This window comes from Netta rufina (assembly GCF_964035555.1).
Source record: "Netta rufina genome assembly, chromosome: Z".
Taxonomy (NCBI): Eukaryota; Metazoa; Chordata; class Aves; order Anseriformes; family Anatidae; genus Netta; species Netta rufina.
The window spans coordinates 46,496,680-46,557,627 of NC_140126.1; the positions used below are offsets into that span (position 1 = coordinate 46,496,680).

A 60,948-nucleotide genomic window follows, 5' to 3' on the forward strand; every position below is an offset into this window, starting at 1 on the left:
TTTAAAAAATATTTTTCATTTCACTTAAATTGTTCTGACTAGTCCCAGCCACTGGATGATACAGTGTTTTGAAAGTCAACTTCCTGCATCTTGACCTTCAGTATTGTAACAGGCAGACTGATGTCTAGTGAAAGGCAGGCTTAGATCAGGTATTGGGAGAGCTCCCAGCTGTGGCTGACAGCCATGAACACTGAAAATGCTACCAAAAAAGCATTTCTTTGCCTTCTGTCACACAGCTTTCATCAGCACATATATTTATCAGTAAAGCTTTCTGATGACATTAGAACTTTGTGGCCCTTAAGGCTTTCCAGATGATAAAACCACATTTCAAATTAATTTAGTTTAAAGCTCAGATATTAAATGGCATTGAAACAATTGTGAAGCTTATTAAAGAAACTGACTTAACAGAACTGGAGAATGAAAGTTTTTATCTCTCATAATTTCCAATGGTACAACAGTATCTCTCTCATCCTGTCCATCCAAGTGTCTTTCCTCTAGCTTGGCGGTAAATCTGATGGGGATAAAAACAGTTAATATAGATTCATTAACTCCTTAACCTCTAATTCAGTCTTTTATTGCCAACAAACAGCAAGAAAAATGAGATATTCACCAAATCCTTACATGACTTCAAATAGATAACTGTTTTTTTTTTTTAATTCAAAATTGATTATTCATTAGACTGCACACAGCATAACCGATAGCACGAATCTCTCAGAAGCCAATATTGCTATTAATGCCAGTCAGCTAGTTTATTTGATAAATTTAGTCTTTTTTTTTTTTTTTTTTTTTTCCAACAGAAATTACTTGAAATATTTCCTTTGAAGGAATGAGGAAGAACAAATCACAATTTAGCTGTGCCAGGTCACATTTAGTAGCCTCTTCTCCCTTACTCAAAGCACATCAAGAGTAAAGATTCTTCCCATCTCTGAGCAGCCTACATGCACTAAGATCATCCCTCTGAAGGCTTTGCAATTACTCATTCAAAACAACAAACCTATTAATCTTGCTTCCCATTTTCTACCTATGCCCAGTCATTGAGAAAATCTGTATGCATAGGCCTCCCTGTCTCACCCTGCTATTTTATCTCCCCTACCACCTAAGGAGTGCTGCTTTACACAGGTCTCATCAGAAAGCATTAATGAAGCTGCTGTCTTCTGCAGGATTTTACTGCCTTGCAGTCACATCTACTTCTAGTACACAAAGGCAACATCCACTTAGTTTATGCCTCTAGCAGAGGTCCAGTGCAAAACCACAGTGCTCCAGTAATTTTTTTCACGTCACCCTAACCTAAATGAGAGCAGCCACTCTGTGAAACAGCTGATCCTCTGCATTCACATTTGAGAGGCAATGAGGGTGCCTTCACAGCACTGACACTGCAGTTCACCTTGAGCACTTGAGTTTTCTCGGAGTAAACTGAGAGTACAGCTGCACTGGTTGTACTTCACCTGAACCCATACTCCCTGCTTCTTATCAAGGTGATGCCCTTACACCACAAAATACAGCCTTGTTTTGCTGTGGCTGCAAACACTGTTCATATTAGAAACAGCTGAAAAATCATCTATTTCTCTGGCTTGTTCTGCTTTGCTTCTTACCTAAATGTCTTTCATTTCAATGAATGAGCTAACAACTCCCTACATGTTTTCTCTTTGCTTTAAGTTTAATGTCTCTAAGTTTCACCCAATCCTTTATTACTATTGAAAGGCCATATAAAGATGTTCTCATTGACTGTTCTTCAGTTCTGGTTCAGAAAGTCTACAAGTTTCTTGGTAGACTTCAACTTTTTTTTTTTTTTTTTTTTTTTTTCTGCACATAATTTGAGCAATATGTCACAAAGAGGAGGCTTTTTCTGTGAGAAGGGAAGGAGACTCCATTCTGACAGATCATTTATAAAGATCTGATGATGTAATGAAAAACTCTAATGTTTTGTAATGTATGTATCAAGTGTCTTCATATCATAAATTAAATTTTATTTTACTTTGTGAGAATTTGATTTCCTGAAAATTATGTTGATTCTGCAGATGCTGATTTTTCAGTGAAATGCATTTCTTTGAAAATTCTCAAAAACAACAAAAAAGTGCTTTCATATTTTTGCATTAAAAATACCAAAACTAATTATTATTTAAAATATAAAAATAGGGATGAAAATCTCATTGTCCAATTCACAGCCTGTTCCCAGAATTACAAACAAAACTTGAAATTGTGGTCTTTTCAGTCCCATTATTTGAAACCAACATGAGATTTTCCTAAGGCAAACCCAACTATACCAAAGTTATTCTGGCAGATGTTTATCTAATATTTAACAAAGAATGCTTCTTCTCCTCATCCTCCTTCATTTCGTATGCCACTAGTGTGCATCTGGATTCCTACTGAGTGCTTATTTCTGCATTTTGATGGCTAGAATCTTCATTATTCTTTAAGTGGAAGCTGAAATTCTCACATGGTCACATGCCAGTAGGAACTGGGCTTTAATTAAAACATCAAATAGCCAAAATTAAATTACAGGAGTCAGCAGCATTGTCTTAGCTTGCTGAGAAAAAAAGCAGGCAACTTTTTGTGTAGCTGGAACCTCTCAAGTGATGTTCTGACTCACACAGACAAAAACCACATGGCCATATTTTGAGAACTTCTCTTTGCACCTTAATCTAATTTGGCAGTCCTGGGGCTCAACTGGTTTTCTGAAGAGCAGTATCATAAATCACTGTCATTACTGTCCTTACCCACCAAGAAGCACAGAGCCCATATTGTGAAACTCTGTTACAATGCTTCTTCAGATAAAAGTTTGTTTGGAAGTGTTCTGAGCTCCTAGATGTCCTTCATACTGATGCATGCTAGCTCCACACATTTTTATGAGGAAAATCTGTGCACTTCTTACTATTAATCATTGAATCTGTGACAGGCTTACTTTGAGGAGCAGTTGCAATGGTTTTGTGAATAACATCATGTTTTCTGCTAAGATATCCACTGGATACCAGTGGATTGGTTGTCTGTTTTGCTAGAGTCCTCATATCCAGTAGTAAAAAGATAAAAGAAAATAACTTTTTGGCTTGTCTGATGTAATTTTGAAAATGCACTTCCAGAAGAGTAAAAAACTAGAAACAAGACTACAAATGGTTAATACAAGGGTAAGAATAGAACAAATAAATACATAGAAATCATAATGCATGTTCATGGACCTGAAAAGTTGAAGGAAAGTAGATGCAGATGGAAAGTGATATGGGAATAAAAAATAAAACAGAGAGATGTGTGGTTTCCTTGGAAGAAGAAAGAAATAAAACGAGAAAGGAAATGGCCACAAATGAGAAAAAAAAATGAAGAGAACATGTGTTAGAGTTTTCATTCAAACCTACTTTTACCAGTAACTATGTGTCCCACATTGAGATACTTCATGTTTCAGAAAGGAAAGGTTGACATTTTCTCAAGTGTTGTATTGTTGTAGAACTTTTTCCTAGAAATCTACCTGCCAAAGCAAGAAAAGTGAGGCTTATCTTTAAGGAAAATATCATACTTTCTTGTGAGCTAGGGAAAAACAAACAAACAAATAAACAAACAAACAGGACTGCTAAATATATATAAAAATATAAAAAAAATACAAATAGGTTCATCTGTGCTCATAAATGTATTGGGAGAAAACAGTAAAATAGACATGGTCTTGAAAATGTGATGAAGAAGATTATGAAACTTAACTACATGGGCATCATCTCATCTGCAGACAGCTGCTGAACCAGAGGGCTTCCTGTACACAGTAGTAAACAGAGAAAAGAATTTAAGAGGGAAAACTGATCACAGAGTCAAAGAAAAATAAAAGACCAAGCAAAGCAAGAAAAGAAGTTCGCTGCTCCGCTGAGAAAGGAGCAGTTACAGAAATCTATGTAGCAAGGAAGGTAGGAAAGGAAGCAAACCCTGGTAAAGCAGAGGCTGGTGCTCAAAAAAGAACTGGGCAGGCAAAGACTGAAGAGAGAGACTGAAACACAAAATGGTCTTCTGAAAAAAGATATTGTTAAAATCCTGCTAATAAAGACGGAGGTGTCATTAGTAACTGTGTTGACAAAGATAGGGAAAGAGAAAAGATTATCTTCCAGAGAAATCATACACTCCTTGGAGGTAAAAAAGAAACAAAAAAGAAAAAACAAAAACAAAAACAAAACAACAACAACAACAAAAAAAAAAACACAAAACAAACAAACAAAAAAAAACCACTGAGACAAAGGTTAACTGGTTGTTCTACATTTGGTTTCTTGAAAGATGATTATAGAAGGTGACAAGCTTTATCTTCTCAACAAATGGACTTTACCCAAGTCCCTTGAACTCATACTGATACATCTAGAAGAACAGCTAAGAAACAAAGTTAACTCATTTTTTCATCTTAATACACACGCCATCAGCAAATACCCGTACAGAAATAGAATTACAATGGCCTTTCAGTGGCATAATGTTTGGTGAAGAATGAAACTGGGCATAAGCCCTAGGGTAACTGAGCATCCTAGTATTAGTATCATTTCGTCTCCAGTCTGTATATTGGAGATAGAAAGAACAAAAAAAATCTGAAATATAACATACAAATAAAGGAGAGACAGAGCACAAAGATGCTTGTGAAGAGAAAAGATCTCTAATATAATTTCTAACATAATTAGAAAGAAAATTGAGGATGTAAGTAACTGAAACAGGATTAAATTTTACAAATAAGAGACCCCTATCATGCACATGGGGATGAATAAAAAACTTCTCTTTGAAGCTGAGAATACACTAACAAGGGAAAAGAAAGACATGGTTGTATACACCTGATCACAAGATGAGTGCAAACATGTGCTGTAACTGAGAAAAATGTTATTCTGACTCTGGTATATTTAGGATACTAGTGTTTACATTAAAAAGTTGTGAAGCTGTGATATAGGTTTCCAATAAAAAATAATCTGCAATATTCTGGAGTATTTATAATATTTTACTTTAACAGTTAACTATAGTACTTGAATACAGTACTTTTACCATGCATATTTAATGCAGATTCTTCTCCAGTTAATGACATATAGCACTTAAATTAGGTCCTTGGTGTCCCTTTTTTGGGCTATCCATCTCTATAGACCACAGATGAGGTCCTTATTGCCTTGAGCCCTTGTTGGTTATGGGTGAGCCTAGCATCAAAAGACAGTTCAGCTGCTTGTTTGAATAATAAAACAAACCTTACTGACATCTGTGAGGAAAAGAAGTGAAGTTGCCACAACAATTTTTCATTATTTGCAACTTCTTAAGAAAGTCCATGCAGCTATGAAAAAGCACAAGATGACTGGAGGAAAACATGTTTTTTATTTATTATAGCTAGTTGAGAAGAACATTAACATTAGGGGATAGTGGTAATTGATTGATAGATGTTTTCTTGGAGAATATTATTAGATGTAACCCATGTGAAATATTGAATTCCACAAATGCTACATGTGATCCCTTGAGATTATTCTCTTTCTCTGTCATTAAAGCAGAAACTCACAATATAAATAAATATGAATATATATGCATATGTACATATACAATGTAAATATGATATATCTTGGTTTCACAACTTTCATGTGCTATACTTTTTTTTTTTTTTTCAAAATGAAAAATTTGAATACTAAAATAATGTAGGTGCCATAAAGCTGAGATTTTTCACAAGTAGATCAATCTACATTTGTCTTTGTCCATTTTTTGCACTGATTCACCTTATTCATTAAAAGTACAGCAGTATCTATCTAAAACCAACCCTAAGTCAAACATTTTCTGAAAGCGATCCTCCCTAGTTACCAAATCCAAGCTGCCTCTGCTTAATAAGAAACTATTCAAATCAGTTGAAATTGAGACTGTAGTAGCTTAAATGTTAAAAATAAGCTAACAAATTTGAAGATGAGATGCATATTAGTGCACTCTAATTTTACATTTATTATTGCAGACAGTGAATGACAGATCAAGAATTCTGGAACACAAACATGCTAAAAGTAAACATTTTTGGGTTGCATATTGGTTGGTTTTGTTTCTTTTTCGTACCTTCCCAATTAAAAATCTCTGGATAATATTACTCCCAAATTTGGAATTTCTTACTGAAATTTATATGAAGCCACCAACATTCCTTTTCTAATGACAAACAGTGAAGATATTTCTAAAAGAGAGTAGGATGACTTCTTTGTGAAATTGTTTCTGGGATGAAAGAAAGTTTGCATGAGAGGGCATATTAGTATATTAGGTTTTATTAGTATAGATATACAACCAACTGAATCTGTCAGCCCATGATGACATAAAATTTTGTCAAAATAGCAAAATTAATAGAAAAATTTATCTGCCTCCATATATATTTTGTAAGATTCCTGCAAACTATACTTTCCTCCCACAATTCCCCTCTGTGGTTGGAGAATTTCAGACTTTTGGGCCTTCGTTCCTGTTCAAGACCACTTGAATCTCTTGCACCTGAAAACACACTGTGGTAGAATGTGATTCATATCTTCCCCACAGCTCTCCTCTTTGGCAGGTCAGCAAGAGCACATGGATAGATTTAAAAAAAAAAAAAAAAAAAAAGAGAGAGAGAGAGAGAGAGAAGCACTTGTTTGGCATGCAATTAAATTGTGTGTGATGGGCAGGGTGCTCCCTCTGGAGATATCAGTTCTCAAATACATGATGGCTGGCACGTTTCCCATAAGGATGGTGTTAGAAATAGGGTTTCCTTACAACTGCTCTGGGATCACACAGCTTCTGAGCATTTCTCTGGAATAGGCAAGTGGCACATGTTTCCTTGCCAACTGTGTTTGCATCCAGGTGTTTCCTCTTGTTCAATGACTGTATTGTGACTGTTTGTTAACCATGACTTATATTTCCACAGTAGTGACAGGATGGGAGTAAATACCATAGATAGCGCTTGAAGCACTCGGTTTTGTGTTGTTTCCCAAGAGTCAACACTGAAGGAAGTGGAAGTTTTGTATCAAAGTTTACATTCCTGGACAGGAATAGGCATGGAGTTAATAGGAAGAGAAAATAATCCAACATTTATTTTTTGTTTAACAGAGAAATAATTAGCTAGGTCAATGACTAATCTCTGAGCAAAATTACCAGATACTTCTAGTCAAGTGAAATGAATGAGCTATCGGTAAACTAAATGCATATTAATGTCTAATATTTTGCAAACAGCCCCAGCACCGAGACATTAAATAGATCTACCTTTTCTTATGTCTATTTCATAAAAATACTGAAGATTTTGATATTTCAAATAATAAAAAATAAAAAAATAAAAAAATAAAATAAAAATAAATAAAATAAAAAATAATAAAATAAAATAAAATAAAAATAATATATATAATAAAAATAAAATAAAATAAAATAAAATAAAATAAAATAAAATAAAATAAAATAAAATAAAATAAAATAAAATAAAATAAAAAATAAAATAAAAATAAATTCAAAATAAAAAAAATAAATTATCTGTTGTATATGAGAGAGAAGAGTTTTGAAAATTTTGTACATTATCTGACATAGAAGAAACTATCAATGTAGCAAAGCTAACGTTGTCATAGCAGTTCAGGGTCAATGCTGGAAAAGATAGAAGTGATATTGATAAATATGGCTAGAGGAAGTAATGGGCATGAATCTTCTCAGCCTCTATTTAAGACATTATAGGAAATAAATAAATAGATAAGTAGATAGATAGATAGATAGATACATAGATAGATAGATAGATAGATAGATAGATAGATAGATAGAAAGAAAGAAAGAATTTTCCAGCATTTTCTGCAGGAGCTTGAAACAATGAACTGAATTTCATTGTTATAAATTAGTTATGCTTTCTGGATTTCATATGGACTCCCTAAGAATCTACAGGATGGCATTCTGGACTGGGTTAAATTTGAAACACAGGGGATTATATAAAATAGCTGGGTTTAATTAATATCTTTTATTTAAAAATACCTGTGTATCATTGTTGATCCAGTATGTTTTGATTTCTTTGGAAACACATGCTAAAAAATTCCCCTATAAATATATAAATAAATAGGTAGATAAGTAAATAAAATCCAAGAAGAAGAAAAGAACTATTGACATATCTGTGGCCTTCAAAAGATCTGAATGCTTAAATCAAAGGAAAGCCTACAGAAATTTTTCCCTGGAAACATTTCTGGGGGATGATAAAAGGAAGGAAAAGAATGATTAAGAGTTGAAATAGTCCCTGCAGGTGAGATCTTGGGGAATCTTCGATTTTTTAATTAGAATTTTTCATTTTGTTTAGCCAACTAAATCTAAAAAAAAAAATTTTACTTACAAGACCTCCATGGCCAGAATAAAACTTTCTGCCCAGATACTTCCAATATTTTCATGTTTCTTTTGACCAAAACTTACTCTCTGAGCATTTACAAATAATTTAAGAGAAACATTCAACAGGATTTAACTATATTCCCTCCCAAAATACAATAGAACTTTTTACAATTAATTGGTGGTGGCTCCAAGATCCAGAAAATGGAATAGATCTGAGTAATTTCCAAGGTATTGTTTCGGAGGCAACATTTCCTGAGGAAAACAATCTCCAAGATACAACAGAATCTTAGGCATAAATTATGGCATTGTTGACATTAAAAGAAGCTACATGTACTTTTTTTTAATTACCATTGCTGAGCTTTCCTTTTCAAATTCATGGCTGACAAGGTGATCTCAGATTTTAGGGCATGGTTAGCATTTATTTGTCAGGTGGTAGAGAACTTGTCTCCCTAATGCTGGCTGGTGGAGGTCGCTTATTTCTTATAGAACTAGACCCTATGGTGCCCCTGACATCTCCATCATGTGGAGATGTGATCTGTGATCTGAATACTGACTGGATGTCTGAAGCACATTGAGGAACATGTCTCCAAAGGCTTTGGTTCTGTAGCTGTGGAGATCCTTGGGAAGCACATTTTTGCATTCCAGATCTCCCCATTTTATATTTTTCACTAGCCAAGGCCTGGGGATAAAGTAGTACATTAACTTAAAACAAACAAACAAACAAACAAAAAACCCTGTATTTGCAATAATGAAACCAACTTTGGAAAAAAAAAAGAAAAAAAGAAAAAAAAAAAAGATTGTTAAGTTGCTTCGCAATTAACTATCCATCATTTATCAACAGTCCTGGCTATCAGGGGAGGTCCCAATCGACTGGCGGCTAGCAAATGTGACGCCCATCTACAAGAAAGGCTGGAGGGCAGACCCGGGAAACTACAGGCCTGTCAGTTTGACCTCAGTGCCAGGAAAGCTCATGGAGCAGATCCTCCTGAGAGTCATCATGCAGCACTTGCAGGGGAAGCAGGCGATCAGGCCCAGTCAGCATGGCTTTATGAAAGGCAGGTCATGCCTGACGAACCTGATCTCCTTCTATGACAGAGTGACGCGCTGGGTGGATGAGGGAAAGGCTGTGGATGTGGTCTACCTTGACTTCAGCAAGGCTTTTGACACCGTCTCCCACAGCATTCTCCTCAAGAAACTGGCTGCTCATGGCTTGGACTGGCGCACGCTTCGTTGGGTTAGAAACTGGCTGGATAGCCGGGCCCAAAGAGTCGTGGTGAATGGAGCCAAGTCCAGTTGGAGGCCAGTCACTAGTGGCGTCCCCCAGGGCTCGGTGCTGGGGCCGGTCCTCTTTAATATCTTCATCGATGATCTGGACGAGGGCATCGAGTGCACCCTCAGTAAGTTCGCAGATGACACCAAGTTAGGTGCGTGTGTCGATCTGCTCGAGGGTAGGAAAGCTCTGCAGGAGGATCTGGATAGGCTGCACCGATGGGCTGAGGTCAACTGCATGAAGTTCAACAAGGCCAAGTGCCGGGTCCTGCACCTGGGGCGCAATAACCCCAAGCAGAGCTACAGGCTGGGAGAGGAATGGTTGGAGAGCTGCCAGGCAGAGAAGGACCTGGGAGTGATGGTGGATAGTCGGCTGAATATGAGCCAGCAGTGTGCTCAGGTGGCCAAGAAGGCCAACGGCATCCTGGCTTGTATCAGGAACAGCGTGACCAGCAGGGCTAGGGAGGTGATCGTCCCCCTGTACTCAGCTCTGGTGAGGCCGCACCTCGAGTACTGTGTTCAGTTTTGGGCCCCTCGCTACAAGAAGGACATCGAGGTGCTTGAGCGGGTCCAGAGAAGGGCGACGAAGCTGGTGAGGGGCCTGGAGAACAAGTCCTACGAGGAGCGGCTGAGGGAGCTGGGCTTGTTCAGCCTGGAGAAGAGGAGGCTCAGGGGTGACCTTATCGCTCTTTTTAGGTACCTCAAGGGAGGCTGTAGCGAGGTGGGGGTTGGCCTGTTCTCCCACGTGCCTGGTGACAGGACGAGGGGGAATGGGCTTAAGTTGAGCCAGGGGAGTTTTAGGTTAGATGTTAGGAAGAACTTCTTCACTGAAAGGGTTGTGAGGCACTGGAACAGGCTGCCCAGGGAAGTGGTGGAGTCACCATCCCTGGAAGTCTTCAAAAGACGTTTAGATGTAGAGCTTAGGGATATGGTTTAGTGGGGACTGTTAGCGTTAGGTTGGAGGTTGGACTCGATGACCTTGAGGTCTCTTCCAACCTAGAAAATTCTGTGATTCTGTGATTCTGTAACTAAAGATCTGCTCTGATAGCTGCCACATCTTCCCCCGTTTGTCTTTTATTTATGGAGAGAGAGAGAGAGAGACTTATTTTGTTTTAACCGTCAGACATGTTAAGTCCCCTACACTTGCAAAAGAACAAATTGGGATGATGTGATGAAGGGCTAGAAAATACAGATGGCAGTTGAATCTCCTATTAGCAAATGTCAGGTAGAACTTACTTGTTTTGGCTGTATATTTCCTGGCAGAGAACGTACAGAGCTGGCTTTTGCATAGCAAATCTTTAAGAGAGGTCAAAGTGACCTTCAAACAAGCAGGATACAAGTATTTCTTTAAAGTAGATCCATGATGGGTTTTCTTGTCAGAATAATAGCAACAGCACATTAACTCTATTCAAGCTGATAGCCTGCAGTCTGCCTCATTACTATGACTCAAACATTGTTTGAAGATGTAAACCAAAGAAAATGAATGGTTATGTTTCACCAGGTGTCAAAGGCCCCAAAAGTAACTGCAGTTTGCCACTTTATGCTGGCAAGAGTTGTTCTAATAAACTAGAATGAGTTAGGATAATGTCTGTACATTAGAAAAAAATGAAATATAAAGTCCATGTGATGCCTTCTACTTTCCTCATAAACTCCAACATGTTCAAAGTCATCAAGCCTCTAAGCAGAACCTGTACTGGAAAAAGTGGAAGAGCAGTAATTCTACATTTGTCTTAATATTTGTTTGCTCAGATATGAAAACATTAAGAGTACCTCTCAGGTCAGAAATAATAAGGGAGAACACATTGTCCCACCTAATGCAGTCTCAATCAACCCAATGTGACACTTTAGGGACAAGTCATTCTTGCTGTGCCAAAACAGTGTATGACAGCACTAGTCTGGTTTAACAGAAGACAAATGCAACAAAACCCAGGTCTCCTGCCAATCTGCAGCAACTGTCTTTCCCTGGGAGCCAGTGGAGCCAGGAAGGGTTGTGTCATAGTGTAGAACATTTCTACATGGCTCTAGAAGGTGAAAAAAAAAAAAAAAAAAAAAAGGCAAAGCGTTCAAATTAGAAAGTTAATTTTACCCTCTTTATATGTATATATTTTTGCATAATTGTCCTAGTTTCTGATGGGGTAGAGTTAATTTGCTTCCTAGTAGCTGATATGGTGCTGTGTTTTGGATTCAGGAAGAAAATAATACTAATAACACACCAATGTTTTAGTTGTTGCAAAGCAGTGCTTACACTGAGCCAAGGACTTTCCAGTTTCTCAAGCTGCTGTGCCTGCAAGGAGGCTGGGGGTGCACAAGAAGCTGCGAGGGGACAGAAAACTGGCCAAAGGGATATCCCATATCCTGTGGTGTCATGCTGAACAATAAAACTGGGAGGATTGGTGGGGGGTGGGGGGCTGCCACTGCTTGGGGATGGAACGGGCATCGATCAGCCTGCGATGAACAATTGTATTGTGCATCACTTGTTTTCCATATTCTATTATTCATTTATTTAGTCATTCATTTAATTGTTCATTTATTCATTCCTTTTCTGTCCTGTTAATCTGTCTTTATTTCAACCCACAGGTTTTACTTTTTTTTTTTTTTGATTCTCTCCCTCATCCCACTGAGGGGAAGTGAATGGATGACTGTGTGTGCTTAGCTGTCAGCTGGGTTAAATCACAACAATATTATTATGAGTAGTTTGTAAAATATGAAATCAAAGCAGTAAAACCATAAGCAACCAGACTTTGTTTGATGAAAGGACATTTTCTGCTGTGTTTTGCCCAAGTTTTTATTGCTCGTCCAGCTTCATTTAGAAGGGCATGATAAGACAGTACAGTATCTATCAGCTACCACGGGTTATGTCAGTGGTGAATAGATTAGTGGGATTCATTGTGAAGGAAGCATCAGCAAATTGGTCTTTAGGCTATGTTTGTATTAGTAAATAAATAGAATCAAAGAAGAGGCTCAAGCACTGCCCTGCAGTGTGTTTAACCCCTAGCACACCCATGGGCATCACTCTGGCATATGCTGTACTGTGCTCTGCATCATGATGCCTGGCAGCGACACAAGTGAGGACCAAAATCAAGAAGTTATTTGGATGTGACTACTGTGATTAGGGCCAGGGAAAGTCTTGAGAAGTTATTTGAGGATTGAGAAGTGAACAGGCTTGTATAGAATGACCACAGATGATGGGATCCAACAGCTCCAGTGAAATTTCATGTTATACATCCTATGTTGCAGCAAAATGGTTGCTGTGCTCTTCACACCAGGCTCCCAAATGGGGATCTCTGAATACTTCTATCCTTCTCCTACTGCCGCTGAAAGCCCTCCCTCCTGCCTTCTTTCTGACAGTTGTTCTGTCTGGAGTCTGCACATGGAAAGGGGAGGTGTGTCACTAAACTTCAGTGGCAGTAAGAGCAGGAAATATATACTTTTCCTCTGTTTCTCCTAGACTGTCCTTTTTTTCTCCCTTCCAAAGCCATTTGACCCTTTTTCATGCTCTCTCCCAGCTTTCTCATCTTTTTCTTGCACCATAAATTCTCCGTCAAGTCACCAAATTCAGACTGCTTGCCTGTCCTTTAGTACCAGTCCTGCATTTAGCTTTTTTTCTTTATCCCATGACACATTTTATTCATTCTGATACCTTCCGAATGCCTGTTGGTACATTTTCCTTCAGTAGTCCTGTCTGATGGACGTGTTTCCACAAACATTTCTATAGTGATAATTTACTGGGCCCGGACAATATTTTCATCTGCTTACTAAGCAAGTAACTGACAATTCAAGGCAAGTCTATAATGATTGCTATATATGCCAGCCTAGGGAACTGGTACAACTGAAAATCAAGAGATAGATTTCAGTACAACAGACAGGCTATAATAATTCCCCCACACACAACAAAATGAGTAGAGCAGGGTTGCCTCCTGGAGTTCATCCTGCAAAATCTCATTGAAAACAGTAACCATTTCCTTACCGGATCCTCCAGTAACAAGGCTGCCTCCCAGCCTACCTGTGAATCTCCACGGAGTTCAACTCTGCACTAATCTGAGACCCAAGGGAAATCAGACACAACAAGATCTGGGGTTTCGATTTGTTCTTTCACTTAGATGCTTTCTGGCTATCTTGTCAGATTACAGAGAAAGAATGAATGGAAAGCATCCGGCTATTTGGTATACAGGGGTGAAAAAAACTAGTATTTCAAGTGTGGGAAACTTGATAGTAGGGGGTCAAAGGGGTGAACATGAGAAAAGAAACAGCAGGAAGCCAAGGAGGTATTTGTTTTCAGAAGAGAGGAGGGAAAAAATGATACTACACAAGAATATGCGGTCATACGGGTACAGATATCTCTCTGTAGACTGTGTTAGAGTTGCAGGAAATAAATACCTAATAGCTTCTTAGTCACCAAGGAATAAGAACTAGAATATAGACTGGTGAATATTTGTATTTGTTGTTGTTGTCTGTTTTGTTTGTTTGTTTGTTTGTTTTTAAGAAAATAATGGAAGAACTACTTGAAAGCCCATTTTCTTTTTCAATCTCCAGAGAGTTTTAGAGGATTTTGTCAGCAGCTCTCTTGTGATATAAGATCAAAACAGCCATGGTGAGTCTGGCTAAAGATCCCTCTAGCTATGCATCATATTTCTGACGCTGTCAGAAGCTGATTCCATAAGAAATAACATCGGAACAGCTCAGCACACAGCAAAACTTCTCATGCTGAGGCCTCCCATTTTCTAACAGAGGTAGTTTAGAGATACAGTTGCATCTATATCCTTGTGATTAATGACATTTTGTACTTCTCCATTAAATTCTTTTTGAACTTATTTATACTTCTGATTTACCAGGATTTGGTTCCTCAAAGAATACTAGTTCTGACTCTGCAGCCAATATGCAGAGCAATTACCTAGACTAAAGCTTTTTTTTTTTCTTTTTTTTTTCTTTTTTTTTCTTTTTTTTTCTTTTTTCTTTTTTTTTTTTTTTTTCCCACAACATGTTTGTGTGAGCACAAAACTTTATGACACATTTTTATTTCAACCTTAAAAAAATCTATAAGAACAGTTTTTCCTAAAGTAATGAAGTTTTCCACAGTAGTCCCTGTGATTTTAACATGCCTAAGACCACAGTCTGCATCTCTTACCTCTCGAGCACAAATAGAAATCTTGCTTTAAGAGGGGAAGGGACTGGAATGGCAAACCTGGAATATGGCTGTCCCATTGACTCTCAATCTGGTCTGCAAAGTATGTTCATACACTTTTGGTAATTATGCCAACATAAGAATCTCTTCAAGAGGAGAGCATTTTTCCCTTCAGAAAATAAACTGAATCAGATACAGAACGTGTCTGCATAGATTCATTTCTGCTCACCACCATGTGTGGCATTAAGTTCAATGGGAAAAAACAGGCTTCTGAAACAGAAGCATTCACACATTCAAATACTCAGAAATAACTATTGTATTTCCAATTTACATCCTACATCAACACTCACTTGTAGACAACACAGCCTGTAGTAAACAGAAAAGGAAATGTCTGCCAACATATTTGCTGTGAGAGAGTATTTCCAGGAAGAACAATATTTCAATTAAAGTAGATGTATTAGTAACCTTATCACAGAATACTGAACAGCTGAGGTTAAAAGGGACCTCTGGAGAACATCTGGTGCAGCCACCCCGCTTAAGCAGGGATACCTACAGCAGGTTGTCCTGGACCATGTCCAGGTTTCTTTTGAAGATCTCCAAGGGGGGAGACTCAACCACCCCTCTGGGAAACCTGTGTCTGTGCATAGAATTGCTTCCTGGTGCTTAGAGGGAATCTCTTGTGTTCCAGTTTGTGCCCATTGCCTCTTGTCCTGGCACTGGGCACCACTGAAAAAAGTTTGGCTCTATCCTCTTTGCAGCCTCACTGCAGGTATTTATATGCACTGATAATATCTCCTCTGAGCCTCCTCTTCTCCAGGCTGACAAGTCCCAGCTCCCTCAGCCTTTTCACAAAGGACACATGCTCCAGTTCCCTCAATCATCTTCGTGGCTGTTTGTTAGACTATGCATTATGTCCATGTCTGTCTTGTACTGGGGATCCCAGAAGTGGGCTCAGGTATGGCCTCACCAATACTGAGTAGAGGAGGAGGATCACCTCTTTGCAATTTGCTACCTAAAGCTTCAGTAGAGTCAGTAAATACAAAAAGCACAAAGTGCAAAGTTCAGCTATTAGCTAGACTGAAACCTTCTCCAGTGTACTTCCCTCCATCTGCTTTACATGCCTTCCCTGCTATTTTTTTTTTTAATAATGAATGAAAAGAATAGCATTTTTCCTATTTCTATTAAAAAGGAAAAAAAAAATTAAGTGAAATATCAACTAAACAGAAAGTCGCAGTTTGTCTGTAGCCTAAAATTCTATTTAGTTCCTCATGAGTGGTGTTCTGCATTCATACTTTCTCTACACACATCTAAGCTGAGTGAGATCCTCTCTCAACACTGTTAAAAAGCACTTCTTTACAATCACCAGCAGCCTGCAAAATATTCTCAATAAATCATGTAATTCAGTGCCCTATGAATCACTTCAAGAGTTTTTCTCTCTCATACTTGTTATGTGAAGACTACACATAGATTTTAAATATCATAATCTAATTAGAATTTAGGAAGATATTTTTCTCTTGCCTCTTTTTGGGGAGAAGTGTTTATATAAAACTGTGGTTTTATAAAGAGTCTGCCATGTACATGAGAACATAGTTCTGATGGCTGCTTAGACAAAATATAACTTGAGACACATTACTATTACACACACACACACACACACACATACACAAGACTTCACACTTACTCCCACCCTTATTTATAAAGAATTATACAAGAATAATTCATAAAACACCAAAATTCAGGTTTTCTGTTAATGCTTATAAATATATATATATATATGTTAAAATAGAGTTTGGTTCAAAAACCAATTTGACAAAGGTCTAAGTGCATCTACTCTGGAAAGCCTCATGTTGTATCTTGTTCACTTGGCAGGTTTGAAGTGTGGGAGCCAAACACCAGCAGGAAATTGGTAAATATTAGAAAAACTACCCCAAAATAAAGTTTTTAAATCAAACATTTACTAGACTAGAGTCTTGTATGTCTCCTGTGAATGTACAGTGTATGTACTGTGGTGGCTACTGCATGAACAACACTGCCCTCCTCTGTAGGAAATCAACATCTCCATAGCTGCTAACCTGTCTCTTAAGGCCTTCTGAGCAACAGTTCCTTTCAATATTTGAAGAACTCTTCAAACATATTACAAAAATAAATAAATTAATAATAATAATGGAGAAAAAAAACCTGAGGTGTCAAGCACATATCTCTGAGTGCCAGATCAACCCTCCTGAGTGATGTTAAATGGCAAAGACAAAGGTGGAGGGCCAAAAAAGCAAGCAGCATTGACCAAGTTGTTCTTCAGAGTAAAGACAGAATGAAGCTTTGTCAAAGGTTAGAGGAGCTAACATGTCCCTAATGGGACCCAGTGTGAGGGTGACAGGCCTTCCACAGCAGTGAGGCTTCCTTAAAATGAATGTAAGCCTATAAAACCAGGTGAATAGAATTAAAAGAAGAAGCGGAGGTGAGGTAAGGGAGCATCAGTTAACCAGAGTAGGCTGAGGGGAGATTAATAGAAAGACAGATTAGGATGGCTGAAATGATACAAATCAGGAAATGAGAGTTAAAAGTAGAGCTGAACAAATCTGTTAGATGCTTAGAAATTATTTTTTTCTTGTGCTCTGGTACTTGTTAAAGTTGCCTGCAGATAAATGTTTGACATGGTAGTCAAAACAGACACGAATTATAGAAGTGTCCTTGTTAAGAACAATAACAGCAACAGATAAAACCCAGATAAACAACAAAATCGGCAGTTCATTTTCTTTGGAGACTGCAAAACTGGTGCAAGGCAGCTGGGAGTAACAAAGAAAGTATGTCCACATTATGTTTACATATATCACATCTTACCTTGTCTTCATTTTAAAGTTTTCATCAGCTGTGCCTGAAAAGTAGCACCTACACCCACCCATGAGAAGCTGTTGTAAAACCTTCTCCACTCGGCATCAGATGGAACAGAGCATGGCATGTGTATGTCAGCTTTCCCTTCCAGCAGGTGGGAAGAAGCCCCCAGGTATACATGGCTGCATTGGCTACAGTCACTGGCACCTTTTGTGTTTTGCTCTGTTTTCTTGGCACTGATATCCCTGGAGTGGATAATTACAGGATTGCTTTCACAGTAGCTCATCTCTCTCGGAGGAGTACACAGAAGAGAATACACAGTGATGGATTGCACATCCAAAATTTAAAATGCCAACTGCCTTCAGTCCAACACCTCTCATGTGTGACTCAATACTTGAGGAAAAACAGACCTCTGAAGACTGAGAGATATTTTGCCTTGATCCAAAACCAAAGCCAAATAGATTTTGTGAATGTGTGTGAAATGTGCGAAACCTTGTCAACCTCAGTGTTCTTATCCAACAAATTCACGTAGAAGCACAGAACTACTGATGTCATATAAATAATGCTAAATACATGCAAAGAATGAAGGAAGTGAACATAAGCATTTGCTCCATGGGAACTTGCCATCACCAACACACTGGTATAGTCAAACTGAAAGGGATTGATGTCGCATGTACTCGTGATCTAGCTTGCTCAGCAGACAGCTTCCCAGCCCATTAGAGGAATGTCAAACCTTTGGGTTATTTTAATTGTAACCTCTCACAGATAGTATGTCTTCACTGAATGAAGTAAGATAAAGAAGGAAAATCTTCAGTGCTTTAGAGTACTAAGACTCAACGGGATGACTGTGAAAAAATACATGCACAGATATACCTTCTCTTTGTTGTGATACTTTTGCAAACAACAATCACTTTTATGTAGCTGCCTAGGCAGAGTGTGCAAAACAATGTGGTGTCTGTGATTGCTTACTAAAGTTCCCAGAGGACTGTTGTGTTTTCTGCCTCTAAGCTGCTTTCCTGCAGTGATTACTGCACTGAGGATGTGTTGAATATATAATTACATTATTTACTAGTGACTTTCCTCACACTATATGAGCCTAAGTAAATTAAAAGTTATGCACTGAAACTATGTTATTATAACTGTTTTATTCATACCAAGATATTAGGAATTTGCTAGAATTTGCAATACAGTAGCAAATTTCTGACTAGGTGCTTTGAATTGATTCAAAAAAATCAGCAAAGATAGGCCTTTCTTTTGAAAAATAAATTTATAGGCAATCAGGCAACTCTGCAGTTAGAAGGATTCTGTGTTGTCAGAGGCAAGAAGTTCCGCTCAACTTCAGCCTGAAAACGTGTCAACACTGACCAGAGAGATCTGCTCTCACAAAACAGTGTTTACTCAGCCCTTCTCTTTAATACCATATGAGTTCTGTTAGCACTAACTAGAAGGGTGACTTTGATCACAGCCTGAAATGCTAGCAAAGGAAATAGTTTGTTTACTAACTCATGTTTTCATCCAACAGAAACAGGAGAGAGAGGCTTCTGCACCAAGAAAATAGAGAGCAAACTGTAGGTAATATAAACAGGCAGCAGTGAAGGGTACCTAAAATTAGCAAAGCAAATGAAAATCATGCATTCACACACATGACTCTATGTAAGTATTCTATTGACTTTGCTAGTACTGCTTCACATACATAGCTATTCCTTATTTTGTTTCCATGCATCAGTCTAAACTTTGAATATATATCTTCAATTGTTATTCACCCAGCATTAGACAATTGTCTAAAAATAATGAACAAAAGCAAAATCCTTCATGCAATGTCTTCCAGTGTTAGTTTGGATAGTTACAGTGGCAAGAGAAGATACTCTGATACTACATATAGGTACTGTCATCAAGAGTAGCTAGACTTTGCACCACCCATGACTCCATGCTTCCACCCACCTCTCCTTCACACACACACAGTCTCCAAAACACAGCTCCAATGTCATGTTTTCCCTCACCCTTATTATTATGTCATCATAAGTGAGGTTTATGAACTTCATTCCTTTCTCAGCTTTATTCTACATACTTCATCACCATTTAGGTCTTCCTCACCTTCCTAAGGCTAAAGTACAGTTCTCATCATGGATAGATTCCTATACAGATAATGAGAAACTCCTAAATCCACCCAAAGTCAGATGTGACATCTACAGGTCATGTTTCTTTTGTTTCTTGTTTGTAGTTAAGAATCCAGAAAACATGAAGTTTTTCAAAGTTATTTGCTTGCTTATTTGTTTGTCACTCATAGTAAGAGAACCCGTCCTCACAGATTCACAGGATTTGTGGTATCTAAACTTTTCAGAGCAGAACAGCACTACCACAACACCCTGTCTTCAGTAACAATTTTAATTTCTTAGACTTAGCAATTTATCACCAGATTTTGTATATCTGGTACTAGTGTGTTGAAGGGAGATGGAATGTCCAAGAAACTAAACTCTGCAAAGTAGTTTGCAGGAGATACAAAGACTGCATCTACATGGCAGAGAGAGACCCATTTCAATCATGGAATCATAGAATCTCCTGAGTTGGAAGAGGCCCTCAAGGATCATCAAGTCCAACTCCTGGCTCCACACCAGCCAAAAACCAGCCTGTGTGTCTGAGAGTGTTGTCCGAATGCTTACTGATCTCTGACAGGCTCAATGCTGTGACCACTGCCTTGGGGAGACTCTTTCAGTGCAACCATCCTCTCAGTGAAGAAAACTTGCCCAGTATCAAATCTGTACCTCTCCTGACGCAGATTCAGCCAATTGTTCACCCACCGTATTATGTCCTTGGCTAGCTGTCTGATGGGCATTTTGTCCAGAATGGTCCTGTGAGAGACAGTACCGAAAACTTTGCTGAAAGCCAAGAGTATGACTGTTGGCTTCCCCTGGTCAACCAAGCAGGTAACCTTGTAATAAAAGGAAATTTAATAATAATAATAATCCCCTTAAACAGGACTTTCCCCTTATGGACCCATATTGGCAGTGACCCATGACTACGTTGTCTTTCAGTAACTCTCAGAATAAACTTCTCCATAAAAAGAGGAACTGAAGTGAGACTGACAGGCCTCTAATTACCAGTGTCTTCTTTCTTACCCTTCTTGAAAACTGGAAAAACATTTACTGTCTTCCAGTTGATTGGGACCTCTCCAGATTCCCAAGACCATGGAAAAATAACTGAGAGAGGTCTTGTGATGATGTCAGCCAGCTCCTAGAATACCCAGGGATGAATCCCTTCTGTAGAATTTGTGGGATAACTGCTTGACCTATATAAGCAGATTTTCTAAACGTGTTACTCTGCAGTATATCTATTTTTACTGCTTCTTGGATGGCATAACTACCCTTCAAAATCCCATGACTAATCATAATACATTTCTTTACACAAAATACAACTTCCTGCACTTTCCCTAGAACATGTGGTAAAAATCACCTCGTTTGCAACAGTTGTTCCTGTAATTGTAAGAATTAAATCATGAAACAACTTTAAATGCATGGTCTGTTGTAAAAGCAGACCAAACAGCTCTCTGCTTAATACTTGAGAATAAAAATAAATTATTAGAGTGCATCTCATTACAGCTGAGTGATGTGCTTTACAGACTGTCTCACATTGGTAGATTTAATTAAGCCTATATCTTACATGTATTAATTTTCTCACCAGCAGACTTATTAAATCCAATTTTACTATAAAAATAAGGCAATATCTATTTGTTTTTATTACTGAGCTGAAAATAAATAAATTCCTTCCAGTGTCCTCTTAGATGAGAAAAGTGTTTTCTTCCATTAGGAAATGGTCCTAAAAAATCACGGTAGAATTGACTCAGCTGCACAAGATTTAGAGCATGCAAATATAGATAGAAATAAGCTTTTTCCAGTGAAAACTTAAACCTCAGAAAATCTGTGATGGAATACAACAGAAAGTTGAAGGAGAAATTTGACTCCATGGCTCAATGCATAGTTCACAACAAGCTTCTACACTAGTTAATTTTAAGCTTGATCTTTATCAAATACATGCTATTTTCTTTGATCTGCCAAAAATAGATTAAAATAAATTTCAGTCTAAATTCATCATTACTAGCACTAGGTTTAAAATTAAAATTAAATAATTCACTTGCACTCCCATCACAGTGTATATTTTACGGAATGTATGTTTTTGTGATTAAAAACTATGACATCAAACTGAATTCTATTTCTTTTTGCACTGAAAAGAGCCAGCTTAACCTTAGAAAACTAACTCGCCTGCTCTCCCCTTAATGATATGAGGTACTTCTCTGTTTTACAGACAAGTTCATGGATACATTCACTCATACTTGTAGAATGCAAAAATACTTGGAAATCACTTTTCCAACAAGAAATATTTAAAATTGCCCGTAATCTTTTTAAATCTACATGTACTTTGATTCCAGTGTATTAAAAATGGCTGCATTAGTTCAGAAGCAGCAGCTGAGTGTTTTTGGGCCTGTCATTTGTCTAGAGCACTGTGTATTCACAATTTAATTACCAGGTCATAGTCTGGCTACTTTACAAAGTCAACTGGCTAGAATATCTAAAGCTTTGACAGAACTCTACACAATGAGATGATAAATCAAAACAACTGCCACTTTTTCCTTTTAGGAACTGCAGCTCTATACACCATTACTTTTACGTGAATAGTTTTTTTCCTTAATTGTATAACTATGGATGAAACAGAGCCATAAAGTCAAAGCCAAATGGCTCCAAGATTCATGATGTCAAAATGTGAGGTTTTGATAGATTACAGGCAGACTTAATTGTGGCTGTTAAGATCCACATCAGAAAATTAACTAAGTTTGAAGCTATGCTATTCTGGTTTTCAAATCTTTTAACAACTTTTGATGGGTTACAGAATGTTCTCATTTTTCTATTTGTTCCAATCTCTGTTAAGGGGAAGAAGAAAAGAAAGTTGCTTTTGTTGCTGTTGTTGTTGTTTTTAATCACTTGGTCAAATATTAAATGTAATTGTAAACTAGACCCATAGATTTCCAGCTTTGACAGTTCAGAGATATATTGTTATTTTCCATATATAAAGTTTAAGTTATTTTGGAAAAAAAAAAAAAAAAGACGACTATTTTTACAAATATGCTGAATGATTTTTACTAAAATACCAGTTTTCACAGGTTGTACAATTTCTTCAGAAACCTACTACTTGAAAATCACTCACTGAAAGAACATATGCTGTATGCAAGGATTAACTTAAAAGGCAACTTGTCAATGTCATTAAACATACATACTCAATCACAATTATGCTAAAGCTCTCTAGTGCAAGACTTGCATGGATGCATTCATGTTCTTCTAAAGCTGGCCAAATTCAGCAATAGCAGACACACCCAAGGTATTTTTAGAGGGATTCTGGATTTACACTGTATTCTCATCTGCTACCTCAATTACACTCTACTACCTCCTGCATTCAATGCATTGAATAAATCATCTAAAAGACATCTAAAAGATGATTAAGCTGTTCTACCTTCTTTGTTTTAGCCATTCTGCATCCCTCACTGAACATTCTTACTTCTCTGGTACATCCTGATTTCTATCACATCCTTTCAGACTTCATTCCTTTCTTTGCCCTCTTTTGCCATTGCTCTCTAACTTGCCCAAGCTGAGCAGGTGTCTAAAAATGAAGATTGAATTTGGAAGGCATTTCTGAAAACCTGTTGTTAAAGAAGAACATCCTGGGAAGTGTATAGGTTCAAAAGTGGTTTGTTTCTCATTTCAGATAAACTGACCGTCCACCTAAATAAATTGTATCTGCTGTTTCTGCAGGCCCTACATATCCTACTCTTCTCCAGAGATAATTAGAGTAAATTTGAAGAAGGTAGCTGGATGAAATTTACCCAGAGTAGTTTCAACAGATGGGTGGGGAGTTCTACAACCAAGGTATTTCTAACAGAATGGTGCAGTTCTGAATGACGAATGTGATGAAAAGACTGATGTTGAGCCCAGAGCAGTAACTGTTCAACTCAGTCTAGCTGAAGCCCAAACAGTGTGTGAGAGCAGCCCCAGGTAACTTCAGCTGACTGTGAGTAAAGAGAGCTTATTCTGCTAGGAATATTATGTAATATAGATTATTTTCCGCTTAAAATGAGTAAGTAGTAATTATTTGCTCTTACTCATCACTGCATAACTTCAGTGAAATCAAATCATTTGCAACTGGACTGAATTTGATCCCAGCACCCATTTGGAGCATACACCTCATTTTGACTTTTGCAGTCTCCTGAGTCATGTATATTCATGACCTACTTAGCAGGTCAACTTAATGAGGTATGAGTGGAAAGGGAGCATAAGCAGCCACACTTTTGCAACCTGTACATTGACACAATTAACAACTGTTTTAAAAAAGCAGTGCCAAAAGCTTCACCACAGAATAACAACCAGCTTGAAAGTATCCAGAGACTAAGTATGTTTCCCTGTTTTTCCTTCTGTGGTCATCTGTACTAACTAGAATAAATTTAGCGCAGGTAAACCTATCTCTGCTGCTTTCCCATGTGCTCTTTGTTTCACACTTTTGTAACCAGGTAGGCACTGGTTCCTCTTTTTGAGGGTGACACTTTCCACTACTGAGAAAAGTGCACAGCTTCTTTTCACAAAGCATTCCACTTATTCCACTTGGACTTGTGCTGGATAACTGCTATGCAGGCTGCAGGCATTTCGAAATAGATGGGGTGTCCTGCTTCTGCAAAGAGTGGATATTCTAATTATGGGAACATAATCTCTAGGTATATCAGGAAAAAGAGATAAATAAGAGACGTAAAAATATTTCACTCTCTCCTAAACACTCAGCTTGTCTCAGTCTGCTTAGATGATCAGACCCAGACTGGAAGGCAAATTAAATGCTTGCACCAGAACTCTGAGAAGTTTCATTTCCAAGCTTTGGCTTCCCAGATTTTCAGTCACACAGTCTCATCAGACTTTCATAATTAATATAATTAATTCATTCTGCCATTCTGCTCCAGGCAACCTCTCAGCCCACATTATTTTATCGATTTATTTATTTATTTATTTTGGTGAGGTTTACTTGTAGTGGAATTGGACCAAACAGGAAGAGTACATTTATTTTCCTAAACCCGTTGATAATAACAAACACCCCAAACAGCTGCTACAAATGGAAAAGCTCAAGAATGGCCAGTAGGAGTAATGTGATACAGAAAGTGTCTAAGTGACCACACAGTGGTATTTTAACAGGATGGCTGTGGACATAGCAGTTTTGGTTTTGTTTTGTTGTTGTTGTTTTTTCCCTAAAGAATACTAATCAGATTTTACATATATATATATATATATATATATATATATATTAAACTTCACTCTTATGTACTAAAATTTCATTTGCAGGAAGAAACAGAAACAATCTTTCACTAACTCTTAGTACTGACATCACGTACATAATAAAGAATTTCAGCCTTCTACTTGCCATCAGGAGCTAGATCTCATTTTTTAAACAAAAAACTATTTTAAACAAAACTATTTTTCAGCCTCAGGAAAAAGTAAGAAAAAAAAAAAAAAAGTAAAAAAAAAAAAGTTAAAAATATCATATTCTTCCTGTAGAGAAGATCCTTGTACTGATTTTTTCCTGAAGACTGATCCATCTCTTACTAACATGTACAGATCCTCTCAATTTCAGCCTGAATTTATCACAGGTCTGCTAATTAGTATTCTCCATAGCATCAATTAAAATGCTGTCACCATGCAACCTACAAGTGACTTAAATGAATCACTACCTTAACTTTACTAAGCAGTATATTTAAACACTTAGCATTGACAGGGTTACACAAAAGCAGCAAGTGTTGCTGCTTGGTCGGGTATCAGGCAAATAGCAGAGCTAATGCATAGTCCCTCAATTTTTTTAAGATTCAGCCTTAATTCTGCCCCAGGTAGAACTTCAGTCCTTCAGTTTAATTCAAGCTGTAAAGATTTGGCTTTTTTTTTTTTTTATGTGGTATAGCAGATAAGTATGTATTTTGACATGCATAGAGGCACTAATGGCTTTTAATCAGGATGTCTTTGTCAGGGTCACGAAAAAGCTACTATGCAGTGCTGAGAAGCAGTGCTACAATTAGCCTCAAGTGACTGAACTGACCACATGCTGATAGTGAAGGAGATTACAATATCATTATAAAGATGTGCAGTGAAAACCAGTGCCACCAATGTCATAGCAGAGCATGCAGTCGTTGTTACTCTTCAGCATACCTACAAGACACAGACCATCTCTCACAGCCTGACCTTCTGCAACCTGCTTGGTACACTGCCATAACTTTGACTGCAGTGAGGCAGGAGCTATAATAGCAGCAGGTCATACCACGTTATGTTCTTTCTACAGTGTGATTATCAACATATATTTCCTGATGAGACAATTACAACTTCTTTGAGGCAAGTTATCTCCAAAACATCATGATAATGCTGGAAAAGTCCATGGTCATGGAAAAATTGTTTTCAACACGGCTTGCTACAAAATCTATAGTAAACAAAACCATTGGAACAGCAGTTCCAACATATGTGGAGATAATGTACAGCAACTCTGATTTCCTTATATAGCTCTTTTCCCTTTCTTCTGGGTGTATCCCCAGACCATTTGCAACAATCATTGACATTCTTCATCTTCAAATGGGGGAATTTCCTGTTTGTTTGTTTTTTTTTGTTTGTTTGTTTGTTTTTTATTTATTTCCTTATGACACCCATTCACAAAGCAGCAGCAACTATTTCTGCTCTGTATTCACAGTGGTGACAAGCAGCTGAGAATTGCCGTTACATGTCTCAATGTGTTCTGACATGTGCTTCTCTAAGTTGATTTCAGCGTAGATTTAACACAGTATGTCAATATCCTACCTATTGAGCTTTCTCTCCCATCCCATCCCATCCCATCCCATCCCATCCCATCCCATCCCATCCCATCCTATCCTATCCTATCTGAGCAGACTGTGAAAAGCTGAATGTTATCTTTTACTTGCTTCAAAATTCCTTCGTGTCAGCTGCAGCTCAGACTTGGAAAAGTGTTTTCACTCAAATAGGAAGTAATTTTTTATTTGTTTATTTTTAGCTTTCCAGTACATACTGCAGACATTTTTCCTTTCCCTGACCTCTTAGGGAAGAAGCTGCACTCTTGCTCTTTGTGTGAGGATGTTATTTTCTTAAATATGCAAGAGAGAAAAAACAAAAACAAAACAGAAATTCAGCACACATAAACCCACTGATAATTTCACGTCCTCTCTACTTTTTATCATGTAGGATACCATCACTCTACAATTACAGCCTCACTCTAAAGGAGGCTATAGCGAGGTGGGGATGGATCTCTTCTCCCAAATACTAGTTGATAAAACAACAGCAAATGGCTTTAAATTGCAGAAGGGGAGGTTTACGTTGGATATTAGGAAAAATTTATTCACTGAAAGGATTGTTACATATTGGAACAGACTGCCTAGTTGAGTCACCGCTCCGACCCTGTAGATCTTCAAAACATATGTAAATGTAGTGCTTAGTGACATGGTTTAATGGTGGACTTGGCAGTGACAGGTTAAAGGTTGGACCTGATGATCTTAGAGGTCTTTTTCAATCTAAATGATTCTATGATATTGTTGCACTGAATAAGAGGGCAGCATTTAACATATTATACACTGCAAGCTGAAAAGACATTAAGAGCAAAGATACCTGCACTGAATAATGAGTTCACAGAATCATCTAGTTTGGAACACACCTTCAAGATCATCAAATCCAACCATCAGCCTGACCTACTCCCATCACTAGACCCTGTCCCTTAATGCTATAACAACGTGACTCTTAAATGCCTCCAGGGATGGGAAATTCACCACTTATCTAGCAGCTCCTTCCAGTGAAGAAATTCTTCCACATATTCAATCTAAACCTCCCCTGGAGCAACTTGAGTCCTTTTCCTTGGGTCTTACCAATTGTCACCTGGGAAAAGAGACTGATACTCATCTTCCAACAAACTACTTTCAGGTAGTTGTAGAGAGCAATGAGGTCCTCCCTCAGCCTCCTTTTCGCCAAACTAAACAGCTGCAGCTCCCTCAGTCTTCTGTCTTGTGTTCTAGTCCCTTCACCAGCTTCATTGCTCTTCTCTGCTCATGCTTAATTAACTCAATATCCTTGTGGTGAGGGGCCCAAGACTGAACAAAAGATTTGAGGTGTGATCTTAGCACTGCTGAATACAAGGGGGTAATTTTTTTCCTAGTCCTGCTGGCCACACTATTTCTGATGCAGGCCAGGATTCCTTTGGCCTTCTTGGCCACCTCAGCACCCTGTTGGTTGACATTCGTCTGGCTGTCAACAAGCACCTCCAGACCCTTTTCTGCTCGGTAAATTTCCAGCATCCCTTCCCCAGGCCTATAGCGCTGTGTGAGGTTGCTATGACCCAGGTGCAGGACCGAGGAGTTAGCCACATTGAATGTCATGCAACTGGCCTCAGCCCATTGAACTATCCCATCCAGATCCCCCTGCAAAATCTCCCTACCCTCAAGCAGATCAACAGTCTTGCCTAACTTGGTACTGTCCATGAACTTACTTAGGATGTGCTCAATCCCCTCATCCAGATAATTGATAAAAATGTTAAACAAAACTGGCCTCAATACTGAGCCGCAGGGAATGCCATGGGTGACCAGCTGCCAGCTGAATAGAACTCCATTGACTACAGCTTAGAGCCATGCAATCTGTCCAGTTCCTCACCCAGAGAACCATACACCTGTCCAAGCCATGAGCAGCCACTTTCCCAGGGGAATACTATAGGAAACAGTGCCCAGCATTTTACTAAAACCCAGGCAGACAACCATAGCCTTTTCCCTTGCCCACTGAATGCATCATCTTGTCATACAAGGAGATCAGGTTGGTCAGGCAGGATGTGCCTTTCATAAACCCATACTGGCTTCATCTGATTATTTGATTGTCCTGAATGTGCTGTGTGGTGATCATTCAGGATACACCTGCCCATAGTCTTCCTTGGCATTGTGGTCAGAATGACATTCCTAGAAACTCCCTGAATCCTCCTTCCTGCCTTTGTTGACTGGAGTCCCATTCACTGAACTGGGACCTCTCCAGTTAGTCAGGACTGGTGGTAGTTTATTGAAGGTGGTTTGGCTAGCTCTTCTGCCAGTTCCTTTCAGTACCCTTGGATGAATCCCATCCAGCCCCATAGACGTGTGAATGTTCAAATAATGTGGGTCACTTACAGCTTCCCATTAGATTATAAGAACTTCATTTCACTCTTGATGACAAACAGAAGTCCCAGTATCACCCTTTTAACTTTTGATACTAAGTTCCCCCAGTAAAAAACTTCATGACCTCAACAGTCAGATATGGGCTTGTTTTTTTTCCCCATTAAGGTGTTCATCAGCTACATTAAAAACAAGTAAACCTTTATAATAGGTACAACTCTCTAGGAAAAAACATTTATTCAACTAATTTACAGAGTAAGCCAATTAAGGCAAAATATATTACTTGGAAATAGACAGGCTTTCACTGGGTACAAATATGAAGTGGCTTAACAGTATTGTATATAAATATGTCCTTTGAAAGCATCAGGAAAGGTAAAAGCAAAAGAATACAAGCTGCAAAACCGTTTAAGGCAAACAAAAAGTAATTGTTTATTCTTTGTTCTTAAAAAAAAGTATTATTACCAAAATATTCTCTTCACAATTACTTCCATATTTCTGCATAAAGATTTACGATTGTGTGAGCATAGATAGAAGAAGTGAAGCCATGAAAAAAAATCAGAGAAGACCAAAAACTTATATGAGAAACAGTGAGCCCATGACATCAAGAAGGCATTTAGGACTAATAAATGTTTAGAAAATACAGGATAGCAAAGCAAGTGATACACATCTCACTATTTTCCACATCCAATTGCTGACAACCATAACTTGATAGAAGAAATTATACTAATTCCATATAAAATGTGTGGTTTGGAAATACTGTAGTAAATGATGTTGAAATGCAATGCTGAGATAATTTCATGTGTATGTGCTACCTGATCTAAAAGCCACTGAAGCAACTTGAACTATGCTGTGTGTTTTATCTGGAGATGATTTCATCTCTGCTACAGAGAAGCTATACATAGAAAAAGATGCAGCTTGGAAAATGAGATTTCAAGAATTATTTAGCCCAGACTCGAACTAACTGGGCATGGGTTTGTGCTGTTCTTCAGCAGTCCACTGTTACATGTTAAAAAAAACTACTCAGCATCAGTCCTGAGAACTTACATACACCAAACCTCTGATGTGTGAAATACCACTTAAGCACAGGCCCCAAGATAACATCTAATTCAGAAGTCGTCTCTCTAGATTGAAATGCACATTTAACATACATATTATGCTGTCAACATGTTTATATTATTAATATAAGTAGCTAAACAATGATCCCCATCTTTAAAAAAGTATATTGAGTAACTGAAATATTAAACATTTCAGAAATGCCTATTAAGGTGTCAAGTAATAGCACATTCCAACTTATAAACTGTGATGTTATTTGTCTTACTTATAAATATATCTGTTTGTTCTGATTTCCTCTTTTGTGAATTATATTGGAAATCACATGGTTATTGAAAATTGGAATTGCTCATTTCCACTATTGGAAACTACCTCCACATCTTAAAAAGTAAAATACAGTTTACAGGTAGATTAGAAATCTGTGCTGTATCCCCACTGAGAATTAGAATACATAGTTTTCACTATTCCAGAAACAAAGCCAGTATTCCTTAGTGTCATGGATCAGCCTTCTTTCAAACGGTCCTGGGTGGTAGATGTTGTTTGTACATTCCTGCCAGAGCCTTGGCTGCACTGTAGATCATCTGTCGACGGGACATGCCAGTGAATACCATGTGCCAATCAGTCCTGTTGACATTCAGTATGTTCTTCTCAAGCACTTCGCCCACTGTCACCAACAGGCCTGACCATCTCAGATTGTAGTCCTGAGGAGTGAGACTCTTAGCCTGTGTAATGTTTTGAGAAGTGATTACTGAATGAGCATGAAAAGAGTAGTCTTCACCAAGACTAGCAGTAAACTTTCTTACAATGGGACTACATGGCAAATAAAAGAATATCAGAATCCAAATCTCAGACTGCCCTGCAATTTTGCAAGCCAATTACACTTTTTAAATTTGTGTCTATCATGATCCAAGTGACATCTGAACAATTTAAATATGAAACATATTTGAGGGCATAAAGACATTCTGCTATTAGTATGAAATAGTTTTCTCTTTTGAAGTAGCCAACAGATGGAATCAGTAACAATACGTATTCATACAGTAAATTCTTACTCTCCACAGATTTTTTTTTTAATGGTTAAAATGTCCTTTTGGAGCAGACAAGTAACAAGAAAACAGCTTGGCAGAAAAGGAAGACTGAGCTATTTGCATGAGATCACAGTGTGCATACACTGTAATTCCCCAAGACTGGATGCAGATGGTAAATTGCAGTGTAAGTACCACTGCATTTATCTGTTTTCGTTCTCACCCCAGATAACCACCTCTGGCCACTCTCACATACAACGAAGAAGACTTTCAGCCTAAGAAAGGCTGTTCTTAGTATTACTTATTTCTTCATAACATTGCACAATGGGCCAAATTCTTCATACAGTTTTTGTTTTGACACATAACTGAGTCAGTCTTTTTCCACTGCATGTGCAGCAGACCAAAGCTCAGCAGTGTGTTTCTGCCTTCCTACAACCGCTGTCTTGTAAAGTAACAGTATGTATCACAGAATTACAGGATGTTAGGGATTGGAAAGGACCTTGAAGAATCATCTAGTCCAATCCCACATACAAATTTGTTAGAATATACAATCTGCTCCAATATGGAAATAACTTGATGCTCTCCAGAGGTACAGAAGAGGCAGAATTCCTTTGTAAGGAAAAAGCAAATTCAACACTTCTTATTAATCCAAACATATTGGCAGTAAGAAAATAATTTAGCAGACAGTAGGGACTGAATATCTGTTATGGTATCTCCATTATGATCCACAATTGCACATAACTTCATAGACAAATTTAGAATTTTTGGTGCTAAATATCAGTTAACACCAAATAAAATATAAAAAAAATAAAAGTCTAGTATTTTCCCCTGTTCTTGCAGTTTCTGGTTTGACAAAAAAAAAGACGACATCTGGCCTCTGAACAGAAGCTTCTTGTAACAAGATCTCAAATTCACCTTTCACTTTCTCAAATCAAGCAATATTTAAGAGTTATAAACAGCCATGAGTCCCTAATTATGTGCTCAGAAAAGTTTATGCCATTGGTAAAGACAGTAAGAATTATGTTCTAATTCTAAAAAGTTTCATTCTATGCAGATACTTTTATCACTATTTCTATTACAAAAACAACAAAACACACAGCTAGCAATTTAATTGCTTTTCATGTATTTTTACACCTTTTGTACTGTGAGTAACAAATAAGATCTATCATCCAATGCACATTTCTTCTGTTTTCTGTCTGAAATACCACTATATGATTACTGCTTCTTTTTTTTCTCCTCCACTCTGTAATCTAGATTTTAATTACAGATATTTAACTGGATTCATACTAAGTTTCTCTCACACCCCGAGAGAAACTCAAAGAGACATAATGGGAATAAAGGTAACAATTGGTGCACACACCCAATCAAGAGCCCAACAATTTGCTATTAACAATAGCTTTTAAATGACAAAACAGTGTTCTGTAAAACAAAAATGAAGGACAGCTACCATGATTATTATTATTTTTTGCATCTGTGGAGCATTGATATGAACTATGTAACAATTTATGCAGTAATTTCACATTGCTGTGCTTATTTTCAGATGGGTTGCTTACATCCCTCAGTGAAGTTGTATCTGCTTAATTAGTATTTTTTCCTGTAGCTTCACGTCTTTCACCACTCTTTTTAAGAGCATTCTGTAAAACTACAGAAATGGAGCAGTATTTCTCATTTTGCTACTCATCAGCTTTTCAAAGTTGTAAGAGCTCTGAAAACTAAGAACTATCCCACAAATCTCCACTCTAATGGAACTGGTATTACACGCACAAAAATTAAACAATCACTATTTGTTTTCTCAAAACAATCCTCTGCAGATCAAACTCTCAGTTTTGGTTTGGAATTCTTCACAGAAACATTAAAAATAATTTGCGAACCAGAATTAACTAATGTATGACTCATCTGCAGTCAGGCAACATGCAGCGACTGGATTTTGGAATAATTCCCAGTGTGGCCCAAGTAATGTAAGCAATCTCATGAAAAAATTGTCGGTTTAAGAACTGCCCAGTACTGGGTTATTTTCAGTGGGATGACCCATGGAATTTCCAAGACTTAAATCTTCCTATTTCAGAAATTTTAAATCTTTGTGAGAATAGCACAGTCAAAAGAGGAAATCTGTCTTGTTTTTAGGTAAGAGACTGTATGTTGTGGAATCGGGTCCATGCACAAATATGAAAAGGTATCTGTGATTTATTTGAAGTAAGTTTTAGGAACACTAACCAATACAGGATGCTATCCTATCAGTATGCTGGTAATTAGCAACATAAAATATCTAGGTTTTATGAGCTTTATTAAAATTGGAGTGTTCTCAGTTTTTATACTTGTGTCTGAATGAGATGTTAGATACTTCACTGATTTAGTAACATGTGCACGTGTGTGCACATACACTCCACTATTACACAGTTTTGTTGACCTCAGATGAATCTCTAATACATACATGAAGTAAGTTAAGAAAAGGGAAACACTCATTTTCTTGGGTAAGAGTGCTTACTGCGTGTACTTGGTGCACTTGCTTAGTGCATTCTTGAGCTGCAAGGCTTTCCTGTGTGACCGAGGGAAATGCGAGTATTCTTATTTTATCTAAACATTGGTAAGGTTTATTTTTAGACACTGAACCAGACTGACAGATGTAGTACAGTGATTAAAATTATATTCCATTTTGAGGAAATATTTTTTCTCAGTTAATTTCTTTTTGGTTAATATTTCCTCTTCGTTAATTTCTTCTTGGAATATTTCTTCTTAATTAATAAAAAAGTAAAACAAATGTTTCATGTGCTGTATACTGCAGAATGAGACTCCTGAGCAAGGATTACTTTGCCACAAATGCCGAAAGATTTTTAAGTAGTACTTACCTATGACTTAGAAGCATTTTTTATCCTCATTTATAAAGAAAGATTTAAGTGAAGCAACAATACGAACTGACATCATAAATGAAATTAAAACTTAAATCTTATGTCTTGACTGTTAATCCAACACCTGTAAGAAACCTGAAAACTCACCTGCTGAACATACTGTAAAGGCACTGGTGTTGCTTGGGTAAAAGCTTCCAGATGAATTCCATGAACTGGGTCCTCAATAATTAAACATCCAATGTCGAACCACCTGCAATAATATGCAAATTAATTCACTTTTTAGTACTATGTATCACTTGACTGAAAACTTGTTTGTAGTTGAATTACAACTCAGGCATTTTACAAATTCTGCTACATATGTAATTATATGTAATGAAGTTTCATTTAAGTGTGTTGCATATTTTAAATAAAATTTGTATACATCATCTTTAGTGTGTATGTATATAGTGTGTACTATAGTGCATGACTATGCATCTAATAAGCATAAAATAAACAAAATTATACAAAATACAAGGAACAGATCAAAGAAACACAGAAAGCTGGAGGAGAGGGGGCCTGTACAGATATATTCTTTTAGACATACTTATTATGTTACTTTTTTCATGCAATCTTTTCTATAATGCATCTCATTAAAATAACTTTCCCTAACAATCAAAAACCTTAATTCTTATTCACGTTCTATATTCAGAAGATTTTTTTTTTTTGCATATAAAATCTTACTACAATCACTTAAATGATTTAGTCAGAAGACTAAGCCTTTCTGAAAAAAAACTGCACCTTTCAGAAAAAATGGTGCCTGCTGCAGAAGGCATGGTAAAACTACTGAAGCAGTACCAAGAACGTTTCTCTATCTAGTTTACAAAAATATTAAGCAATTTCTCCCTATCAAACTTTTAACATTGATACAATCCAAACAAAACTAAGGGCAACTCATCATTGCCTCACTGTATTCAATTTCCAGAACACTTTTACAGTTGAGCTGCCACAGGAGAGACACACTTCATAGAAAACAAACACAAAAGCAAGACCAAAATCATAAAAGATTTAGAAAGCTAAATATTGAAGCTGTTGTCTTCTACATATTACACGTGTCTACATATAAATTAAGTTTTATACTTTAAAGTGTGGGAAACAAGAATGTTGTTATGAATAGAAATGCAAGACTCAAATTTAAAAAATGACTGTCTGGGGGGGGTGACAATAGCTTACTGTCAGAGCAAGACTGCAGTAGAGTGAGAGGGGAAGAAGTACTTTCACTTGCATTCTCTTTTGCAGGAGGCAAGAGAGTACTGGAATGCCCTGTGATAGAGCACTACTCTCACTTGCAACTATGAAAGACTTCTTTAAGGATAAAGCGCTCTCAATTTATATAGAAAAAGTTGGTAAATGGAAAGATAACAAAATACTTTGCAACTTATTCTGCAAACAGTATTCAGAATGCACAATTGGAAGGGGAGTGATGTCCTTCAGCTCTCTGAAAGACCATTGAGAATTGTGTGGTTATTTGGAAACACTGCTCTCCTTTCAGATATTTGTAAGCATGATACGGATATCAGCAGAACACAAATTTTATCCTTGATACTGAAGTGCAACACCACAATGCTCACTTCAGAATTATTATTTATCAATTATTAACACCATGATCTATTATTTCATTGCAGAAAAAATAGAGCCAAAAATAGTTCAGATTTTTTTTTTTTTGTAACAACATGCAGGGAAACTTTCAAAGTCACTTGTTGGATGAAGCAAGCATCAAGTAATTCTTTGTTTCTACTGTAAATAATATTGAAGATTATGATGTTCTTGGGGCACGTATGGTGTGGACAGAAAAGCTAGCATTCTGTTCTATGATCTTCCTGGGCCAGCTCTTTCATTTCAAATGTTTTATCCAAAATTCTCAGGTTTAGGAATGAGTAAACTCAAATAAAGAGAACAGCAATTATTCTGAAACAGAGACCTTATTGTCACAGTTACTCCTTTGTGTAAACATAATAAAACATCTAAATTGAACTAGGTGGAGATAAATACTTAACAAGAATTAAAATACTTCCTAATTTTCTTTACTTAGAAAGTTCACCATTCATGTTCCACTAGGGATACTAAACGTACCTCCAAAAATGGAGCAAATGTGTCAAAAAATGAATCAAAGTCTATTACACAAACAACAGTGCAAAGATGAGAAAGCAAATTATTTCAGATTGTATCAAGGAAACATGAAATTGTCTCATTGTTTTGGAAAATAATTATAAAACTACTTCAAGAACTGTCTGTCAAAAAGCGTGTTATGACATCAAGTTGTAACTATTGTGCCTTCAGATATGTTACATCTGCGTGGAACAGATTAGAAGCAGTACACTCCTGGTGAAACGAAAATGCATAATATAATACCTCAGGAAACTGCATTACTCCAAATCCAGAACATCTCTAAATATACTTTCTGAACTGAATACAGTTTCAGAGAGAGAAAAGAACGCACACACACGTGAGAAAGGAAGTCATAAGACAAATTTCAATTTTTACAGCTCCTTAATTTTGTCAGTTTTGTATAACTTCATCGTGGTTTTGTAACGTGAGTCTTGATAAAGCTGACAAGGATCTTGTCTATTCAACTCTAAAGACGTCTGGCCAATAAGCTGAACAACCTCTCCAAAATCAAGTCTGCCAAAGCAATACTGAAGATAGACTCCCTCCTGTCTTCTGCTGAGAAAGTGATAATGGTAACTTTTTATAGTAGGCCCCTTTGAGTCAATAAAGAATACTCCCTTCCTCCCCCCGCCACCAAGAACAGGTATCAGGTTCTCACTTGTCAGGAAGCAATTCCTCAATGAAGTTTTCCACTGACACAGCAGGTTGTTTTTCATGTATTACTCCTGTCCGACGCAAGCTGTCTATCCTTTCTTGGGCTCCCTAGAAAGTAATGTAAACTGTTACACAACAGTCTGAGTCACAACATAGTGCAATACTTGCAGATGAATACAAAAAGAACTCTTCAATGTACTTTTTGCGTTAAACAATATGAGAGATTTGGAAAAATTACTCTCATTTCAAAATTTAAAAAAGACAGCTTACAGTGGAATCCTCAATAGTTACAAAAAAAAAAAAAAAGCTCACAGGGGAATCCTCAATAGTTACAAAAACTATAAGACTAATTCAATATTTTTAGTTTACTATTTTTCCATGAAAAAGACCTACACTAGCATACAAAGAATTCCTAATCTGTAACTGCACCAAGTTTTACTGTCAGCTAATGCATAAGCATATATTTCTTTTACCATTTCTGCAGCTTAATATTTCTCTGTTTTAGATCCTTTATGAGTGTTGTAAGACCAAAGGAGAATCTCTTTGTTGTGGTACCCCTTCAAGTAAGATCTAGAAATCACCTCCCCAAATCTGTTACAACTCTTAGGTTGTAACAAAAATATTAGAATTACACAGTAGTACCCAAAGGGAAAGAAGAGGCAGGTAAAGAACATATACATTATCCCCCTTTACCTCAGTATGAAATCGTATCAGCTAATACACAGGTATGAGGGTAGTCTTAACTCAGCTGTGAACGCTGCCCCAACAATTAGGAGAAACTATTTAATTTATAATAAATGAATGATTTGCTTACATTTAAGAAACAACATACTGGAAGTTGGAAGTAGTTTTTTACAGCATTTTTGGTTATTGGCCAGGAGGTTCTACCTATATATACCCAATGAACATGCAGTTTAAAATCCGGTGAAACACCCTTTGCTAACCATTTCTTTGGGCCAGCACAGCTGTTAGTGAGGCTGCACAGTTAATTCTTACCTTTTAAGGGTTACATAGATCTGCTTGGGAAGATCCCTGTGACAAGCGTTCAAACTATCAAAGTGATCAAACTATCTTTGACCTACAGAATTAGTGCAGAGACAACCTCAGCCTCAGAGTCTCCTTTCATTTCTAACATTCCCAAAGTACTGCGCTAGTAATACCTGGAGAACAAATGCCTGATATACTTAGAAACTGTAACAAAAAAATTTCACAAAGTATGCTAGATGTGATGGAAACAAAAGACATAAGGAAATTGATGAAACCATTCTTCATCTGAGATGAATGCATTTCCAGTAAGAAATAAAAGCATGTTTCAACAAGCCACTTGAAAACATTTAACGATTCAGATCATAAAAAAAAGCAAAGTTTCACCTATACTACCAACTGACCTTCCCTTTATGGAAGATAAGGTTGCTTTGGGTGAACGTTTCCACAATCTGTCTTTGCATTGGAGGCACATTAGTACTGTTATATATCAACTTACTTTTAAACCTGCAGCATAGCCTACAGGTTGGGGTGCGATGTTAGACTGTGCAGCCTCTCCAGTAACAACAGCCATTCCGAAGACTTCTTGAAAAGCATCTCGAATTGCTGCAACTTTCACTTCTTTATTAGAAGTAACCACAATGTCCAGTTCTCCACCAGTTTCTGTAAAATACATAGTGTTGGTATTTATTTCTCCACGTTCACATTATATATAAGCTAGTTCAAATATGTTCTATATCTCAAGAATACGCTCCAGTTGGTCTTTTCTTTCCCATGCACTGCACAAAAGTTCCTTCATGAAGCAGAAGTAACCGAAACTAGAAAGTAAGAGTCAGATGAACAGCAAAGAGATTTATGGATGAAAAAAAGACAACAGAAATTGAGAAATGTTCAGTACCCTGAAAAAAAGCAGATTCCTACTTTACTATGACAGTCTGGGGATTTAGGAGACTCGGACATCCATTTCTAAGGATGTTTTGATATTCAGGGAAGCAGTAAAGAATGTTGGTGTGACATGGAAATTTGTCCTTATGAAAGAGACCAAGAACACAGATTCAATTAACAGAATCAGTGAACAAATGTCAAATTACATAAGCTTTAAGACAAAGGATTGCATCACTTTCTAGTGGTCCTTGGACTGTAAGTTTCAGTATCTTGTTGTTAGTCTTCCTCCCTACAATTTTATATTGATTATAGACTAAACATCTATGGATCAAAAAGTTGTCAATATTTCCAAAGAACTTCCATATGAAAAAGACGAGTTTCATAAAAAAGGGTGAGTTTTCACTAACGTTTTTTTTTTTTTTTTTTTTACAACAAAAACACTTCATGAACTAATAGAAATCTAAGACTACTCTGAAAGACTCATGAACTCAAATGTACCTTGCATTTGTCTATCACCACTGAATCATTTTACTGTCAAACTTAATGTATGCAAAAATATCTCTGAAAACTTGTCTCTGCTGTGACAAGTTTTCTTAAGAACAGCTTTAACTTTTTTCAAACATGGAATATTTCAGAGTAAGTAACATAAATAAATTGCATCAGAAAGTTTAAAGAACTGAGGCAACTTCATAGACATGTCCACAAATGAGCACTAAAAATAACGGGCTGGGACATGACTTACGATCCTTAGTCCAATGGCTGTGAATGACGGTGAAGTACAACATGAATGGACTACAGAAAGTTACCAGATCCACTGTCATTTACTAAATAGCATGTCCTTTTGTTTCTGCTGAAGACAGAAAATTGGGCTAGATGAACCACTGGTCTGATCCAAATGCATTAGGGACTGAAGGATCTACCTTATGAAGAAAGGCTGAAAGCTGTGACTCATCTTGGAGAAGAGGAGGCTCATAGGGGATCTCATCAATGCATAGAAATAAATGAAAGAACAAAGATGACAGAGGCACTCTCTTTTCAGGGGTGCCCAGTGACAGGTAAAGAGGCAACAGGCACAAACTGAAGCACAGAAAGTTCCTTCTGAACATCAGGAAAAACGCTTTCACTACGCGGGTGACTAAGTAACCAAGCAGGCTGCCCAGAGAGGTGGTGGCACCTCCTCCCTCCTTGGAGATCTTCAAAACCCATCTGGACATGGTCCTGGGTACATGGTTTTAGATAGTCCTGCTTGAGCAGGGGGGGTTGGACAAGATGACCTCCAGGTCTCTTCCAACCTCCACCACTTCGCGATTCTGTGACACATCAGGACATTTTTAGGACAAGAGCAGCAAACTAATAACGCCCTTTAACCTGTCATCACCCAGGCCCACTGTTTGTAGAAAAACAAACTGCACCTCTAAGGAAAAAAAAAGGACTAAGTCCAGTGATTTTGCTTGCACCCACATGAACCTCATGAGATTCAACAAGTCTTAATTGCAAGGTGTTGTACCTGGGTTGGGGCAGTCCCAAACAGGAGTACAGACAGGGAGAAGAACTCATTGAGACCAGCCCTGGAGAGAAGGACCTTGGGGTTCTGGTGGATGTAAGGTTCACCATGAGCCAGCAGAGCACGTTTGCAGCCCAGAAGGCCAACTGCATCCTGGGCTGCATCAACAGAGGTGTGACCAGCAGGTTGAGGGATATGATTATCCCCCTCTGCTCTGCCCTCATGAGGCCCCACCTAGAGTGCTGCATCTAGGTCTGGGGCCCCTACCACAAGAAGGATGTGGGGCTGTTCGAGCAAGTCCAGAGGAGGGCCACAAAAATGATCAGAGGGCTGGAGCACCTCTCCTATGAGTGACTTCTTTGCAGCTTTTCAAAACTTAAAGGAGGCTTATAAAAAAAGAAGCAACATTTTGCTTTTGCAGATAATGTTAGGACAAGGAGGAATGGTTTTAAAGTAAAAGAGGGGAGATTCAGATTAGAGGTTAGGAGGAAACTCTTCATGCAGAGGTTGGTGAGGCACTGGAACATCTTGCTCAGAGAGGTTGTGGATGCCCCATCCCTGGAGCTGTTCAAGACCAGGCTGGACAAGGTCCTGGGCAACCTGATCTAGTGGGTGGCATCCTTGCCCATGGCAGGGGGGTTGGAACTAGGTGATCTTTTAAGGTCCCTTCCAAACCGAGATGTTCTGTGATTCTAAACAGAAAATCTCAATTACACCTGCTGATAAAGCCTGCAGTATTTATCCTGATCTAAAATAAAATCCTCCAAACAAAGCTTTAAGTTTAAATTTTAAAGGAAAGAATAGTTTATTCTTTGGCTCATATTACTCAGCAGACCTCAATTACGGGAAATATTTTCTTTTTATGAAGAATTCCCAAAGGTATGCCAGAACAGTAGTAAGCTTTTTTTTTTTTTTTTTTTAAATCTTGTTATATATTAATTAGTTTACTGAATGGAATTGGATGTACACATCATTGAACTCTGGTGCATTTATTTTCAACATAGCAAAACAACAGGCCAATAAAAATAGGGAAATTACTGAAAATATCTTTTTTCATTGATTCCTTCTTGATAAAAATCAAGTTAAGTACATGTTCTTAAAATTGACTGCAGGCTTTTGCTGAAGCTAGCCTTGTTTTGCGTGGCCTAGGGATAGAAAAACTGATAATGAGCTTTTTAGTCAACTGAAAACTAAGCCAAAACATATCTAATAATAAGTTACTGCATATTAACTTAAGAACTAATTTTGACTCATGTTTGTATTCTGCACATGATGAATTTAGATTATGTGCTTTTATATTAAGGATCATCATGTAACAAAAGCATTTATCTCTTTTCACCACAGAAACGAAACAAAGGTAAAACATGCACTAAAAGAAAATCTGTGACTGCGTCTGTCGCACATTATGGTAATACGGAAATAGTAAAATCTAAAGTGCAAAAATTTGAATGTATTGGTGTATATTTAAGACAGAACTGTCACATCCAGTTAAGGTCCAGTCCCTGTACATTGTACACCTTGCGCGTTCCTGAAATGCTGGTTCCAAAGACAATTTGAGATTGATTGTCCTCTTTTGTTCTAAAACTTTTTTTTTTTTTTAAATGCTTATAAGGTGACCCAACATTTAACGTGCAGACAGATATTCCATTCCATGTGTTTGACTCAGACCGAAGTCTTTACCCTGAGCCACTGAAAACAGTTCGGCTATTTTCAAGGAGGAGATTACAGAAATCCTATTTTTTCACATGCAAATATTCTTTCGACCACCTCATCTACAAGCTTTGGTACTTTCAGGCTTTGGCATGAAAAAATCTGAAATTTGTTTGGAATTGCAGCAATGGAGAGAGAGCAGAGAGAAGGGGGCCAATTTCTGTTGACAGCATGACTTTTGCCAATTCCAGAGAACATTTCTAGAAAAAGGTAAATACTAAGTTTACAAATTTCCAACCTATTTCCACAACTTGCAACTACAAATAGACATACACGGCTGTTTTCCCTTCTAGCATGATTGCAGAGAACTTTGCGACAACCATTGAGCTTCCATACTCTTAACAGAATCTTACAAGCAAAGCATTTTATTAAAATGACTTCCTCCTCTAAGTAATTCTGTTTTGTCCAATGAATAGTGCTCCAAACTGTCAGTGAATTCTGAGATATTCCATATTAAAAAGGGACAGTCAAGACTGCAATGGCAACCTTAACTACAATTCCCCTAATTGTGCATCATCATTATTTACTATACCTTGCCTCCTGATACTCCACTCAATAGCTTCTCAATTGCTGGCTGTACTTCTCACTGACTTCATATCCCTCTGTCTCACCACTAATAAACTGCTAGGATATATTTAGTTAAATTTAAGATGATTAACTACTTTCAATGATAAGGTTGTCTTCCCCTTTTATTTGACATATTGTCCACTGCATTAGGGCAAGACTGCAGCAATATCGTTAGCCTGATCACAGAATAAATCCGGTTGAAAAACAGCTCCGAAAAACAAAATGCAAAAAATATTAATAGTTACTTCTCAGCCACATCAGCTTCCTGATCAGCTTGACCTACATTCAGACAAAGGGCAGTATTGGCACAACAAAAGAGGGAGGACTGCTTAGAGAACTGCTGGAAGGAAGGGGGGGGGGAGTAAGGATAAAAAAACAAACTACCACCCTAGATAAATCATGTCTTCTGTTCCATATTTAATAAGTAGAAATCTCAGGTCACTATGTGTGACATAACATGTACTTCAGTAAAACAAAAACCGCTGAATACAACAAAGTTTCTCCCTCCTAATAATTTTCAAACTAATTGAAATGCTATGCTTTTCCTTGAAGGCTCAATGCCCAGAAATGCTTCAGACCTCATTAGACTGCTTAAAAATTTTCATTTTCCTACTGCTTTAAGTTTGCCAAATTTCCTAAAAATAGTATAATACTAGCAGAGTAGAGAAGTAGAACAGATCAAAGTCAGAAGAAAGCCTCAAAAGCCATGTAAATACCTCTGTCCTTTGCCTCTCTGAGTCTGCCCACCTTTCAACTTGTTTTAGTTTGAATGTGGTACCTTATACAATACTAGTATTTAATCATGCGATCTAATAGAATTGATACTTACAATGTACTTTAAACTCCGTAACACTTAAACGGAGATACAGTGGGAGAAAAAAGTATGGAAACTCAGACATTATACATGAGTGCTCTTTATTGTTTTTATCATTTTTTTTTCTCCTCATCTTCCACAATTTGTATTAAAAATGTATTACTATGCCACTACATGAACTATAGTGGAATACAAATGCCAAATGAACCTCAAGACATAAATGAAGCCAGCCTCACAGTGAGTGATTCATTGGAAAATACACCTGAAAAATCAGTACAGTACTGTGGCTTTGAATTAACATACCACATATTTAAATTCTTTACTCTTTTTGTGGTGAGGCATAGGCACAGGTTGCCCAGGGAAGCTGTGGATGCCCCATCCCTGGAAGTGTTCAAGGCCAGGCTGGATAGGGCTTTGAGCAACCTGGTCTAGTGGGAGGTGTCCTTGCCCAAGGCACAGGGGTTGAAACTAGGCGATCTTTAAGGTCCCCTCCAACCCAAACCATTCTATGATATACAAACTTCAAGTGTGTAAGTAGCACGCTATTAGGTTAACCTATTATTTGCAAGTATTATGTAATGGTTTGTCACAAATACTTACTGATATATGGAACCATCCCAGGATCCAGTGTTGTGATCATAGACTCCACTGAATGTTTGGTTTTATCAAGGACAGACTTCACCATGGGATTCTCAGCTACACCCTAAATTTAAGCAAATAAGATTTCCATATTTATCTTCTATCAGGATGCCAAAGTGTTACAGTTAAAAAACAAACAAACAAAAAGATCCCTTAAAATATTAAACTATTTTGTGTTTTCCTTATCACATTTACCCTATTTAACATTGCATCTCACTCCTCAGCATATATGCTATGGGAGATGACTATCACCGCATGACTCTTTAGTTAAAGCATACACTTCAAGTATTGTCTTTCCCATCCTCTGCATTAATGCATTACTCAGATTAGCTTAAAAAGAAACATCTCAATCAGTGATAGTGTGCAACACACTTCATCTGGTTCTATTCTGGGACTGGAATCTGTGAGCATTTAGTAAGGTTGTAGATTTCCCATGCTAACTATAAGCACCATCAGAGTATGCAGCTAGATTTACTCTGTGCTAACTTAGGCTGAAGAACTCTCTTTTCTAACCTTCATAAAGACAATAGGATCTATTTTTGTATTGTCCATTACTAAGAAATATTTCTAGGGCAATTGAGCTGAAAGTCCTCAATTTATAAATAGATTCTAAACAATACTGGAAAAATGTTCTGTACTCTCCAGCCAAATCATAGGTGGAGCTGCTGACAGACTTCAAAGTTGATTAAATATAAACACAAACACTGTCCTGTGTCTTGCAAATAGTCTTAATGAATGTCTGTATCTCTTCACAAGTTTACTTAAATCCAGGAAAGATTATAGAGTGAAAGAAGAAAGACAACAATGCTTAATTAGGGAGGGATAAATAACTGGAAACTGTAACATTTATAACTTAAGAACTGTAACACCTGTAACATTTCTTTGTTAGGCAGGCTGCTTTAGGTCTAACATTAAAAATGCAAATGCTTACATTTGCTTCTCTTTAGAACAAGCATTATTCAAGGAAGCACTGTGCATGCACTTTTTTTGGCAAGTGCTTGCTTAATATTTAACATGTTTCAGTGAACTGCAGAATCAGACAAGCTTTAATTATCTTAGAATAACTTCTGCTCAGCAAAGCTTTATTTCCACAAATAAAAATGCTTTCTATTTCTTTGTTGCAAACTTAACAAAGGCAAAAAGCCACAATCCTACATCTCCTGAGATATCGTATAGATACTAATAAGGATTGTTTTACCCACACCTCACATTGAAATAGCTCACTGCTGAGTTCAGGTACTCTTCCCATCACCGTGGAGAGCACTAAGCCTGCGTATAGAATTTGGTAAAGGAAATAGAACAATTTCTAATGCTAATATAATGAAACTTTTTCAAGGCAGAGCCCATTGTAGCCTCTTCTTTCCCATGCATACAACCCCAGACACTTTTCTGAATGGTAGCATCACTCAGTAATACATAAGTTATTGTGATTTCTCATATATCCACAGGATGCTGTCATGAGCAGGCCAGTAATATTCCTTCTTCAGTTCTAGTAATATTCCTTCTTCAGTTCTCTCAAAATTTGAGGTTTGTCTGCTTCAAGTGAAGAAGAAGAAGAAGAGACCTGAGGGAATAAGATCCTCAGAAATGCTGCCAGTAGGAAGTTCCAGTTCTGGAGTCAAGCAGTACTTCTCCAATCACTTCCATCTTGGCTTCCTAACTAATAACTAATACACTTCTCCTGCAGGTAATCAAATTCATGAAGAGCAAGAAACTGCTGCTTCTGCCTTTGCACACTGCCTTACGGTCACTGGCCTGTCACAAAGCAGGGAGAAATAATCTACATTTTTTCTATCAATGCAAAACACTAAGGTTCACAACACTATGAACCATAATGTAGTTAGATTTGGAATTTCTACCAAGTCATTGCTAAGTCAACATAAATCCAAACAGATGGGGAATCTTCAACTTTGGAAGACTGCAAATACATACCTGTTGAAAATTTAGGTATTGATGTCCTCTTTTTTCAACCAGTCAAATACTCAGGCCATGAGGTGCAAAGACTGCTTTAGTGTCCAACTTTGCTTCTGACACATGGAATCAATTTTGGAATATATCTATAACGCTCCTTGGCCACCTTTGACAGATTCAGGGAACTGAAGCAGTCTCACTCAATTCTAGACCATAAACTTGTCAATCTTAGATTGTCACAATCTTGAGTATTACCTAACTTGAAGGGAATCTAGACGAAAGGTATAAACATCTATCTTAAGAACACCTGAGAAAAAAGTAGTTCAGACTATATCTAGAATAGAAATAAGGGTAACTACTCCAACTACTATTTTAGTTCTTCAACAGGAATCCAGGATGCATTTCTACAGTAATTACCAGTTTGTCTCCTAGATTCCGGCTCATCTTCAGAAAACAAAGTCTGATGTATGCGGACAAACATCAAGAACTTGATGGCTTCATTGTAATTAATGATTCCTTGTTCTCTGACCTAAAAAGTCCTCAAAAAGAGGCCACTGAGCACATGGACCACACAGAACACTTAATATGTCAATAAAGGTTTAGTTTTTAATTATTGATGTCAGATAGTGATTTTCTCCAAAAATGGAAACAGGACACCTTTTGAACCTTCCTGCTATAAAGGCAACAGTAATGGGGATGAGATTGGCTTTTCTGATAATTTGCAACTGCAAGCTCTCGTACTTTCAAAATGGCTACAAAACGACGCCACAAGAACAACATTCTCTGGAACATTACCATCTACTGCAAATACAAAAAGAAACATAATGACTGAGAGAAGGACATTATTATTTAAGGGAAGAAAAACCATGTATTTTCATAACCATGAGAAGACATCTCTTCCTGAAAAGGGCAGCACAACACGCTGCTCTCACTGTAGTGATGGAGGTTTAATCTGGCGCTTCAAAGCTGTTTCACTGTCAAGATGTATATTCCTTGCTGGTAGAGTTTGCCATGTCACAACTTTTTCTCCCAGCTTTTCACATTCAAAAGAGCTTGAAAGTCCCTCCAAGACTCTACATTCCCATCACGACTTTAGTCCCCTCAATCTTTCCTTCAGGTTTGGCATAAACCAGCAAAGAAGATGGTGCTGCTCTTGAGGATGGGGTTTAGCATTTATTAACAGCCCTTGGATTTTGCAACAATCTACACAAAGCTACTTATACGTAGCATTTTCCAAAGCTTCAGAAAGGTTACAGACTAATAAATTCTACTTGTGGATGCTGCTTGCTATTTCCTCGGGATTGTGAGACTGCTCCAAGAGCAGCTACTCTTCAGTATATATTTCACACTTTTTAGTAGAACAGAAAAATCGTACAAGATATCTTAGGCATTTCTCAGGTAAACTTTTCTTAGGTGGTAGAGATTTTATTCTTCTCCCCTTGAAGAGACTTATCTGTTACAGAACAGGCAGGACTTGCATCCCAAAGAAATCAAATTCACTTCATAAGGAAATGTTAAAAAAATAAATTTTGTCGAGGTAAAACATTATCATTTTGTTCGGCATCCAATTGCTATGAAGTACAAAGCAGCTTTCAAGTCTTTAGGATTTTCTAAAACGTCACCTAATTTAAGAATGGGTGACAGAACCTGTTAGGCAAGTCTTCCTGTCACAAAAACTAAAATTAATCTAGAACACCTGCATTTGTGTAGTCCTTCCTCTTCTATGCAGAGGAAGAGAAAAAGCATTAGCTTCAACAAACATCACAACTAAAAATGGCCACCTTTCACATGACACCTGAGGAAAGATGGGATTCATACTAACATGCATTTAAAAAATAAGGTTTCTCCTACTGCAGTCAGTAAGAAGTCATAACTTCTTGTGAAAGGTAACAAGAGAAAAAAACCTTACTTTTATAAACCCCCACAGTCCTCCAGCAGGTGCTCCACCCTGAGTAGTAGACACTCTGGGGTCTTCATGCTCCTCAGGAAAGGTGATTGCAGAACCACTTCCAGTTCCAGAAGCCAAAGGGGATGAGAAAGATGCTTGTTGAGTAATAGGATCTGCCAAAACACCTTGTAAAAGGGAGAAATAAAACACAAGCGTTCATTTATTCTACTGCACTTAATTTGTTATACTGTAGCAACATGCATTGTTTAACAGGAAAATGAGCAGGAAGAATTTAAGAATACTGGGCTGTTTTGCTTCGTTTCTTGATGGCCCCAGAACAATTCTGCTTGTTAAAGGTTAGCAGATATAACTACTGTAAATGAGTTCAACAATGTCTACTAATAGAACTGAGACTGCCTGTACATTATGTGTAAAATTAAACAATGTTGTTTTTTTTTTTTTTTATTAGAGCTTAGTTCAATAGTGGTGCTTTTAATTGTATTCAAATTTTAATAATATGCACTCAGTTAAGGAAAAAGAGGAATGGGTGTTGCTCTCTGCATATAAAGATAGGAATGTTCTCATACATAATAAAAAGAGAGGTAGGAAAATTTCTAACCCTGGGTGCTGGAAATTAGTAGCAATAGAAAAAGGAGCAAACAAATGAAAAGCTTTACATATTTTTAAGGAAAACAAAAAGAAACTCAAACAATAGAAAATTTTAGCCTGAACCTTTACCCCATTATTCAGGTCTATTTTAACAGATTTTCCAACACAGGCCTTAATCAAGAGTTATTTTTATCTTACATTGCCCAACAGATAGGTCTTTTTAAACATTTTCCTAATACAGAACACTTAACAGAGATATCACCAATAACAGAAAAAGCCTGGCCCAATTGCAAGTAAACAGCCAAGTTTCCATTCCACTAGCAGAAAATGACATCAGTAGAGCAAGCAACTACAGAAACTGCTTGCATGGAAGGTATGTATTTTTAGCTGTCCTAATGCAATTTAGTGACTTGAAATAAGAAAATAGAAGCCGGTGTCAGGGGATGAGCAGTTCATTAAAGATTAAAAAATAAAACTAAAATATGAGATTACAGCCTGCAATGTCATACCATACTGTGGAAATATCATGTCTCTACTTGACTCTCTGTCCTAAACAAAAGATACGTCTCCACATTCGGTCTGATTCTTCTGCACAAGTGAACAAAACCCACATCTCGCAAGTAGTTTTTTGCAAGCCTGGACGCTAGTAGACCTCCATAAAAGGGGACTCTGTTCTAGACCATGACTGTATTTAAAGGCTACTCTCCATTCTTCTGAGCGCGGCTACATTAATTAATTGTACCTGGAATGATAAGAACTTAAACTTGCAGGACTCTAGCAGAGTTGGGAATAAAAAAGACCACCACCCAGGAGGTCAACGCGCTCCATGTCTCACAAACATGAAAGCATATAAAAAAATTAAAAAAAGATACCTGTCACTGGAGGTGCAGAAAATGACGGCATCAGTGGGCTCTGTGGTGCTCGACCAGCATGACCTCTGGTAATGTCATAGGTTGAAGACATGGAAAATCCTGAAATAGGTGGACCAGTGGGAGGTGCAGAAAGACCAGGGCCAGCTGTAGAGCTTAATGGAGGAGGTGTAGAGAACTGGGACAGGGAGGTACTAAAAGCTGAAGGGGCAATAGGAGGTGGGGCAGGAGTTAAAGGTGGTGCAATAGTAGAAACTGCTGCGGAAGGTACAAATGGAAGAGAAGCCGAAGTCATCATAGGAGGAGGAAGTGGAGACACTGCGGCTGGCATAGGTGGTGAGTATGCTGGAGATGACATGCTTGGTGTAGCAAGGGGACTGGACAAAGCTAGGAGAGAGAAAAAAAAGTATTTTAGCAATATCAGTCCTTAACCTCAGAAATTCAGTTACAGATTTGGTCAGATAACTTCAAAAGCAAGTTTTGAACAAGTCTGCTTTTTTCCCTTGAAAGGGAATGTTAGTTTTGCTTAAGTTTGCACACAACATTGATTCCACTCATTTTTTTGTGACAGTATCATGTAATCCACGTCCCTTTTTCTTGCATTACCCTATTTGCCTTAGCCGAGAACAGAAAAAGATGAGTCAACATTTGTCTACTGAATGGACAGCTGCTGAAGGCTGCTGCAGAAATTTCTAGCCAGCTAAGTCAATGCTTAATCAACAGGAGTTACGGTGATGCAGGAAGTGTCCATCTTCAAGAAAAATCAAATGTATACTCAGGTTAGATATAGGGCTAAGGTAGTTACTTCAGAGGTGTCAATCTGTAAGGTACACTGACCAGGCAGACCTGTATTCCTTGGTATCTAGTCCCATAAACCCTATGCTTTCTCTGTCTCATTCTGGCCCCACATGATCCTTGGATAAGCCAGTTTTGCCCACTAAATCAAGGATAGCCAGAAAAGTAAGTTAGAAAAACAAAAATGATCTTTTTTTTTTTTGATAGCAATGAACTGTTGGATCAGCTCAAGCAATTCATGCACCTCAGCCTAAACATGATCAACAGTCAAATGATGCGTTGAATTACACTCAAGCACTGATCTCATACACTCCTCTCAGTAAAAAATTGAGCAAGCATCATCCAATACATGCACATTTCTTTATTTATAAATTACTTTCTTGTAGCACTGTACCAGCATATTATGTACAGTATAAAACAAAATTTTAAGAGGATAAGATAAAGGTGAATGGCATTTTTTGGGAACACTTTTTAGTAGTAATACAAACACCTTTCTGCTCTCCCTAACACTTTTTATTATTAATATACTATTAATAACTATTAGAATCACAGAACAGTTTGGGTTGGAAGGAACTTTAGAGACTATCTTGCTTCAACCCACCTGCCATAAGCAGGGAAACCTTCTGTTAAGTAAGGCTGCTCAAAGCCCCATCCAGCCTGGCCTTGAACACTTCCTGGGATGGTGCATCCACTTCTCTGGGCAACCTGTGCCAGTGTCTCTCCACCCTCAGTAAAGGATTTCTTCCTCATGTCTAATCGAAATCTAGCCTATTTTGGTATAAAGCCTTTAATGCTTTACTTTTTACTACGCTCCCTGGTAAAGAGACCTTCCCCAGCTTTCAGTGGGCCCCCTTTAGGCGCTGGAAGGCAGCTCAGAGCTAGGTTAAGCGACCCCACCTTTCTAATGCTGTCTTTTTAAGTGAGATGCTACAACTCTCTGCCGATCTTTGATCCTCCTCTCAAGTCCAAGTATTAATATAGTATATAATTCTATTTTTAATACTTTATCTTCTTCTTTAGTGTGAGCAGTGTGATTGAGTAAGCCTCATTATTTTCTGAAGTCTTGGTCTAACACTTTCATATAGTGATTAAAAGGTTTGGTTCTATGTTCAGTTTAATCTGACACTTGGATTTACTAACTGTCATAGCTGAAAAAACACCTCACGAAGATCCACATCCAAGTGGAGGAATCGCATCATTCACTGTGCTTTCTAAATCATGATTCTTCTTTTCCATTCCATCCATTAATTCTTTAATTCATTTTTCTTGAAATTCAGATAGTAAATTCATGTAAGCTAATCAGAAAGCAAACTAATGTTACGCTTTCATATTTTTTAACAAATCAGTTCAAAATCCACAGAAACTCTTTCTGTTGAAGATTTTTAAACAGGACAGGAACTTCTACATCTAAATTTATGTGTACAGACAGGAGTTTTCAAAGGTATACACTTGTATTACTTTTCAGAAAAAGCATCACATAATAATTGAAACTTTCCCAAACAGCTATTTTCAAAATGCTGTGTCCGTACCATGAGTTTCTAATGAAAAGTGTACTTTCTCATTGCCTGTTAAAATGCCTCCTTTGCCTCTATGGGATACATTACTTTTTTCTATTAGTTTTAGAAAGTATCTGCTAGGTAGCACAATGCTGATACTGTCATTACAGAAAAGGTTAGACAATTTAGAAAAGTTGTCTCTTCATAGCAGAAAAACAAGCAACTCATCTTTAAGCTCAATAACTCTTCTAAGCACTTTGCCACAAAATAACCAGCAAACCCCTCTATCATGCAAAAAAAATGTCACTGGTCAACCCTCATCTCACTGCAAATTATTGTAAATATTCTGCTATTTAAAGGCTGTTTTTATAAAACGAACCATATCAATAACACCCAGTAGTACTCTGCAGTTCCAGCTCCAATTTCTTTGCTGCAATAGCTTGACATGAACAATGCAGTGAATAAATTTCACATTTGGTGATACCTCTCTAACCTTACACTGGCATCTGTTTAATTCCAGCCAAAGCATCCAGCCATTCTATCAGTGATTACTCTTACACAGTTGTCCCATAAAGCTGTGTTTTTACTAAAAAGGTAATTTACTGTTGAGCATATATCTTCTACAGCACATCTCTCCTTTAGTGGTTCACAATGAAATAGCTTTTGTACATCATTATTAAAACAGAATCTAGCAAATACCACAAGCTGAGACATGCTAGGAACACCCATACTTTCAGCCAAGTGTATAGCAAACCTCCCACACTGCATAGTTTGTTTTTTTCAAATCTTCAGCAATGTTTTCTATACATCTTTCAACAGTATTTGCTGACAATGTGCTGTCACTGCATCGTTTTCCAATTATTATTTCAGCCATTTTTACCATCACAGGAAGAACATGTTTCCCCAATGGTACATAGGTTTTTGTCTTTCACCGTTAAAAAAAAGAAGCCTCTAAAGAGGCTTCTAAAATTTTAGTATTAACTGTAGTGAAATTTAGTAAGGTACTGTACTGACTACTATATGACTTGGAATATTGCCAAAAAAATGTAACATTTAGTCTTCATGTTCTGGATGCTTAGCTTTTAAATGTCTTGCTAATTATATTGGCTTCATGCTATCACTAGCTAGTATCAAAAGGTACAGTATAAACTTTGGGTAAGGTTCATCCCTGACAGTGGCAGATATAAAACAGCATTTCAAATAGTCTTTAACATTTTGAAACTTTTTTGGCCAATTTCTTCTCTGATCTGACTAGATCGTCATTGTTTTTACCTCACAATGTGGCTAACAAAGAGTTCTTACAACGTGCAGAAGCATCACCTCTGTCATTTCCTTGCTGCCTGCTTGTGTTCACATTGTTAGCATTACCTTCAATCTGTGCTGGAATCTTCCTAAAACACTTGCCCATTTTGTGAGGGTTAGTTTAGTTAAACTAGGTAATATAATCCACAATTCCACTAAACCAGACACACAGTGTTGAAACACTGAAAGCAAGATAACAAGTGAGGCTGCTACTGTCAACCCCTCTGTGTTATGGAACACCCACTCTTCTGTAAGGACACCTCATATACCATACACAACTTGACTGTCTGACATACTGGATTATTCACTCGGGTTGGTGGGTGTCAAGGCATATATTAAATGCTCAAAGAACTTAATTGCTTTATTTTTTTCGATAAAAATAAATGTCAGTAGAAGTTTGAACGTTTTCTTCTCACACCCCAGTGAATTGTCTGGTGCACCTCATAGGGTAAGCACACAGCACTTTGGAGACCACTGCACAAAATACCAGACGTGTCAGAAAAACAAAATATTTGGTATTTAGCATATGGTGTTCAGATCCTTTAAAAAAATAGATTAAGTGCGCATATAGCTTTGACTTCCACCCACAGTACTAAAAAAGTGATTACTTTTCAGGTTTACTACTGTAACTTCCTTCTATGCCTATCTTCTAACCGTGCATTGTAGCATAAGGTGCTATTTCTTAATAGTTGGCCACATCCTTAAAAAACACAAGTGTATCCATTTAACTTTATAAAAAAAAGTTTCAAGAATAAAAAAAAAGTTTAAAATATTCTGTGTCAAATGTGCATCAGATAAGCACACTTCCATGATTAAGAAACAATTTAAATCCTTCCAATTAGTCTGGAGAAGAGCACCGTAATTATGCTAATTGCAACATTTTTGAATGAATGGCTGTGCTTCAGAACACATGAACAAATGTGACCAAGTTGCAAAATAAGTTTCGGTACCTAATGAGACAGGTGTAGCAGAGGCAGCAGTAGCCCCCACTGTGCTTGGTGGGGGTGTGCCAGGTGGAGTTGTCTCTATTCCACTCTCTTCCATCATTTTCCTTCAGCTATGAAAACCTATAAGAAAAAAATAAAAAGCATAATTTCAGCAACAAAACAAAAGATTTTAAATTAAAATGAGAGGGCCACAACACAGTGATTTACATTACCCAACAGAATGGGGAAATCTCAACTCTAGGAAAAAAAAATGTCTGCTCTCAAGTACGTAATTATCTAGTATGCTTCATTTCTCCTACACCTTACCCTTATTTTTAGCACTGTAATAATGTCAGACACCAAGCATCTTTCTAAAAATCTTACTGTGTCTAATACATACTGATGGTATTTAGATGAGTAATACTACAGACATAGTTACCCATCTCAACCCCCTCGTCCCATTGTAAGAAAAACCTATCTACTAGGCAGTATTTTGCTGCATTATTGAGTGGTAGCAATTCAAAGGCCTGTAATTTTCAGAGCTACAGCAGGAAAGGATGCAAAACATGACCAGGGCAAGACCAAGGACCAAAGCCTCCCCCTGCTGGCAGCAGAGAAACAGCACTGAACAAGTTGTAGCCATCTCAGGCCTAGGAATTTCAGCAGATGCTGCTGAGCATCGCACCTGGACCAAAGCACCTGGCTGAACGCTATGAACAATAAAATCAGCATGGCAGGGAACCAGCCCAGAAGCTCCTGACTCTGTGACCTAATTTCTAGCAGCAGTTTGCCTACCTTAAGGAAGTACTTTGGGCCAGTTGAATTAAGCCCCAAGAAAACTAAATGAAACCAGACAGGATTTAGTTCAAATACGGCTAAAATTACATGGAAATCAAATGAACTCGAGAAGTTATGAATAGTACACTGAGTAAGACTTCCAGTACAGCCAATTCCTGTAAAACCCATGTATCGTACTAGTCTGGTAACAGTGTTAGAAACAAAGACAAATGACAAATTCAGCTTTTGTTTTGAAGACCAAGTTCATCTTGTAACACTTTTAAGTAAACCTTCAAAATATACCACTACTGAAAAAGTAAAGCTATGCATTCATTTAAAAGTTTAAAATTAATGTGTAAAGCCTTTGGACAAGAAAAGGAGAGGTAAACAAATATATATATAAAAATCAAGACTCAAAAACACGTGGAGAATTTCGTTCTTCAGTGCAAAGACAGCAAACAGAAAGCCCTGCCTCCTCCCAGGCCTGGTAAGCTACACACCAAGGATTTGTATCACTCCCTGAAGGAACATTTCTTAAGGAAATTTTAATAAAATAAAAACCCTACATAATTATACATATGAAAAACTGAGACACTCAAACATTTTCCACCATATCCATTACGTCAGCAGCTACTGAGGAGTGCCAGATTATTCCCTTAACAATTTATAGAGGAAAAGGCGTAGATAATGTGTTGAGTAAGAATACCCACATGTATATAAAAGTAATTCCACTTGCAAAAATACATTTCTTCCACTCTCAAAAAAAAAAAAAAAAAAAAGCATAAACCAAAAACAATATCCTCACTATCCCACTGTTGTTTAAATGCATAGACAACTGTAAGTTTAATGTGGAGGAAAGAATTAACTCATAACCAAACTGAAAGATCTAAAAAGTAGGATGCAACTTTTAGTCCTGTCAGGCTTATAGCATAACTCAAAAAACAATGAAAGCATCAAAATCTTACGGGAGGAGAAATTCCAGACCCATTGCCAAACCACCAGGCTTTGCATAAATGATTCAATATTAAATGCGCCCAGCCTCAGACAGCAAGCAAACATGGTATACAATATACAGACAGCACTCTTCATGAAAACTCTTATGATGGAAAGACTTCAGTTTCTGGGGACCTCTTTAATCCATTTAAAAGCTTCGCTTTAGGCAGGATGGATGTGTCAGTAACAGCCTGGTGGGGCACAGACTGTCCTTACAGAGTTAGCACATCCATCTCATCGTCCCTTAGAAAGGAACTGCACACAGCCTCCCGTTAAACTTCACTACGCAGAGGAATTTGCAGTGATAAGATTTCTGTCTTTTAATCAGGTTACGTGAGTTTACATTCCATCCGTAAAAGCATTTCTAAGTCATCCTTCTTCCAATTATACACTGCAAAGCCAGGAAGAATTTTCCATTGTGCAACTGAAGTAATCACTGACCCAAACCTCCTAGAAACATCTTATTTTATTGAGGCTCCACTGATCTGCTCCCTGAATGCAGCTGATACCAAAATTAAACACCCTGGCCACGCAGAATGACCGAAAAGGTTCCACAGGGCCACTTCTCAAAAACTCCACACAAAGCATTTTTCAAAGCCTGACAGACATTGGAGATGCAGGAAGGGGGAGGGAGGTGGGGCCAAAAAAAGATGCTGACGAAAAAAAGAAACCTGAACTGGCATCTGGAAAACTAGGGATAAGCAGTAATGTAAATAGACTGTAGTTGCTTTTTTCTACTGCCTTTAAAATAAGAGAACTGCTACAGCACCCCCCAGCTTGCAAGTCAGAAATTGCAAGTCAGTTCCTGAAACAGAAATAAAATAAAGAGGGGGCTCAAAACACGAAAAAAGAGTAAAAATAAAAATCGGTGTTTTCACGTTTTCTCCCCTCACTGGGGAGACTGCAGGACAGCCAACCATCTGCCAACCCAGCCTGGCCAAAGACAGCAGCTCACGAGGGGAACCCTGCCAGCAGTAGGGTTTGTTCCCATTCCCCCAGGGCCCACAGCCCTGGGTGTGCACCACCAGTACACATCCCCAGTAAGCTGGATGCCTTCCTGCTGGTACCCTGTCACAAGTACGCTGCTCTGCCTCCCTTCTGCCTGCCTCAAGATTTATCCCCTGACCCTAACACATCCTATACTCCTTCATGTATTGTCCACTATAATCCATTGGGATTTTTGCCAATAGCTGGAGAAGAGGCAACTTCTCCCCACCTCTGGGTGGAAAGGCAGAGATTTATTTATTCCTTCACAAATCACACAGCCAGGGCAGCCTGTAATATTTTCCTCCCCCTCCCAATTCATTACTTTCACTCTTTTATTTTTCCATCTACCCAGTCCTCTGCCTTTCAGTTTACATGTCTTCACGTTTTCTATGAGCTCCTACTCCCTGATTCCCCCCTGCCCCAAGACATCCTTTTGCAGCTCTGAGAGGGAAACAGACTGTGCTCTGGCTATGAAGAACACAAGATTGAGAAATGTCACACAACAGTCAAATTCATTGTCAAGTCCTGACCTGGCAGCATGCACAAATAACTGCTTTCTAAACACTGAATTCTCAACATAAGCTAGTCATAGTTTACAAGTGCTGCATGGAGAAACAATTTAAACAAACAAAAAAAAAAAGGTTAAAGAAAAAAATAAGACATGAAATAAAACAAGATAAGACAGGACAGAAGGGAGTTTGCAAAAAGAAAGGAAAAACACAATAGATGTAATTGGAAGATAATAGCTCATCATGTCAAAAGAGTCCAGCATGACATGTAATTAGAACTAATTCTGCAGCATGTATGGGTTAGCACTTGAATCTAAATGGCCTGTCTGAACACAGACATATATGAGAAATTGGGAAGCAAGCATTACATGAGAAATGTGTAAGAGCAGGAAAAAAAAAAAAAAAGAAACAGGAAAAAAAATACAACGAATCCACAAACTTCAAGAATAATGTCCTCAAAGTTTCCAATGAGGATTTCCAACTTCCCTGAGAGAAGCTGCTGGGCAGAAGTTCCCCAGTAAATCCTACAAATCCTTAACTACTGCTTGAATTGGCCTGTCTAAAAAATAAAAATAAATGTTTAAGTCATTATTTATACGACAAGACAAAACCAATTTACAATGAGTAGCCCCTGAAAATAAAGATTCATTTCTTAAGGATATAAGTCTATAGAAAGCTACAGTGAGATTTTCTGCTTTTTACCTAGACAGCTTTTATTCCATCTAACTTTCTACAAAATATTATTCATCACAGCCAGCCATGCTGCAAATCTGCAAGCCATTCTGTTTAGCCAAAAATACATGCTAATGTGCAACTTACTACGTTCTTTACTTCTCCCCTCTCCTCTGTCGCTGCTTTATCATCAGCAAATATTTTTCAAGCAAATATAGCCACGTAATGCAACACAAATAGATGGAAAAATTAATTCAAACGTTAATTTAAATACACAGACTTTTATATTCCTTCCTGCAAACTGGAACACTGTGTATTACTAAGTTGAAGAGACAAAGGAAAAACTTGAGACAAGCAAACTGCGGTATGTACAAGTAGGTGAAAATTACAGCAGTACCGCCATCTACCGATTTTTGACCAGAAGTTGATATCACAAGTTTGATAATCTCACCACATTTTTAATTGGAAGAAAACCCTTACTTATGCTTATATGAAAGCAAAAGAAGTGATGCAGAAAAGGAAAATACAGAAAAACAAAACAACAACTTCCCTACATTCCCAATGACCAGCCTTCCTTAAAATAACCCATTTAAGGACAGACATTACTTTTGTTAGGTTTCCATCTTTTTTTTTGGTTGGTTGGTTTAAAAGAAATCTTTATCAGTATTAATAGGATGCATTAGGGAAGACTCTTAATCCCAGCATTACAGAGGGAAAGTGTGCCATATCCGCAAGGTCTGTCCTTAGCTGACTGGTAACTGTATTTTACTGATTCTCACCAGATGAATCTCAGCCATTAACCTAATTCCCAAATGCAAGGCCTGCGTATGCTGACAGAAAGACAGGCTAAAGCTCTGACTGAAAATTTGAACGGAGCTGATGTTAAAAGCAGGAACTAAATCATTCGATTTAGAGACTAAAAGGCTGAGCTGGGAAATTAATCATCTTTTGACTTAAGTTTAATAGGAAGTGATTACATTTGCTTTAATATTTCAGCAATAATCTTAATGACATAACCATACTTCAAAAGCATTCTTCAGGTTATTACTCTAATATAAGAAATTGACAGCTAATGATAAGATTACCCACAAATGGAGATTAGCAGATTTCACATGGATAAAAACACATTATCCAGAAATCAGTCATACTTCAGAGTTTATACTAAGGTCTTATTTTCAGTCATTCTTAATTAACCCCTTCTTGTATTTCAGTAGATACTCCTGCTAATAAAAAACACACAATATACTCAAGAGCTCTAGGGGACAAAACTGTTCTCCAACCAGAGTCTAAAATGAAAAAAAAAAAAAAAAAAAAAAAAAAAAAAGTACAGCTGGAATATCGAATCCAAACACTATTAAACTTTTCGTCTTTAAATCACAATATGTATAACTATTTTACTTAAAGTGTAAGTAAAGTAAAGTAAAGTAAAGAAACACACTGTGTGTGGTTACTCACACTAGTAATGGCTAAACAGAGTTGACAGCTTTCCAGAATAAGCAGTAGCCATTTATTTATTTATCTGAGCAAATCAACTGTTTGGAGCCATACACCCAAAGCAAACACCACTTCAAATAAAATGGTACATCCTAGGTTGCATTAACTGAGTCACAGGCACATACTTCCATTGAAGAGGACAGAAGCCCAAGGGGCAAAAAAGCCCAAGAACTTAAAGATTCAAATAAAATATTAGAACAGACTGACTACCCAAGGGGCAAGCAATAAAGAAAGTGACAAAGATGAATGACATCCTATTAAAGATGAAGTTGATGCTGGTCAAAAAGACAACATACTTGCAACACGAGAAGTTAAAGTCTCATCTGAAACATTCCTCACGCTGCTTTATTCTATTTTAGAGAGGGAGAGAGAGACAGAGATAAAACTTCCTTCAGAACCTGCAGACAGGTCCTAGAGGACACACAAAGCCTCGCTGAAGCCAAAAGAAGGGCACGCAGGGATCACCATTTTAATCACCTGGTGTTAAATGACTTGCACTGAAGTCCAAAGCTCTAAGGAGAGGCAACGAAGGGGCGAAAAAAAAAATAAAAAAATAAAAGAAAGATCTGAACTCTCCTATAGTTATTTTATATTCGTAGCATAGACAATGGCAATCGAAACACCCACATCAAGGTCTCACTTAAAAGATAGAGAGGAAAAGCCTTCACTGACCACCGGTCAGAGCCCGGCCTGCCTCAGCCCTGCCACCACCTCACAGGGCGGCACACAACGCGGGGCATGCCAGCAGCGGCCGGCCCCAATTTGAGACTACTGCAGACAGGGACATCGCAGTTCATAAATAATAATAATAATAATAATAATAATAATAATAATAATAATAATAACAACAACAACAACAACCACCACCACCATGTAATAGGCCGTTCCACTTTGAGCACTGTATAAATGGGTCGTTTTTACTCTCCCAAAACCTTTCTATCCTTGGGAAATTGTCCTGCCGCCCAGCCACCGTTCTGCCAGCACCAGCCCCCCCCGCCCCCAGCCCCAGCCCCGGCCCCAGCCCCGGCCCCGTCCCTACCGCCGCAGCCGGCACCGGTGAGCGCGGGGCAGCGACGGCAGCGGCGCGACCGCGACCCCGCCGCCCGGCCCGGCCCTGCCCGGCCCTGCCCAGCCCTGCGGCCCCTCCCTCCCGGCCTCCAGCTGCCAGCGCGGCCCCCCCGGCCCCGCGCTGCCCGCGCCCCCCCCGCGGGCCCGGACCCCGCCGCCCGGACCCCGCCGCCGCCGCGCGGCCTCGGGGGGAGCCCGCGCCCCGCGCCCCGCCGGCAGGGACGAGGCACGGACCCGGGCCGCAGCCGCCGCCGCCTACAAGTCCCGGCAGCCCCCGCGGCGCGGCGCATGCGCGCTGCTACACGCCCTCCCTCCCTCCCACCCGCCCTAGCCCCGCCCAGCGCCACGCGCTGCCACGTCTCCCGCGGCCGCCGCCCGGGCGGAGCCCCGCCCCTGCCTGCCACACAAGATGGCGGCGGGAGGGGGGGGTTAAGGAGGGGGTGCTGCGCGCTGCCCCGCCCCTCCTGCCACGTTCAACGGCGGCTCCGAGCGGCAGATGGGAGCCGTTAGTCGTAGCGAGGCGTGTTGCCGGCTTCATGTGTGTAAATAACCGCCCTGCCCGCTCGCCACCAGGTAAAAACTGGCGTGGCGGGCTTATTTACAGCCGTAGCCGCGCCGCTGGGCACCCTGGAGTTCAGGCTGACGGGCTGCTGGCTTTTAGCTGGGCTTTTTAGCCACACGCAACCGCGAATGGGTGTATGATTCAAAGACCTGGACAAGGAGATGTCAAAATACATACCTCAAATGCTTCTCTGCCCCCGTATTTTGTCAGTATCACAGTATGGGCTTCCGTGCTCGGCCACAGAAGGTAAACTAACACCGGTCTGGCGTGGCCCAGGTCAGAAATGCCAGAATGAACCGTCAGCTGCCAGACTAGTGAACAACAGCCCGGTAAGAAAACCTAATCTGTGCAAAATAACCTAGTACAGTAAGGGTTTGTAAAAAAAGAAGTGGCTTTAATGATACAGGAAAACTGTAAAATGCCAGTGCAATGGAGAACTGACAGAAGAATGTGGAGCAACTGAACCAAATGAAGCCTAAGAGAAACTTCTGAACTTTTCAAAAACCATCATTATTTGCTCCATGTTATTTCAGTGATGAGAAGATAACCAGCCATGTGTGTCAGTGGGACTAATTTTATCTGTTCCTTGGCTGTATCATT

The 60,948-nt window shown here is 38.2% G+C and overlaps 1 protein-coding gene across 11 annotated transcripts; it reads right to left on the reverse strand.

The window, feature by feature from the left end:
- Positions 1–28,888: 28,888 nt before the first annotated feature.
- PRRC1 (proline rich coiled-coil 1) lies at positions 28,889–60,040 on the reverse strand. 11 transcript variants are annotated; one of them, XM_084304626.1, is made up of 12 exons: positions 59,951–59,975; positions 59,196–59,230; positions 59,015–59,068; positions 57,372–57,406; positions 53,311–53,427; positions 48,771–49,154; positions 47,311–47,474; positions 43,452–43,554; positions 37,871–38,034; positions 36,392–36,495; positions 33,736–33,838; positions 28,889–30,442 (listed from the first exon to the last, which is right to left on the reverse strand). In XM_084304626.1, the coding sequence occupies exons 5-12, from the start codon at positions 53,405–53,407 to the stop codon at positions 30,233–30,235; spliced, it is 1,329 nt and encodes a 442-aa protein (XP_084160752.1). In that variant the 5' UTR covers positions 53,408–53,427; positions 57,372–57,406; positions 59,015–59,068; positions 59,196–59,230; positions 59,951–59,975; the 3' UTR covers positions 28,889–30,232. The 11 variants fall into 11 exon arrangements, with proteins under 11 accessions (XP_084160752.1, XP_084160751.1, XP_084160748.1 ...); XM_084304625.1 differs by having other exon boundaries at positions 59,937–59,975; XM_084304622.1 differs by lacking the exon at positions 57,372–57,406 and having other exon boundaries at positions 59,951–59,999.
- Positions 60,041–60,948: the final 908 nt, after the last annotated feature.

Bases quoted from the DNA above. Each gene is read 5' to 3' on its own strand.
- PRRC1 (XM_084304629.1), bottom strand. From the start codon at position 53,407: ATGATGGAAGAGAGTGGAATAGAGACAACTCCACCTGGCACACCCCCA. The intron at 49,155-53,310 runs GTACCGAAACTT...TCTCTCTCCTAG, and splicing joins TGCTACACCTGTCTCATTAG to CTTTGTCCAGTCCCCTTGCT. The intron at 36,496-37,870 runs GTAAGTTGATAT...ATTACTTTCTAG, and splicing joins GCTATGCTGCAGGTTTAAAA to GGAGCCCAAGAAAGGATAGA.